Source organism: Scyliorhinus canicula, chromosome 29, assembly GCF_902713615.1.
Source record: "Scyliorhinus canicula chromosome 29, sScyCan1.1, whole genome shotgun sequence".
Lineage (NCBI taxonomy): Eukaryota > Metazoa > Chordata > Chondrichthyes > Carcharhiniformes > Scyliorhinidae > Scyliorhinus > Scyliorhinus canicula.
In genome coordinates this window covers 6,232,533-6,304,621 of record NC_052174.1, presented here as the reverse complement: position 1 = coordinate 6,304,621, position 72,089 = coordinate 6,232,533, and the positions used below count along the sequence as shown (strand labels likewise).

The window sequence follows — 72,089 nt, the reverse complement described above, 5'->3', positions numbered from 1 at the left end:
AAACAATGTTTATTCCATGAACTCAAGTTAACCTTTTTGATACATACAGTGAACATCTTCGCAACCATCAATTCAAATACAACCCTCAAAAAATGCAACACTAAGTAATCCTTAATAATTTCCCAAACAACATCCAGAAGATAAAAGAAACACCTTTCAGCAGAAGCACATTAGGTTTACATTCACCAATGAGAACATTTATAATTCTGAATCCACCAAATGATCAAGAGATCGTTTTTTGATGGCAGAGAGAACAGCAGTACACCTGCTTAGTCTGGTTTCAGTTCCAACTCTGAAAAAGAAATTAAAACACGCCCTGCAGCAATCAGCCTAAAACGAAAGTAGAAAGCTGACAGACAGACCAGCTCCACCCACTCTCTGACATCACAGCAATAATAAAACCCTTTTCTTAAAGGTAATCCCACTACAGATATTTATAAACACCCATTTCTTAAAGTTACTCTCACATGATACCATATATATCTGTAACTTGACATCTTCATTCATAGAACATAGAACAGTACAGCACAGAACAGGCCCTTCGGCCCTCACTGTTGTGCCGAGCCATGATCACCCTACTCAAACCCACGTATCCACCCTATACCCGTAACCCAACAACCCCCCCTTAACCTTACTTTTATTCGGACACTACGGGCAATTTAGCATGGCCAATCTACCTAACCCGCACATCTTTCGACTGTGGGAGGAAACCGGAGCACCCGGAGGAAACCCACGCACACAGGGGGAGGACGTGCAGACTCCACACAGACAGTGACCCAGCCGGGAATCGAACCTGGGACCCTGGAGCTGTGAAGCATTTATGCTAACCACCATGCTACCCTGCTGCCCCTAATTGCAGATCCAATTGGAGCAGAGAATAGAACAATTACATTCAAACTGCCTACAATATTCTGAAAACAGCGACTGGTCTAAAGCTATTGCCTTTATCTGGTTCCCATTGTGAAGTGCTGCAACAATTTGGGATTGGGAATGTCCACCCTCAATGACTTGCTTATTGGCAGCTCGATTATTTCGTACAGCACTACATATTGTGGCTTCCCTCACAGAGATAGCAGTGTGTGCTAACTCTTCCAAGGCCAGGTTTCATGGAAACTCAAGTTTATTAAGACAACTAGAACAGCCACAGATATGGTGCACACTGCCTGAGCCCTGGACGGGGGCCTTGCTCGAATGCCGCTCCAGGTCTGGGCTTCAGGATTGAAGTTCCTGAAGGATCGGTCCTATTGGGTCAGCATCCGTCCGCTCAATAAGGGAACTCGTATTCTCCAAATCCCACGGGGAGGTCTGACAATCATTCCTGTGGTCTTCGTGGTCACCATGACATCCTACCCCCACCCCCTCAAGTCCGTTCCATCGTCAATGCTTTCACAGCACGGAAGCCTCCTTCATCTCTTCAAACTGGCATCAAGTCGGTGGCAGATGGAGTCGGATCGGAAGGGGTGAAATGGATCGGCGATATTCACTTCCACAGGGAGCACCTCAGGGTTACCGATGTTGGAGTTGCTTCGGTATTGGCAGTCGAGGAAACCATAAGTCATTGGAGCATGATCAGGCCATTTGGCCCATTGAGTTTTCTCCGCCGTTCAATCATGGCTGATATGTTTCTCATGCCCATTCTCCTGCCTTCCCCATTAAGTCCTGATCCGATTATAAGTCCGGAACCAATCTATCTCTGTCCGAAAGACAGATAACGAATGAACGGGTATCGTGCGACAATCACCAGGCAGGAATGTTCCCTTCCAGTCGGGGAACATTCCAGCAGTCAAGGGCATTCAGCCTCTGATCTCCGGGTAAGCGTTCTCCAAGGCGGCCTTCAGGACACGCGACAACGCAGAATCGCCGAGCAAAAACTTATAGCCACGTTCCGCATGCATGAGTACGGCCTCAACCGGGATCTTGGATTCATGTCACATTACATTCACCCCCCACCATCTGGCCTGGACTTGCAAAATCCATCTAACTGTCCTGGCTTGAGACAATTCACACCTCTTTAACCTGGGGTTACCCCTATCTCTGGATCTGTAATGATTCGATTACCCGCAAATGCTCGCATTCCAAGCTTCGTCCGGCATCTCGGACTTTGTTTATATAAATGTTTCTGGAACATACGTCTCCATTCACCTGACGAAGGAGCAGTGCTCAGAAAGCTCGTGTTTGAAACAAACCTGTTGGACTTTAACCTGGTGTAAGATTTCTTACTGTGCTCACCCCAGTCCAACGCCGGCATCTCCACATCAGTCCTAAAGACACTCAGTGATTTGGCCTCCACAGCCTCTGTGGCAAAGAGTTCCACAGATTCACCAGTCTCTGGCTGAAGAAATTCCTCCTCATCTCTGTTTTAAAGGGTCATCCCTTCAGTCTGGGACTGTGCCCTCGGATTCAGACACCCAGCTGATCGGCCATGGGGAGAGGCACACAAACCTGCTGTTGGGGGGAGGCACATGCACCCAGCTAATCGGCCAGGAGGGAATCACTGAGCCGCAGCTGATCGTCCATTAGAGAATGTCAGAGACCCAGCTGATTGGCCATGGGGGAATCACAGAGACCCAGCTTATTGGCCATGGGGGAATCACAGAGACCCAGCTGATTCGCCGTGGGGGAATCAAGGACCAGCTGATTGGCCATTCAAATATGTCATGCTAGTTCACTTGCTGCGAAGCAGATCGACATGTTAAATCTCCAGAGTTTTGCCGCAAAGGCACGGACACGCGGCAGATGCCATTAGTGTGGGGTGACAGGGATAGGCTGGGCTGGACGGAGGAGTGGCTATGGGCAGACCGCTCATTGGAAAGGTTAGTGCGGCCTTTAAGATGGGGTGAATTTCCTCCTTCTGCACTGTTGGGTTTCTATGTTCTAAGAAGAAAGATTAGATCGGCTCAGGTTGTTTTCCTGAGGGTGGAGGAGGTTGAGGGCTGACCTAAGTGAGGTTTTCAAAATTCTGAGGGGGCCAAGATAGGATAGAGGGGAAAGACCTGTTTCCCCGAGCAGAGAGAGGTCAGTTACTGTGGGATGAACGAGGGGGTGAGGGGGGTAGGTAAGGCCATTGGTGGAAGGATTAGAGGGAACATTAGGTTTTTCACTCAGAGGGTGCGATCGGTGTCTGCAATTCGCTGCCTAAATTGGTGGGTGGGGAAGAAACCCCCTGGGCTCAGTCGATGGGACCCGGATCAGGAGCTGAAGTGCTGTTAACCTCCAGAGAGAGAGAGGTCTGCGGACCGGGGGTCTGGGAGGTGGCATGAGGATCGGGTGTGGAGGGCGCTGGTATTAATTTTCACAACTTAGTGCTGATGTGAGGGGCTGAATGGCCTCTTTCTGTACCCCGGTGTGACGTTTCTATATTTTCTGATGGGCTGGGGACGGGAGCATGGTGGTTCCGGTTTTCTTGAGAATTAAGAGGCGGGAATGTCAAGGTGAAGCTGAGTTATTCCAATCCCTCCCCACGAGGTCCCGGATATTCCTGCCAAAGAGCAGTGGCCAGAGCCGGGAGCGGGCAGGAGGTAACACTGGGAGAAGCAGCGGCCTCTGGCGGCCGGGAGGGAGGGGGAACAGCAGCTGGTGAGCAGTAAGTGTGGGATGTGGGGCTGAGTCTGTCTGTGTCTCTGTCTGTGGCACATTCTGCTGCACAGACTGTGTTTCAGTGTGAGGCACACACCCAGCTGATCGGCCTTGAGGAGAGGCACACACAACCCGCTGATCTGCCACGGGAGCAGGCACATGGCCAGCTGATCCGCCATGGAATGAACCACACAGCCAGCTGATCGGCGATGGGTGGATTCTCACACAGCCAGCTGATTGGCCACGGGGGAGGTACACACCCTGCTAATTGGCCATGTGGGAAGGCACACACACCCAGCTAAGTCATGAGAGGAGTCACAGAAACATAGCTGATCAATCATGAGGGGAGTCACACACACCCAGCTGGTCGGCCATAGGGAGAGTTGCACACACCCTGCTGATCGACCATGGCGGGAGGCACTTAAACCCAGCTGATGAGACTTGAGGGGAGATACACAGCTAGCTGATAGGCCATGGGGGGGAGGCACAAACACCTCGTTTATCAGCCATGGGAGGCGACACACACCCAGCTGATCGGCCATGGGAGGCGGCACACACCCAGCTGATCGGACATGGGAGGAGGCACACACCCAGCTGATCGGCCATGGGGGGAGGCACACAACCAGCAGAGGAGCGATGGGAGGAGGCACAAGCCCAGCTGTTTGGTCATGGGCGAGGCATACACCCAGCTGCCCAGCCATGGAAGGAGTTACTCACCCAGATGATCGGCCATGGGGGAGGCACACACACAGCTGATCGGCGAAGGGGGGAGGCACACACCCAAATGAGCAGCAATGGGTGGGGTTTTTTGAAGAATAAAGGGATTAAGGGTTATGGTGTTCGGGCCGGAAAGTGGAGCTGAGTCCACTAAAGATCAGCCATGATCTAATTGAATGGCGGAGCAGGCTCGAGGGGCCAGATGGCTTACTCCTGCTCCTAGTTCTTATGTTCTTATGTTCTTATGGGTCACGTATACGCAATTGATCAGCCATGAGGGGAGTCACACACACACAGTTGATCGGCCATGAGGGAGAGTCATAAGACCAACGTGGGGGGAGATACACAGCCAGCTGGTCGGCCATGGGGGGGGGGGGGATGTCAAACATAACCTGCTGACCTACCATGGGGGGGAGGCAGAAACTTCTAGCTGAGCAGCCTTGGGAGACCTACGCACCCAGCTGATCAGCAATGAGGGGAGGCACCCACCCAGGTGGTCGGCCATGGGTGGAGGCACACACCCAGGTGGTTGGCCAATGGGGGAGGCACACACCCAGCTGATCAGTCATGGAGACCTATAAACACAGCTGATCGGTTATGGGGGTGGCACATACCCAGCTGATCGGCTAAGGGGGGAGGTGCACAAACCCAGCTGTGTGCTCACAGCTGATCGGCGAAGGGGGGAGGCACACACCCAAATGAGCAGCAATGGGTGGGGTCACGTACACGCAATTAATCAGCCATGAGGGGAGTCACACACACCCAGTTGATCGGCCATGAGGGGGAGCCATAAGCCCAACGTGGGGGGAGATACACAGCCAGCTGGTCGGCCATGGGGGGAGTCAAGCATAACCTGCTGACCTACCATGGGGGGAGGCAGAAACTTCTAGCTGAGCAGCCGTGGGAGACCTACGCACCCAGCTGATCGGCAATGAGGGGAGGCACCCACCCAGGTGGTCGGCCATGGGTGGAGGCACACACCCAGGTGGTCGGACAATGGGGGAGGCACACACCCAGCTGATCAGTCATGGAGACCTATAAACAGGTCGGTTATGGGGGTGGAGATCGGTTATGGGGGTGGCACATACCCAGCTGATCGACTAAGGGGGGAGGCACACAAACCCAGCTGTGTTTTTGTGTGTTCATGGGCATATGTGTCTTTGTTCTTGTGTGATCATCGGTATCCATGTGTGTGTTCATGGATACATGTGTGTATTTATGGATACACGTGTGTGTTTTTGGGTATATGTCTTTTTTCATTGTTATGCATGTGTATATGTGTTCATGGGTATAGGTGTTTGTGTTCAATGGAATGCCGGTGTGCGTGTTCATCTATATGTGTGTGTATGTTCATGGGTATGAGTGCATGTGTGTGCGCTCATTGGTATATGTCTGTGTGTGTGAGAGAGAGAGGGTGTGTGTGTGTGTGTGCCTCTCTGTAAGAGAGCGTTTACCTGTGTTGTATGTGAGTGGTTCCATGAACACTGTGTGAGAGAATGCTTATATGCACGTGTACACATGTGAATATGTGAGAAAGAAATGTGTCTTGTGTGTACAAGTGTAAAAGAAAGTTGAGGGAGAAGAATTGTGTTCGAAGGAAAGTCTGAATTTACGTACCGGAAAATGATTGCATGTGTATGCGTGACCGTGTGTATCAGTGCGTGTTTATTATCTGAACAGTGTGAGTGTTTATGTCTAGAAACTGTGTGAGTACCTGTGTGCATGTGTGCAGTTGATTCGCAAATGATGCAACTTTAATCTCCACCACCGTGGGTATATGACTGTTTTCATTGGTATGTATGTGTGTGTGTGAGAGAGGGAATGTGCTGCAAAACCGGTTATTGACCAATAGTGATAGATTCAACACGGCCCTTCAACCTTTCCTCCTCCCCCTAGCTCCTCCACACCCCAGCAGCACTCCCGCCCCCATCTTTAAAAGTCCTTCAACTTCGACAGGGTCCTGGCCCTGACAGTCAGGAGGCCGGCCCAGGCATTTCAGAGACCAGCCTGTAATGTTCCTTGTATTGTTCCCCAAGGTAGCCAAAGTCGAGGTGTTTGCAAAGAACATTCAGTTACATTTTAAACCAAATCAAGTTTATTTTACACTACTTGAATGGTTCGCACACTCTACTGAGTAACAGCGAACACAATAATAGTATTGAATATGTGTTACAGTAATTAATTATCTCTCTCTAATACATCCAACGCTTAACTCAACCTCGCACGATCCTCCTCCATCAGTTTTTCCCAGAACGCTGAGAGACACAGCCTTTTGGAAGACTACTCAGAGATGCCATCTAGTGTTGAGATAAATGAACTTCATCTTGTTAACCCTCTGCTCTGCTTAGATTATACATATCATTATACAGCCCTCTGAAGTGCTGATGATCTATTGCTTTCCTTCGATTTGTCTTTGGTTTGAAATGTGGCGTTAAAGGTGGGCTTCTCCCCACAGCACAACCTTCTCCATTTGAAGGTGCCGCTGGAGAATGAATAGACGATGGGATCCAGACAGCTGTTGAGACTGGTCAGGGCCATGGTGACTCGCCTGGCCGAGTAGGTGAACTGGATGAGTCGGCAGCTGGAGAACCACTTCACTCGCCTGAGGGTGTGGATGAGTTGGATGAGGTGGTACGGGACGAAGCAAATGATGAAAACCAACAGGACCAGTAGCACCATGCGGAGGGCTTTCCTCTTGACCGCGTGCACCGTGTCTGCCCCGGCTTTGTGTTCCAGGAGCTTGCGGGCAATGAGGGGGTAACAGATAATGATAATCGCCAAGGGGATGAAGAAGCCGATGATGGCGGCCACGATGCTGATCCCAGAGATGCGTCGGTTCCACGACTTGGAGGAGAAATTCTCCAGGCAGGCCGTCTTGCCATTGGCGAACTTGCTGGTCAGGGGTCCTTTGATGGTCAAATAGAGAAGGCAAGAGGCCAGAAGCAGCCAGATGAGGCAGCAAGTGAGCACACGATAGCGGGGCCTGCGGAGCTGCAGTGACTTGATGGGGTGGACCACCGCCACGTAGCGATCCAGGCAGATGCAGGTGAGGAACAAAGTGCTGCCGTACATGTTGGCAAAGAAGAGGGAGCCGGTGATTTTACAGGCCAGCTCCCCGAAGATCCAGTCGTTCCCCAAAGCATGATAGACGACTTTGAATGGGAGCAGTGCGGCAAAGATGAGGTCTATCACGGCCAAGTTGGCCATGAACACATCCGTGGGAGAGAAAGCGCCCTTCTTCCTGAAGAGATACCAGAGGACGCAGCAATTGGATATGGTGCCAAAGGCGAACACTACACTGTATACCACAGGAAACATGATGTACTGGAAGTTGGCACTGACTTCGCAGTTACTCGTGTTGTTATTTGTGAGGTTGGCACTTGCTGCAGATTCAGGACTGGTTGCAATCGCTGTGTGTGGACTCCATCCATAGAACCAGTCTCTCTGTGAAAAGGTGAAGTCAGCTTCAGGTGTCAACGTTGTTGGGTGTGCCATGTTGGGCGATCTGAAATGGTAACAACATTATAACAGCTACAGTTAGAATGTTTGGACTTGATGCATCACTACCAACACGTGTTCCTAATGCCACGAGATTGCATTGGTTGCAATCTGCACACTGCATTATTGTTTACAATATTCACATCATTAGATCTCTCTGCCCTTTGGGGTTGAAAAGTTGCCTCTTTGAAAAAAATGTCCTTCACAACTCAGACCCGCAACTTCCACCACTGCCAGATTTACCTGCGCCAGGATTCCGAAGCCCCTTTCCCACCCAACCGGGTGGTGGAAAGGGACAATTTACAAGGAGCACATAAGTTAAAATGTTTAGCGAATGGGGAAAGGGGATGGAGCCGGGGAGGGGGGGGGGGCTTCTGAGTGGGTTGGAGAGGGGTCAGTCAGGATGGATGGTGGACGGGGGTGTCAGTTCTTGAAGGAGGGGAGTGAGTCTGGGATGTGGATTAGCCCGGGAGGTGTGGAGGCCGGGAGGGGAGGGGGGAAGGGTTCTGTGTGGGAGGGAAGGAGATCTATCTGAGAGGGAGGGGCAGAGTCTGGTGGAGAGAGAGAGAGAGAGACAGGTGGATCAGTCAGGAAAGGAGGGGAAGGGGGTCGATCTGCGAGGGAGGATGTGGGTCGGTCTGGAACAGGTTGAGTGGCGGGGTCAGTCTGGGATGGAAGGAGGGGTCTGTACAGATGGGAAGGGCAGTGGTCCAGTCCGTGATGGTTGTGTGGGGAGGATCTCTCCGGGAGGTAGATCAGTCTGGGAGGAGGGAAGACAGTGTGGATGGGAGATGGGGACAGTCTGGGAGGGGATCATTCTGGGAGAGGGGTCAGTCCAGGTAGGAGGTCAGTACGGGTGGGAGGGGAGAAGGGGTGGCAATCGAGAAGGGACCCGTTCCGAGAAGGACGTCAGTCCAATGGGGAGGTGAGCCCGGGAGGTCAGTCTGGGAGGATGGGAGGGAGGGATGTCTGAGAGGAGGGGGGGGGGGGGGGGGGTTAATACGGGAGGGAGATCTGTCCAAAGAACAAAGAAAAACCACAGCACAGGAACAGAACCTTCGGCCCTTCAAGCGTGTGCCGATTCAGATCCTCTATCTAAAACTGTTGCCTTTTTTCTAAGGATCTGTATCCCTCGAAGGAAATGTATCCCAGCAGAGAGTCTGTCCTGGAGTGGGGTCAGTCTGGGTGGATGGGAGGGGAGATACTGGGGGTTAGTCTGAGAAGGAGGGAGGGTCTTCGGGGTAGTAGTGAAAGGGGGTGTCAGTTCAGGAGGGAGGAAGGGGCATCAGGTTTGGGAGGGAGGCAGGAGGGTCCGTCTCGGAGGGGGTGGTCAGGCCGAGAGCGGCGTCAGTCCAGGGAAAAGAGCTGGCCAATCAAGAGAGAGTGAGGTATTGAGGGCCAATTTGGGATGGAGGAGGTGTGTTAATCTCAGAGGGAGTAAGGGGGTCTGTCCATGAAGAAGGGAGGTTCAGTCTAGGAGGGAGGAGGGGGCTCAGTCCTAGGGAGAGTGAAGGATGGAGGGTCTGTCTGTGATGGAAGGAGGGGGGTCCATCCACAAGGGCAGTTGGACCCTGAGGCGAGTGGTGGAATGTTAGTTAGTCCAACGGGGGGTGGGGTGGGGGGGTCAGTCAGGAGGGGTGAGGGGTGAAATTCAATCCAGGGAGGTGGGGGATCCAGGAGGGAGGGGATCCGATCCTCCAGGGAGACAGGAGCATCAATCCGGGACAGATGGAATCTGCTCAGTCCGGAGGCGGATCAATCTGGGCAGGAGCAGCAGGGGTTACTCCGTGGGTGGGTGGGGGGTGGGGTGTGATAGGGAGGGTGTGAGGGGATTCATCCAGAAGGCGGGTCAGGAAGGAAGGATAGGGGTGACCCCAGGAGGCAGGGCGGGAATCGGTCACGTTTTGCGTGGGGTTGATGTGATGGGTCACATCAGAGGGTTAATAATAATAATAATCTTTATTGTCACAAGTAGGCTTACATTAACACTTCAGTGAAGTTACTCTGAAAATCCCCTAGTCGCCACATATCGGCGCCTGTTCAGGTACACAGAGGTGATTTCAGAATGTCCAATTCACCTAACAAGCACGTTTTCTGGGACTTGTGGGAGGAAACCAGAGCACTCGGAGGCAACCCACGCTGATACGCTGAGAACGTGCAGACTCCGCACAGATAGCGACCCAAGCCGGGAATCGAACTTCGGACCCTGGAACTATGAAGCAACAGTGCTAACCACTGTGCTACCGTGCCGCCCAGATTTGACAGCAATCTCCAAAGTATACATAAACACCCGGTCAACCTGACTGTGTGTCCAATTCTGAGCACCGGGCTTTGGAAGGATAGAGAGGCATTACACAGTGATCAGAAAAGATTCCCGATGTCCGTTGCCGACATGCGGAACTTCAATTATGTGGAATCGGTTGGAAAAGCTAATTGAGTCATAGGATCTTACAGCCTAGAATGAGGCTCTTCGATCTCTTGAACCAAAGATGTGCAGGTCAGGTGAATCGGCCATGGGAAGTTTCCCCATTTTGTCCAAAAATTTGATTGCTTTCCGGGGAAGGGCGGGGGATTGGGCCTAGGTAGGGTGCTGTTTCAGATAGCCCGTGCAGGTTCCATAGGCCAAAGGGTGTAGGCCCTGCGGTGTAGGGATTCTATAGTTCCATGGCCCATCTTGTCTCCGTTTGCCATCGATCCCCTGTCTATTCTAATCCCATTGTCCACACATGGTCCGTAGCCTTGCATGCTGTGGTGTTTCTAGTGGTCATTGAAATGCTTCTTCAAGTTTGTGAGCGTTCCCGCATCCACCACCGGTCAAGACGGTGAGTTCCAGATTCCCAACACCCTCCGAGTGTAATATTTTCCCTCTAATCCCGTCTAAGCCTTGTGCACCTTACGTTAAATGTATGCCTCCTCGTTTTGACCCTGTTAAGAGGACACATTTCTTCCCAACTACCCTATCTACTTCCCTTACGAATCTCTAAAACTCAATCAGGTCCCACTCAGCCTTTTATGTTCCAAGGAATACAATCCCAGGCTAACCTTTACAGCTGAAACGCTCCAGCCCAGGCAGCATTCTGGTGCATCTCCTCTGCACCCTCTGTAGTGCAATCTCATCCTTCCGATAGGGTGGCGATCAGAACTGCACGCAGTACTCCAACTGTGGACTCACCAACATTTTATCCAGCTCCATCATAATGGCAAATGTAGCAAATATCCCATAAGCCTTCTTACCCACCTTCTCTACCTACACCTCTGGCTTCAGGGATCTTTGGACATGCACTCCAAGGTACCACTGGTCATCTGCGCTTCCTAGTTCATTGTCTATTCCATTGTCTTGTTAGACCTTCAAAAATGCACTTTCCCATAATTTGTCCAGGGTTAAATTGCATTTGCCACTGCTCTGCCCATCTGACACGCCCGTCAATATCACCCAGTAATCTAAGCCTTTCCGATTCGCTATTTACCACTCCTCGATGCGGGGGCGGTTGTCATTGCAAATTCGGAGCAGATTTGGTACAAGCCTTGAAAATGAAAATCGCTTATTGTCATAAGTAGGCTTCAAATGAAGTTACGGTGAAAATCCCCTAGTCGACACATTCCGGCGCCTGTTCGGAGAGGCTGATACGGCAGTCTTTAAAATCGGACTGGACAGAGTATATGGTGGGGTGGGGGTGGGGGGTTAATTTGCCGAAAAGACCTAGAACCAGGGGAGCACTTAATTAAAGCGATTTGCAAAAGGAGAATTAGTGACATGCACACAAGTAATTTTAGACGGCGAGTAATTGGGATCTGCAATGCAAGTGTGATCGTAAGGAGGTCTTCAATGAGGTAATCACCTTAAGAAAAATAAAAAAAAACTTTGCAGAGTTAAAAGGGAAGAGCGGAAATGGGACAAGGTAAATTATTCCTGCTCAGAGTCAACATGTGCACGATGGACCAGATAGCCTACTTCTGTGTTGTAATCATTCTATCCATCTATTTTTCTTGATAAATATTATGGTTAAGATATCATAGAATCATAGAATTAACAGTGCAGAAGGAGGCTATTCGGCCCATCCAGTCTGCACCGGCTCTTGGAAAGAGCACCTCACTTAAGCCCACAACACCACCCTTTCCCCATGAACCAGTTACCCCACCTAACCGAAGGGCAATTTAGCACGGCCAATCCACCTAACCTCACACATATTTGGACAGTGGGAGGAAACCGGAGCATCCGGTGGAAACACACGCAGACATGGGGAGAACGTGCAGACTCCGCACAGGTGGTGTCCCAAGGCGGTAATCGAACCTGGGACCCTGGAGCTGAGTAACGACTGTGCTAACCACTATGCGACCGTGCTGAGCTCTTTCCAAGGGCCGATGGCTGAATGGCCTCCTTCTGCACTGTAAATTCTATGATTCTCTGATTCTATGTTATGCGTTTTCTGGACAGCGATCGTGGACATTGTGAATGCAGATGATGTTTCCATCTTGAATACCTCTAGCTCAGATTCATTATGCTGCAATGTGCATTGGTGACACTGTGACACATAAGGAACAAAGAACAAAGAAAATTACAGCACAGGAACAGGCCCTTCGGCCCTCCCAGCCTGCGTCGATCCAGGTCCTTTATCTAAACCTGTCGCCTATTTTCCAAGGATCTACTTTCCTCTGTTCCGCGCCCGTTCCTATATCTGTCTAGATGCATCTTAAATGATGCTATCGTGCCCGCCTCTACCACCTCCGCTGGCAAAGCGTTCCAGGCACCCACCATCCTCTGCGTCAAAAACTTTCAATGCACATCTGCCTTAAACTTTCCCCTTCTCACCTTGAAGTGACCCCTTGTAACTGACACCCCCACTCTTGGGAAAAGCTTGCTGCTATCCACCTTGTCCATACCTCTCATAATTTTGCAGACCTCAGTCAGGTCCTCCCTCAACCTCCGCCTATCCAGCGAAAACAATCCTAATCTACTCAACCTTTCTTCATAGCTGGCACCCTCCATACCAGGCAACATCCTGGTGAACCACCTCTGCACCCTCCCGAATGCATCCACATCCTTCTGGTAATGTGGTGACCAGAACTTTACGCAGTATTCCAAATGTGGCCTAACCAAAGCCACGTGCAAATTGGCATAGGGAGGCAAGAATAAGGGAAGTTAACACCTGGCTGAAAGAGTGGTGTGGGAAAGAGGGGTTCCTTTTCATGGGACACTGGCATCAGTTTTGGGACAGGGGGGACCTATACCTTTGGGATGGTCTCCACCTGAACCGAGCTGGGACCAGTGTTCTGGCGAAAAGAGTTAAATAGGGTGGTCAATAGGACTTTAAACTAGAGATTGGGGGGAAGGGAAAGTCAGGGAACCAAGAGGTGAAGGAATCAGTGGGAAGCGTAGCTGCTTAGGATTACAAAAAATCACGAAAAGACAGAGCTCAGGAGAGGTTACGATAGTCCCCATCTCACAAAATATGACACAGTGTATGGAAAGGCTCAGTAAACCAAGGTCCACCACACTAAGAAAACAAAAAGGGACAATCAATAGGGAATTAAAGGTGCTATATTTAAATGCCCGCAGTGTACGGAACAAGGTAGATGAGCTTGTGGCCCAGATTGTGACTGGCAGGTATGATGTGGTAGGCATCACAGAGACGTGGTTGCAGGGGGTTCAGGACTGGCAGTTAAACATCCAGGGATTTACAACCTATCGAAAAGACAGAGAGGTGGGAAGAGGGGGCGGGGTTGCCTTGTTAATTAGAAATGAAATTAAATCAATAGCACTAAACGACATAGGGTCAGACGATGTGGAGTCTGTGTGGGTAGAGTTGAGGAACCACAAAGGCAAAAAAACCATAATGGGAGTTATGTACAGGCCTCCTGACAGTGGTCAGGACCAGGGGCACAAAATGCACCACGAAATAGAAAGGGCATGTCAGAAAGGCAAGGTCACAGTGATCATGGGGGACTTCAATATGCAGGTGGACTGGGTAAATAATGTTGCCAGTGGACCCAAAGAAAGGGAATTCATTGAATGTTTATAGGATGGCTTTTTGGAACAGCTTGTGATGGAGCCCACGAGGGAACAGGCTATTCTGGACTTAGTGTTATGTAATGAGCCAGAATTGATAAAAGACCTTAAAGTAAGGGAACACTTAGGAAGCAGTGATCATAATATGGTAGAATTCAGTCTGCAATTTGAAAGAAAGAAGGTAGAATCAGATGTAAAGGTTTTACAGTTAAATAAAGGTAATTACAGGCGCATGAGGGAGGAACTGACGAAAATCGACTGGAAGCAGAGCCTAGTGGGAAAGACAGTAGAACAGCAATGGCAGGGGTTTCTGGGAGTAATTGAGGACACAGTGCAGAGGTTCATCCCAAAGAAAAGAAAGGTTATCAGAGGGAGGATTAGGCAGCCATGGCTGACAAAGGAAGTCAGGGAATGCATCAAGGCAAAAGAGAGAGCCTATAATGTGGCAAAGAGTAGTGGGAAGTCAGAAGATTGGGAAGGCTACAAAAACAAACAGAGGATAACAAAGAGAGAAATAAGGAAGGAGCGGATCAAATATGAAGGTAGGCTAGCCAGTAACATTAGGAATGATAGTAAAAGTTTATTTAAATACATTAAAAACAAACGGGAGGCAAAAGTAGACATTGGGCCGCTCCAAAATGACGCTGGTAATCTAGTGATGGGAGACAAGGAAATAGCTGAGGAACTTAATAAGTACTTTGCGTCAGTCTTCACAGTAGAAGACATGAGTAATATCCCAACAATTCAGGAAAGTCAGGGGGCAGAGTTGAATATGGTTGCCATCACAAAGGAGAAGGTGCTAGAGAAACTAAAATGTCTGAAAATTGATAAATCTCCGGGCCCAGATGGGCTACATCCTAGAGTTCTAAAGGAGATAGCTGAAGAAATAGTGGAGGCGTTAGTTATGATCTTTCAAAAGTCACTAGAATCAGGGAAAGTCCCAGAGGATTGGAAAATCGCTGTTGTAACCCCCCTGTTCAAGAAGGGAACAAGAAAAAAGATGGAAAATTATAGGCCAATTAGCCTAACCTCGGTTGTTGGCAAAATTCTAGAATCCATCGTTAAGGATGAGATTTCTAAATTCTTGGAAGTGCAGGGTCGGATTAGGACAAGTCAGCATGGATTTAGTAAGGGGAGGTCGTGCCTGACAAACCTGTTATAGTTCTTTGAAGAGATAACAAATTGGTTAGACCAAGGAGAGCCAATGGATGTTATCTATCTTGACTTCCAAAAGGCCTTTGACAAGGTGCCTCACGGGAGACTGCTGAGTAAAATAATATTCGGGGCAAGGTACTAGCATGGATTGACGATTGGCTGTCAGACAGAAGGCAGAGAGTTGGGATAAAAGGTTCTTTTTCGGAATGGCAACCGGTGACAAGTTGTGTCCCGCAGGGTTCAGTGTTGGGGCCACAGCTGTTCTCTTTATATATTAACGATCTAGATGACGGGACTGGGGGCATTCTGGCCAAGTTTGCCGATGATACAAAGATAGGTGGAGGGGCAGGTAGTATTGAGGAGGTGGGGAGGCTGCAGAAAGATTTAGACAGTTTAGGAGAATGGTCCAAGAAGTGGCTGATGAAATGCAACGTGGGCAAGTGCGAGGTCTTGCACTTTGGAAAAAAGAATAGAGGCATGGACTATTTTCTAAACGGTGACAAAATTCATAATGCTAAAGTGCAAAGGGACTTGGGAGTCCTAGTCCAGGATTCTCTAAAGGTAAACTTGCAGGTCGAGTCCGTAATTAAGAAAGCAAATGTAATGTTGTCATTTATCTCAAGAGGCTTGCAATATAAAAGCAGGGATGTACTTCTGAGGCTTTATAAAGCACTAGTTAGGCCCCATTTAGAATACTGTGAGCAATTTTGGGCCCCACACCTCAGGAAGGACATACTGGCACTGGAGCGGGTCCAGCGGAGATTCACACGGATGATCCCAGGAATGGTAGGCCTAACATACGATGAACGTCTGAGGATCGTGGGATTATATTCATTGGAGTTTAGGAGGTTGAGGGGAGATCTAATAGAAACGTACAAGATAATGAATGGCTTGGATAGGATGGACGTAGGGAAGTTGTTTCCATTAGCAGGGGAGACTAGGACGCGGGGGCACAGCCTTAGAATAAAAGGGAGTCACTTTAGAACAGAGATGAGGAGAAATTTCTTCAGCCAGAGAGTGGTAGGTCTGTGGAATTCATTGCCACAGAGGGCGGTGGAGGCCGGGACATTGAGTGTCTTTAAGACAGAAATTGATAAATTCTTGATTTCTCGAGGAATTAAGGGCTATGGGGAGAGAGCGGGTAAATGGAGTTGAAATCAACCATGATTGAATGGTGGAGTGGACTCGATGGGCCGAATGGCCTTACTTCCATTCCTATGTCTTATGGTCTTATGGTCTTATATACAACTGTAACATGACCTGCCGAATCTTGTGCTCAATACCCCGTCCAAGAAGGCAAGGAGAGGGAGAGAAGTACCTGTAAAACTTTGTCAAAACCTCTGACAGGCCTGAGAGAGAGAGATAGGATCAGAATAATGCGGGCATCTTGAGTTGATAAGGTGTTGCGTAATTATCTTGCAATTACTGTCCGGCAAAGTTGCGTAAGTTTCATGTAAAATTATCTTGCAGTTACAATGCAGAATTGCCGAGCAGAAACTGACAGCCAAGTTCCGCATGCACCAATACAGCCTGCACCGGGATCTTAATAAAAATAATCTTTATTGTCACACGTAGGTTTACATTGACACTGCAATGAAGTTACTGTGAAACCCCCCCCCCCCCCCCCCCGTCGCCACACTGAGGGTACACTGAGGGAGAATTCAGAACGTCCAATTCACCTAACAAGCACGGGAGGAAACCGGAGCACCCGGAGGAAACCCACGCAGACACGGGGAGAACGCGCAGACTCCACACAGACAGTGACCGAAGCCGGGAATCGAACCCGGGACCCCAATGCTGTGAAGCCATAGTGCTAACGACTCTGCTACTTCATGTCTCAGTACATTTTACCCTTCCCCCCCCCCCATCATCTGGTCAGGGCTTGCGAAATTCTACCAACTGTCCTGGCTTGAGACAATTTACACCTCTTTTCCCTGTGATAGTCCTTCTATCCAGTCGTTCCGTCTGGACCTGTAAAGACTTGATTATCTGTAAAGACTCGCATTCAAAGTATCATCTTGCATCATTGACTTTGTCTGTATATGTGTTCGTGTAACCTACCTCTTCACTAACCTGATGAAGGAGCTGCGCTCCGAAAGCTCGTGATTCCAAATAAGCCTGTTGGAGTTTAACCTGGTGTTGTCGGACCTCTTACGGTTACTAGCTGACAATGCTGGGGGCTATTATAGTTGCAATAGGGAACTGGAATCTATTATTAACTATGAAATGGTCGCTCCAGATGTCCTGACGTAATTCGCGGCTGATTTCTAGTCACCACTTCCCATTTCCAAATGTTAGGTTTGACATTTTTTTGTACGCAGTGAAGTACGAGATGCCGTGTCAGCGGACAGGGTGAGCTTAAGGGAAATCAGATACAACAGTTTGCGGGGGGACATCGGATTGATCCACCCATGCAGAGCCCATTGGGGTGTTGTCATTAGTGGGGGAATCTTCTTGCAAAGATTCCTATTGGGTTTGAAATTTGCTCCGTGCAAGGTGATTGGACGGATGAGCTGCTCATGGTCAACCGAGGGCAAGAGGACAAAGGGCACCTTCCTGAAACAAGGGACAAAGCTCTCTCCAAACCAAATGGCCAATCATCCTGTCAAAAACATTCTTACCTCAGCCCAATTAAACACGTTTCAATTCCCTTTGAAATGTTGGGACCGAAGGAGCCAAATTGAAGACACCCAGCTCCTTAGATAGGCCATGCGACAATGAAGCGAGTAGTATGTTGTCCATACCTATTGGACCTCTGCCTAGGTAGAAAGAGATTTTACTCACCTGGACCTCTGGGCCTTCAATACCGCTTTTTGCCAAAACTCAGATAGTTTGATTGTGGAATCTCTGAAGTCTTCTTAACTCTTTAGTTTGTCCATCTGTCTGGCAGTCGTTCAATCTCTGTCTATTTCTCTCCCTCTCTCTCTTTATCTCCCCTCTACCCCACTCTTTCTCTCGGTCTTTCTCACCCCTTTTCCCTGTATTTATTTTGTGCTCTGTCTCTGTCTATTTCTCTCTCTCCTTTTATCTCCCCCTCTCTCTCCCCCCCCCCCCCCCTCTTTCTCTCTCAGTCTTTCTTATTATCTTTCTCAGTATTTATCTTGGTCTCTTTCTCTGCCTCTGTCTGTCTCACTCTCTCTCTCTCTTTATCTATCTCCCCCTCTCTCCTCACTCTATCTTGTTTTCTCTCTCTCTCTCTTTATCTATCTCTCCCTCTCCCCCCCCCCCCACTCTTTCTCTCTTTTTAATATCCTTTCCCTGTACTTATCTTGTTCTCTCTCTTGTCTAATTCTCTCTCTCTCTTTATCGCCCCCTTTCCCTCCCACTCTTTCTCACTGTCTCTCTTCCTCCTTTTCCCTGTATTTACCTTGTTTTCTGTCTCTGACGCCGTCTGCATCCACCCCTACCTGTCTCTCCTTCTCTTTGAGCTGCCATGTCTGCAATATGTCTCCCTGTGTTTGAACTTCCTGATGTGGAATTACCCCAGTTGACCATATTGCTGCCATCGCTTTGTGATGCTCTCCTTTGTATTTTGCTGGTAGCAGTATTTTCATTGAATGATGGACTTTGGATATTTAAAAAAACTAACGAATCCATTTAATCGTTGTTGACACAAACTGAATTGAGAGAACTGTGAATTGAGACAAAATTACCATTTTGTGGATAGCGCTAGCGGCAGCACAGATATCTAGTGATCCCATTAGTGCTGTTACATATTACGGAATTGAAACGGGCCAGGGTCCAGAAACAGATCCAACGCAGGGTCTTTGCAACAGTATTCACCAAAGAGAAGGAATTGGTGGATGTTGAGTCTGGAGAAGGGTGTGCAGATAGCCTGGGTCACATTGAGATCCAGAATGCCGAGGTGTTGGGCGTCTTGAAAAATATTAAGGTCGATAAGTCCCCTGGGCCTGATAGGATCTACCCCAGAATACTGAAGGAGGCAAGAGAGGAAATTTCTGAGGCCATGACAGAAATCTTTGGATCCTCACTGTCTTCAGGTGATGTCCCGGAGGACTGGAGAATAGCCAATGTTGTTCCTTTGTTTAAGGAGGGTAGCAAGGATAATCCAAGGAACTACAGGACGGTGAGCCTTACGTCAGTAGTAGGGAAATTACTGGAGAGAATTCTTCGAGACAGGATCTACTCCCATTTGGAAGCAAAATGACGGATTAGTGATTGGCAGTATGGTTTTCTGAAGGGGAGGTCGTGTCTCACTAACTTGATCGAGTTTTTCGAAGAGGAAATAAAGACGTTTGATGAAGGTAGGGCAGTGGATGTTGTCTATATGGACTTCAGTAAGGCCTTTGACAAGGTCCCTCATGGTAGACTGGAACAAAAGGTGAAGTCACACGGGATCAGGGGTGAGCTGGCAAAATGGATACAGAACTGGCTAGGTCATTGAAGGCAGAGAGCAGCAATGGAAGGGTGCTTTTCTGATTGGAGGGCTGTGGCTGGTGGTGTTCCGTAGGGATCAGTTCTGGGACCTTTGCAGTTTGTTGCATATAAAAATGATTTGGAGGAAAATGTAACTCGTCTGATTAGTAAGTTTGCGGACGACACAAACATAGAACATAGAACAGTACAGCACAGAACAGGCCCTTCGGCCCTCAATGTTGTGCCGAGCAATGATCACCCTACTCAAACCCACGTATCCACCCTATACCCGTAGTGTCCTTACTTTTAAGGACACTACGGGCAATTTAGCATGGCCAATCCACCTAACCCGCACATCTTTGGACTGTGGGAGGAAACCGGAGCACCCGGAGGAAACCCACACACACACGGGGAGGACGTGCAGCCTCCGCACAGACAGTGACCCAGCCGGGAATCGAACCTGGGACCCTGGAGCTGTGAAGCATTTATGCTAACCACCATGCTACCGTGATGCCCCTGCTACCGTGCTGCACCAAACAAAGGTTGGTGGAATTGTGGATAGCGATGAGGACTGTCAGAGGATACAGCAGGATTTAGATCGTTTGGGCGGAGAGATGGCAGATGGAGTTTAATCCGGACAAATGTGAGGTAATGCATTTTGGAAGGTCTAATGCAGGTAAGGAATATTCAGTGAATGGTAGAACCCTCAAGAGCATTGACAGTCAGAGGAATTTTGGTGTACAAGTCCACAGGTCACGGAAAGCGGTAACACAGTTCGAGAAGATAGTCAAGAACGCATACGGCATGCTTGCCTTCATTGGCCAGGGCATTGAGTATAAAAATTGTCATGTTGCAGCTGCATAGAACCTTAGTTAGGCTACACTTTGAGTATAGTGTTCAAATCTGGTCGCCACACTACCAGAAGGATATGGAGGCTTCAGAGACGGTGCAGAATAGATTTACCACGATGTTGCCTGGTATGGAGGGCATTAGCTCTGAGGAGAGGTTGAATAAACTTGGCATGTTCTCACTGGAATGAGGGAGGTTGAGGGGCGACCTGATAGAGGTCCACAAAATTATCAGGGGCGTACAGAGTGGTTAGTCAGAGGCTTTTCCCCAGGGTAGAGGGGTCAACTACTGGGGGCATAGGTTTGGGTGCGAGGGGCAAGGTTTAGAGGCGATGTATGAGGCAAGTTTTTTACACAGAGTGTAGTGGGTGCCTGGAACTCGCTGCTGGTGGAGGTGGTGGAAGCAGAGATGATAGTGACATTTAAGGGGCATCTTGACAATTACATGAATTGGATGGGAATAGAGAGATACGGACCCCGGAAGTGTAGAAGATTTTAGTTTAGACGGGCAGCATGGTCGGCGCAGGCTTGGAGGGCCTAGGGCCTGTTCCTCTGCTGTACTTTTCTTTGTTCTTTGTTCTAGGGTGCATAGGAGCCAAACGGCAGTCCGGGTCTTGCAGAAGCTCCTGAACTCGAACACCAAGCAAGGATCACAGAATCACAGAATAGTACAGTGCAGAAGAGGCAGTGCCCATTGGGTCTGTATCGACGCATGAAAAACACCTGCTCCCGTTTGCCAGCACTTGGCCCATAGTCCCGAATGTTGTGACGTGCCAAGTGCTCATCCAGATACTTTTTAAAGGATGTGTGGCAACCCGCCTCGATCTCCCTCTTAGGCAGCACGTTCCAGACCGTCACCACCCTCTGAGTAAAAAAGATTTTCGTCAAATCCCCCCAAACCTCCCGCCCCTCACCTTGAAGTTGGGACACCTTGTAACTGACCCTTCAACTAAGGGGAACAGCTACTCCATTTTCACCCTGTCCATGCCCCTCATAATCCTGTACACCTCGATCAGGTCGCCCCTCAGTCTTCTCTGCCCAGAGAAAACAACCCAAGCCCATCCAACCTCTCTTCATAACTTAAATGTTCCATCCCAGGCAACATCCTGGTGAATCTCCTCTGCACCCCCTGCACTGCAATCACATCCTTCCTATTATGTGGCGACCAGAACTGCACCCAGTACTCCAGCTGTGGCCTCACCAAAGTTCTGTACAACTCCCAACATGACCTCCCTGCTTTTGGAATCTCTGCCTCGATTGATAAAGGCGATTGTCCCAAATGCCTTTTTCACCCACCCCATTAACCTGCCCTTCTGCCTTCAGAGATCTATGGGCAAACACTCTAACGTCGCTTTGTTCGTCAGAACATCCCAGTGTCAGGCCAATCGTTCAATACTTCCTGGTCACATTACTCTTTCCAAAGTCTAAAATCACAGTTTTCAGGGTTAAATTCCACCTGCCAGTTTTGTGCCCATTTGACCATCCCTTCCATATCATCATGTAACCCAAGACAGTCAAACTCACTGTTAACCACCCGGCCAATCTTTGTGTCATCTGCAATGTTGCTAATCCTATCCCCTATAGTCAGCAATGTAATTTATATAAATGACAAACAATAGGGGTCCCCGCATAGATTCCTGTGATACATCTCTGGACACTGGCTTCTAGTCACTGAAGCAGCAGCGTCATCAGCCCCTGTCTCCTACAGCTTATCCAATTTTAAATCCACCTTAACAAGTTCTCCTGTATCCCAGGTGCATTTGCCTTCTTGAAAAGTCTCCTATATGGGACCATGGCAAATCTTTGCTGAAATCCATATAAACTACATCAACTGCTCTACCCTCAGCTACACACCTAGGCAAATGCTCAAAAACATCAATTACATTTCTTCGACGTGACCTCCCTCTGAAAAAGCCGTGCTGACTATTCCTGATCAAACTTTGCCTCTCCATGGATAGTCAGAGGCTTTTCCCCAGGGTAGAGGGGTCAATTGCTAGGGGGCATAGTTTTAAGGTGCGAGGGGCAAGGCTTAGAGGAGATGTACCAGGCAAGTGTTTTACACAGAGGGCAGTGGGTGCCTGGAACTCGCTGCCGGAGGAGGTGGTGGAAGCAGGGACGACAGTGACATGTAAGGGGCATCTTGACAAATACATGAATAGGATGGGAATAGAGGGATACGGACCCAGGAACTGTAGAATATTTTAGTTTAGTCGGGCAGCATGGTCGGCACGGGCTTGGAGGGCCGAAGGGCCTGTTCCTGTGCTGTGCTTTTCTTTGTTGCTTGTTCTTTGTTATTTGTCTCCAGATTTAGATAGATTCTCTCCTTATGAATGTTCTCCAATAGTTTCCCCAACATTAACATGAGACTCACTGGTCTGTCGCCCCCTGGCTTACCTCTACTGCCTTTCTTAAATACTGAGGCCACATTAGATGTTCCCCAGGTCTGTAGCCCGTCGACTGAGGTCAGAGGGGAATTAAAAATGTGGGTCGGAATTCCAGCAACCTCCTCCAACAATTCATCCTGACCTGGAGATTTGGCCACTTTTAAGCCTGCCTTCCATACCTCATCATTCCCTGTGACAATTTGCTCAAGAACCTCACAGTCACTCTCCCGAGTTTTATATCCATCTCTTCAATCTCTTGGGTGACGTCAGATATCAAGTATTTGTTCAACACCGTACATGTCCTCTAGATTTCCCTGCCGGTCCCTAATGGACCCTAATCTTTCCCTCCTTACCCACTTCCCATTGATATAATTGTAGAATATCTTGGGATTTCCTTACTTTTACCAGCCAGAGTTTTCTCATATCCACTCTTTTCCCTACTAATTGCTTTGTGGAACTCCATCCTCCAATTCATATACTCCTGTAATGCCTCCCTTGATTTTCACCCCTTGTACTTGCTGAAAGCCTCTCTTTTCCTTCTCATCGTATCCTGAATTTCTCTCGTCATCCATGGTTCTCTGGGTTTGTTACTCCCTCCCACCCTCGGGTGGGGGGGGGGGGGGACATGTTGGGCCTGTACCCTCCCAATTTCCTTTTTGCACGTCCCCCCACTCCTCTTCTAGAGGTTTACCACAGTTACACTTTCCAGTCTACCTTGGACAAATCCTGCCTTATTTTACTATAATACACTCTTCACCAATCCACAACCTTTATTTTGTAACTTGTCAATCTATTTGTCCATAAAAAACTTAATTTTTTCAAACTATTTCTTTATTCTCCTCTGTTTTCACATTTTCTCCCGAATTTACACTCACCAACAATAAACAATAATCAGTAACACATATGTCAAGCCCCATATCAACAACAACGATCCCATCCGCCCAATAGAACATAGAACAGTACAGAACAGGCCCTTCGGCCCTCAATGTTGTGCCGAGCCATGATCACCCTACTCAAACCTACGTATCCACCCTATACCCGTAACCCAACAACCCCCCCTTAACCTTACTTTTTTTTATTAGGACACTACGGGCAATTTAGCATGTCCAATCCACCAAACCCGCACATCTTTGGACTGTGGGAGGAAACCGGAGCACCCGGAGGAAACCCACGCACACAGGGGGAGGACGTGCAGACTCCACACAGACAGTGACCCAGCCGGGAATTGAACCTGGGACCCTGGAGCTGTGAACCATTTATGCTAACCACCATGCTACCCTGCTGCCCCTAAATCCTGCAAACCGACCCCTAAGAAACAGATCTTTCAGTGTCTTAATCCCCTTCTCCTCCCATTTCCGAAAATTTCCATCCCACCTCCCTGGCTCAACTCACAAAAAACTTAAATTGTGCCGTGTTGTGGTCGCCATCACCAAACTGCTCCCCCACCAACACATCAGCCACCTATCCGGCTTCCTTCCCCAGAATTAGAACCAGAACTGCACCATCCCATGTTGGGCCTATTACATATTGAGCTAAAAGGTTTTCCTGTATACGTTTTTAAAACTTCCCTCCATCTATATCCTTAACATTGTGACTATCCCAATTAATGTTTGGAAAGTTTAAATTGCCGAATATAAATATTATTATTTTTACACACCTCTGTGAGTTGTGCACATAGTTGCTCCTCATTTTCCTGCTGACTACTGAAGGTCTTTCATAAACACCTAGCAACATGACAGTCCCTTTTCTGTTCGTAAGCTCTGCACACAAAGCTTCATTGAATGTCGCCTCTAAGATCTCATCACCGCAAAACTGTCTCCTTACCTAGTAATGCCATGCTGCCTTGTACTTTAACCCCTCCTCTGCTCGCTTGAAGATTCTATATCCCTGGATGTTGAGCTGCCCATCCTGCCCTTCCCTCAATCACTTCTCCATGATGGCTACTATTTCACAATTTTACGTCAATTGTTGCCCTTAACTCATCCGTTTTACCTGCCATACTCCTGGCATTAAAGTAGAGGCCATCCAGCATTGTCTTACTCCCTTGAAACGTATTACTGCTGTATTATATCTGACTTGATTGTTTTCAGTGTTATGCTGTGCCCCTATTTTGCTAACCGTATCCCCTTCTCCTGCCAAATTAGTTTAACCGCCTCCCAACAGCACTAGCAAACCCATCAGCCAGGATGTTAGTCCCGCGAATGATTCAGATGTAGACCGCCCCGCTTGTACAGTTCCCACTTTCCCCAGACACGGTCCCAGTGGTCAGGAAATCTAAAATTCTCCCTCGGCATTAACTCTTAAGCCACTCATTCATCTGTGATGTTCTCCTATTTCTTTACTCGCTTGTCTATTGCACTGTGAATAATCCAGAGATTACAACCTGAGAGGTGCTACTTTTTAGTTTCCTGCCGAACTCCCAGAATTCTTGATGAAAGAGGTCAGCCCTCTTTCTACCTTTGTCATTGGTACCAACTTGCACCATGACTTCTGCATTATCACCCTTCCCCTTTCACAATGCCCGATGCCCATTCAGAAACATTCTTGACCCTGGCACCAGGGAGTTACCATATCGTACTGGACTTTTTCACATCCATAGAAGTGCCTACCTGAGCCCCTGACTATAGAGATCCCTATAAGTATTGCATTAATGCGCTTTGACCGTCCTTCTGAACAACTGAGCCAGTTGTGGTGCCACTGCTCTGGCTGCTGTTGTTGTCATGGGGCGAATGATCAAATGTCATTCTGTGTGAAGTCATGAAATCAATGAATCCGGTCATTGGTGGGACGGGAGAAGATGTCCGGGTGTCATGCGACATCAACTGGCTCACATTTTCATGAACATGAAGGAATCAGACACCCCAAATGCCCCCTAGGTATGGGTGGGATTGTCCGTTTACCCAGGCGACTATGTCTCAGCGGAGCGCCGCTCACTGGTGGCGTGATTCTGCCTTACCGCTGCTTGATAATGGGTGAATTCTCCACCGGTGGGATTGTCCATTCCACCAGAAACCCACCCCCTGCCCACGGATTTCCCGCCGGTGTGGGATGGCTTGAATGGGGAAATTCCATTGACAAGTTTGGGGCAGCAGGGTAGCATGGTTGTTAGCATAAATGCTTCACAGCTCCAGGGTCCCAGGTTTGATTCCCGGCTGGGTCACTGTCTGTGTGGAGTCTGCACGTCCTCCCCCTGTGTGCGTGGGTTTCCTCCGGGTGCTCCGGTTTCCTCCCACAGTCCAAAGATGTGCGGGTTAGGTGGATTGGCCATGCTAAATTGCCCGTAGTGTCCTAATAAAAGTAAGGTTAAGGAGGGGGGGGGTTGTTGGGTTACAGATATAGGGTGGATACGTGGGTTTGAGTAGGGTGATCATGGCTCGGCACAACATTGAGGGCCGAAGGGCCTGTTCTGCGCTGTACTGTTCTATGTTCTAAGTGGTGGGAATAGAGAATCACAACAGCGCACCACCCAGAAACATGCGGCTTGGGGAAATGTATTTTCCCCACTGCAATGAAGTGCTCACTGTTACATCATGGAACCGACAACTGGCAAGTGGAAGTCAGCAGGGTACCAGAGGCTGCTCTCCCCTTTTGAGAGAGAGCTGACTGGCGGGCGTTTAACCTGTGGGTCGCCACCCCTCAGGCGAGGAGGTCAGGTTGCGAAGGCGGTGATAATCGCAGTTGGTACTGGAATTGAACCCACGTTGGCTAACCTCACTTTGCATCATGAACCAGCTGCCCAACGAGTTGAGCAATATCTTGTGCAACATTACAGAGTTGCTTGTTGGAACCATTTCAAGAAGGCATTTCAAAAATTCCAATAGACATTGCCTTGGGGGAGGAGCCACACACAAGCCAGACTGTGTGAAGACTACATATTTAATTTTCAAAATAATATTACAGAAAAAGTATAGTTTTTAAACAACAGTCCACTGTCATTATAACCAGAGTTTTAGTCCAGCTTCATTGTTTCAACCGATGTAAATTTCCCAACTGCCAGCTACCATGAACATTTCCATCTCCAAATCCTCATTCCAACCTCATTGATTACGAATCCAGTAACATTTCCAATCCATTGCAATCCCATGGAAATTAGTTCAAGAGGCATTTCTAAGCAGTCAATTTGCAGACTTCGGAGTGGGCAGGCAATGGCCGAATCGTATTATCACTCGATTGATAATCTTAGGTTAATGGTCTGAGTGTCCTGTTCGAGTCCTACGTGTTGATGACATAATCTGAATTAGATTAAAAGAGTCCATTGTAGTATCGGTACATCCGCAGTTTTGTTAATGAGGGAATTTCAGGATTTTGAACCAGCGGCAGAGGGAACGGCTGATAAATGTCTAAGTCGGAGTGGTAAGTGGCTTGGAACGGAGGTTGCAGGTCGTGGTGTTCCCCATATACCTGCTGCCGTTGTCCTTCCAGTGGTAAAGGCCCGGTGTTTGGAAGGTGCACACAGATTCATGGCATTGGTGTTGAAGCAGATGAATGTACGCGATGCCAACCAAACGGGTTGCTTTGCCCTGGATGGTGTCGAACTTCCTGAGTGTGGAAGGAGCTGAACTCATCCAGGTAAGTGGTGAATATTCCATCAAATCCCTGGCACTCAAAAAATACAAGATACATGAGGTTCCAGGAGTGAATTGCAGAGTTTAGAGACGAGGTACGTGGGTTTGAGTAGGGTGATCATGGCTCGGCACAACATTGAGGGCCGAAGGGCCTGTTCTGTGCTGTACTGTTCTATGTTCTATGTTCTATGTTCTAGGTAATTGAAGGGCCCACTCACGAATTGAGGAGAATGGAAATTCGGGGACATTTGTGAACCTTATAGATGATTTGAATGACATGATGGTTGCACAGTCGATTTAAGGTGCTGGATTCGTATTCCTGATGTGTTTAATTAACTGAATTTCAATTCAAAGCTAACATGCTGTGTATTTGAACTGATAACTCCAGGTCGTTTAGCTAGTGTCCCAGACTACTAACCTACTGATACAAATAGTACGGTGCCATACTCTGAAACTTGTGCATGAGATGTTTTCAAGGAAAAATCGAGTAGCAATTGGAGCAACTGAAGACAGCAGGAATGGTAGATAAGGTGGTTAAGAAGGTATCAAGAAACGCCTTAATTAGCCAATGCACAGAATAGAATGGCAGGGCAGTTATGCTGGAGCTGTATAAAATGTTCCATTGGCAATAACTAGAGCAATATTGCAGTTCTGGTCACCACACTATAGGAAGGATGGGATTGGATTTGAGAGGGTACAAGAGAGATACACCAGGATGCTGCCTAGACTGGAGCGTTTCAGCTATGAAGAGAAGCTGCTTAAACTGGGGTTGTTTTCCTTGGGAGCAGAGAAGGATGAGGAGGGACCTTATTGAGCTGTACAAAATTATGAGGATCCTAGAGAGAGTAGATAGAAAGGATTTCTCCTTAGCGGAGGGATCGATAACCTACGGGCACAGATTTAAGTTGAGGGGCAGCAGGTTTCGAGGGATGGGAGGAAACATTTGTTCAACCTGGGAAGGGTGGGAATCTGGAACGAACTACCCAAAAGGATGGTTGAGGCGCAAACCCTCACAACATTTAAGAAGTACTCAGACGAGCACTTGAAATGTCACTGCAAACAAGGCTGCTCACCAATTGATGGACAATGGGATTGGAATAGATAGGTGCCTGCTGGCGGGCGCAGAAACGGTGGGCCGAAAGGTTTCTTTCTGTGCTGTAAAACTCTATGAGTCACAAGCAAGATGTAGACATACAACGGCTTAGCGAGCGGATTATTTGAGAGCGCGGCCGCCAATGATGGAACCAAGAAAATCCGGGATGCATAAGATGCCTCGCAATGCAGGAGATGAGAGATGTCGGGAGAAGAGTGGCCGGGGAGATTGAAAAGCTAGGATGGCAACTTCAAAATCGAGACGTTGTTAGCCAAGGCAATATTATGGGCTGATATTTGAACGGCCCTTGTTGCATCCATGTAGGGTTTTGAAAGGGCATTACAGGAATTGGTGATGAAAGAATGAAGTTGCCTTCATTTGGAACTGTTTAAAATATCACAACGTGCATTAATGCCAAGGAAACATCACTAAATGTGTTTAATGTTGCAATGTAGAAAACCACAGCAGTATACATGCATCCGATGACATTTCATGAACTCAAATGAGATAAACTGATTTAGAAGAAGAAAAGAATGTGTCAGTCACGACACCAGGCGTGGGCCAGATCAGTGATGATGCAATGGAAATCTGGTACATTATGGACACATAGTGGAATGTGGCCTTGGGTTGACTATGATTCATACCCGGGCTCTATCTGAATCATTACTTCCTGGGTGGAATTGTGAAACTTTGGGTTCTTTCCTGCTATCTGCATCGGCCATTTCAAAACCCACTTGCTGAGGTTTGCAGTTGGCAGTTGCACTGGCTCACACTGGCAAAAGTTAAAAGTGCTGTTGGGGCTCTATCCAAAGTTTGACCCGCGTCTATGGGTCACGGCGGCTGGAGTGGCAATGTATTGAAGCAGCGGTATTCTCAGAGGATATTATTTAAGTGTCTGAGGATTTGCCAACGTATCTGACCACTGCCATCGCCAGCGGTAATTCCAACTCCTTATCATAGAATTAAATAAAACTCATTGATCAAAATATCAAGGATGGTTGGCCATAGGGTAGCAACATTAAAACAATCTTGGAGCTATGTTCTGGGACTGAGATGATTGGCTTCCAATAAATATAACTATCACTCCCTTTGTTTGCTGCGATAGTGGGCAATTTCAATTACTCCCATACTTCACTTCAGGAAGCAAAGTACGGTACATACCCCTGTCAGCATCAAGGGGCTGAGGTGGAGATGGTTAGCAGTTTCAAATTCCTGGGGGCGCACATCTCCAAAAATCTGTCCTGGTCCACCCACGTCATCGCTACCACCAAGAAAGCACAACAGCGTCTAAACTTCCTCAGGAAACTAAGGAGATTTGGCATGTCCACATTAACCCTTACCAACTTTTACAGATGCATCATGGAAAGCATACTATCGGGCTGCATCACAGCCTGGTATGGCAACTGCTCGGCCCAGGACCGCTAGAAACTTCGGAGAGTGAACACCCCCCAGTCCATCACAGGAGCCTGCCTCCCATCCATTGACTCCATCTACACCTCCCGCTGCCTGGGGAAATCGGGCAGCATAATCAAAGACCCCTCCCACCCGGCTTACTCACTCTTCCAACTTCTTCCATCGGGCAGGAGATACAGAATTTTTTTTTTACATAGAATTTACAGTGCAGAAGGAGGCCATTCAGCCCATCGAGTCTGCACCGGCTCTTGGAAAGAGCACCCAACCCAAGCCCATACCTCCACCCTCTCCCCATAACCCAGTAACCCCACCTAACACTAAGGGCAATTTGGACCCTGAGGGAAATTTAGCCTGGCCAATCCACCTAACCTGCACATCTTTGGACTGTGGGAGGAAACCGGAGCACCCGGAGGAAACCCACGCACACACGGGGAGAACATGCAGACTCCACACAGACAGTGACCCAAGCCAGTATTCGAACCTGGGACCCTGGAGCTGAGAAGCATTTGTGCTAACCACTATGCTACTGTGTTACCCACTAATCTGAGAACACGCAGGAACAGACTCAAAAACAGCTTCTTCCCCACTGTTACCCGGCTTCAAAATGACCCTCTTATGGACTGATCTGATTAACACGACACTCCTGTATGCATCCGATGCCAGTGTTTATGTATTTACATTGTACACCCTAATTGCTGAGAGGCAGTTATCTGGCAATCAACTGAGGCCTGTTGAGGCCTGTTTAGGGGCACATTGTATTCTTCTCTTTGAAGTTAAGGTATTTTTTGAGTCATCGGTTAGCTGAGGTCTGTATAAAAGACAGAGAGACTGCGCACAAAGTAAGCGAGCACTTTCCAGGAGACTCATCCGGAGTGAGACTCATACAGAGTGGAGGATTGAAACTTGGTAATTTGGTGCAGTGAGGTAATTCGGTGCAGAGTGTGAGGAGGTGCTCTTTAACCCTGGTAAGTGACTGGTAAGTAGTCTCTCTTTTTCTTTTCATTGTCTAATTTATTTATTTTATTTTGAAATTGTAGTTGTTTAAGTTTACCAAGGGTTTAAGACATGGCAGGAGATCCCAGACCCGTGTCATGCTCCTCGTGTGCGATGTGGGAGCTCAGGGACACGTCCACTGTCCCTGGCTCCTTCACGTGCAAGAAGTGTGTTCAGTTGCAGCTCTTGTTAGACCGCTTGACGGCTCTGGAGCTGCGGATGGACTCACTTTGGAGCATCCGCGATGCTGAGGAGGTCGTGGATAGCACGTTTAGCGAGTTGGTCACACCGCAGGTGAAGGTTACTGAGGGAGATATAAAATGGGTGACCAAAAGAAAGAGCAAGAGTAGGAAGGCAGTGCAGGAGTCCCCTGCGGTCATCTCCCTGCAAAACAGATATACCGCTTTGGATACTGTTGAGGAAGATGGCTCACCAGGGGAAGGCAGCAGCAGCCAGGTTCATGGCACCGTGGCTGGCTCTGCTGCACAGCAGGGCAGGAAGAAAAATGGCAGGGCTATAGTGATAGGGGACTCGATCGTAAGGGGAATAGACAGGCGGTTCTGTGGACGCAATCGAGACTCCAGGATGGTATGTTGCCTCCCTGGTGCAAGGGTCAAGGATGTCTCGGAGCGGCTGCAGGACATTCTGGGGGGGGGGGGGGAGGGTGAACAGCCAGCTGTCGTGGTGCACATAGGCACCAATGATATAGGTAAAAAACGGGATGAGGTCCTACAAGCGGAATTCAGGGAGTTAGGAGTTAAACTAAAAAGTAGGACCTCAAAGGTAGCAAACTCAGGATTGCTACCAGTGCCACGAGCTAGTCAGAGTAGGAATGTCAGGATAGATAGGATGAATGCGTGGCTCGAGAGATGGTGCAAGAGGGAGGGATTCAAATTCCTGGGTTCTGGGGGAGGTGGGACCAGTACAAACCGGACGGTCTGCACTTGGGCAGGACTGGAACCGATGTCCTAGAGTTTTCTAGAGCTGTTGGGGAGGGTTTAAACTAAGTGGCAGGGGGATGGGAACCAATGCTGGAAGTTGGAAGGTAGTAAAACAGGTACAGAAACAAAAGGAAGTAAGGGGAAAAGTGCAAGGCAGAGAAGACATAGTCAGAAATCCATAAGGGCGACAGTACAAGGTACAGTTACTGAGGGGAGCGCTGTGAATAGGCCCAGTAATAACAAAAGGAATAAAACTGGAGATGTTAAGATTCAAAACAGAGGTAAAAAAAACAACATAAGTGTACTTTACCTGAATGCTCGTAGTATTCGGAATAAAGTAAATGAGTTGGTGGCACAAATCATCGCAAATGACTATGATTTAGTGGCCATTACTGAAACATGGTTAAAGGATGGTCACGACTGGGAGTTAAATATCCGAGGGTATCAAACTATTCGGAAGGACAGAGTGGATGGTAAGGGAGGTGGTGTTGCTCTGTTATTTAAGGATGACATCCGGGCAATAGTAAGGGATGACATCGGTGCTATGGAGGATAAGGTTGAATCCATTTGGGTGGAAATCAGGAATAGTAAGGCGAAAAAGTCACTGATAGGAGTAGTCTATCGGCCACCAAATAGTAACGAGATGGTGGGGCAGGCAATAAACAAAGAAATAACTGATGCATGTAGAAATGGTACAGCAGTTATCATGGGGGATTTTAATCTACATGTCGATTGGCTTAACCAGGTCGGTCAAGGCAACCGTGAGGAGGAGTTTATAGAATGTATCCGCGATAGTTTCCTAGAACAGTATATAATGGAACCTACGAGGGAACAAGCGGTCCTAGATCTTGTCCTGTGTAATGAGACAGGATTGATTCATGATCTCATAGTTAGGGATCCTCTCGGAAGGAGCGATCACAATATGGTGGAAATTAAAATACAGATGGAGGGTGAGAAAGTAAAATCAAATACTAGTGTTTTGTGTTTAAACAAAGGAGATTACAAGGGGATGAGAGAAGAACTAGCTAAGGTAGACTGGGAGCTAAGACTTTATGGTGGAACAGTTGAGGAACAGTGGAGAACCTTCCAAGCGATTTTTCACAGTGCTCAGCAAAGGTTTATACCAACAAAAAGGAAGGACGGAAGAAAGAGGGAAAATCGACCGTGGATATCTAAGGAAATAAGGGAGAGTATCAAATTGAAGGAAAAAGCATATAAAGTGGCAAAGATTGCTGGGAGATTAGAGGACTGGGAAATCTTTAGGGGGCAACAGAAAGCTACTAAAAAAGCTATAAAGAAGAGTAAGATAGAGTATGAGAGTAAACTTGCTCAGAATATAAAAACAGACAGTAAAAGTTTTTACAAATATATAAGACAAAAAAGAGTGGCTAAGGTAAATATTGGTTCTTTCGAGGATGAGAAGGGAGTTTTAATGATGGGAAATGAGGAAATGGCTGAGGAACTGAACAGGTTTTTTGGGTCGGTCTTCACAGTGGAAGACACAAATAACATGCCAGCGACTGATAGAAATGAGGCTATGACAGGTGAGGACCTTGAGAGGATTGTTAGCGCTAAGGAGGGAGTGATGGGCAAGCTAATGGGGCTAAAGGTAGACAAGTCTCCTGGCCCTGATGGAATGCATCCCAGAGTGCTAAAAGAGATGGCTAGGGAAATTGCAGATGCACTAGTGATAATTTACCGAAATTCACTAGACTCTGGGGTGGTCCCGGTGGATTGGAAATTAGCAAACGTGACGCCACTGTTTAAAAAAGGAGGTAGGCAGATAGCAGGAAATTATAGGCCAGTGAGTTTAACTTCGGTAATAGGGAAGATGCTGGAATCTATCATCAAGGAAGAAATTGCGAGGCATCTGGATAGAAATTGTCCCATTGGGCAGACGCAGCATGGGTTCGTAAAAGGCAGGTCGTGCCTAACTAATTTAGTGGAATTTTTTGAGAACATTACCAGTGCAGTAGATAACGGGGAGCCGATGGATGTGGTATATCTGGATTTCCAGAAAGCCTTTGACAAGGTGCCACACAAAAGGTTGCTGCATAAGATAAAGATGCATGGCATTAAGGGTAAAGTAGTAGCATGGATAGAGGATTGGCTAATTAATAGAAAGCAAAGAGTTGGGATAAATGGGTGTTTCTCTGGTTGGCAATCAGTAGCTAGTGGTGTCCCTCAGGGATCCGTGTTGGGCCCACAATTGTTCACAATTTACATTGATGATTTGGAGTTGGGGACCAAGGGCAATGTGTCCAAGTTTGCAGATGACACTAAGATGAGTGGTAAAGCGAAAAGTGCAGAGGATACTGGAAGTCTGCAGAGGGATTTGGATAGGTTAAGTGAATGGGCTCGGGTCTGGCAGATGGAATACAATGTTGACAAATGTGAGGTTATCCATTTTGGTAGGAATAACAGCAAACGGGATTATTATTTAAACGATAAAATATTAAAGCATGCCGCTGTTCAGAGAGACTTGGGTGTGCTAGTGCATGAGTCACAGAAGGTTGGTTTACAAGTGCAACAGGTGATTAAGAAGGCAAATGGAATTTTGTCCTTCATTGCTAGAGGGATGGAGTTTAAGACTAGGGAGGTTATGTTGCAATTGTATAAGGTGTTAGTGCGGCCACACCTGGAGTATTGTGTTCAGTTTTGGTCTCCTTACTTGAGAAAGGACGTACTGGCACTGGAGGGTGTGCAGAGGAGATTCACTAGGTTAATCCCAGAGCTGAAGGGGTTGGATTATGAGGAGAGGTTGAGTAGACTGGGACTGTACTCGTTGGAATTTAGAAGGATGAGGGGGGATCTTATAGAAACATTTAAAATTATGAAGGGAATAGATAGGATAGATGCGGGCAGGTTGTTTCCACTGGCGGGTGACAGCAGAACTAGGGGGCATAGCCTCAAAATAAGGGGAAGTAGATTTAGGACTGAGTTTAGGAGGAACTTCTTCACCCAAAGGGTTGTGAATCTATGGAATTCCTTGCCCAGTGAAGCAGTTGACGCTCCTTCATTACATGTTTTTAAGGTAAAGATAGATAGTTTTTTGAAGAATAAAGGGATTAAAGGTTATGGTGTTCGGGCCGGAAAGTGGAGCTGAGTCCACAAAAGATCAGCCATGATTTAATTGAATGGCGGAGCAGGCTCGAGGGGCCAGATGGCCTACTCCTGCTCCTAATTCTTATGTTCTTATGTTCTTATGTTCTTGTATTGCCCTATTATGTATTTTCTTTTCTTTTCATATACTTAATGATCTGTTGAGCAGCTCGCAGAAAAATACTTTTCACTGTACCTCGGTGCACGTGACAATAAACAAATCCAATCCAATCCAATTAACTGGGATATATTCGTGTTTGAGGCAGAGAGGGGTGAGACTTATTCATCCAGGATAATTTTTCCAGCCAGTTCCTTGCACGCCCAAGAGAGATTTCTTGATTTTGGGGTAACGGAGATGAGCGGGTGGAAGGTTGATCACTTGTGGAACTTAATGGAGGTCACAATACGGTCAGATTTAGGGTAGTTATGGAAATAGGTAAAGATAGATGAGGGGTAAAACATCTGAATTGGATAAAACTATTTTTAAAAGAATCAACTAAGTTATTTAGCTAAAATTGACTGGAAATAGCTGCTTTATGGTAAATTACTGCCAAAGTTGCAGAGGGTGATAGTGTAGCTCTGTGGCTGACATGCTGACCTCCAACAAGCATAACAACAGTTCAGAACAATTAAATTGCCTTAAACAGAGGAGGTTGGAGTTAACAAATCCAAAGTTTCACGAGTGCCAGGAAATTCAAAAGTATGGTTAAAGAAAAGGCAGGAAGCTATGATCGAATGGGGCGGAAAAGTGGCCCAGTTGTTAGCACTGCTGCCTCACAGAGCCAGGGACATGAGTTCAATTCCGGCCTTGGGTGACTGTCTGTGGAGTTTGCACATTCTTTTCGTGTCTGCGTGGGTTTCCTCCGGGTGTTCCGGTTTCCTCCCACAGTCCAAAGACGTGCACATTTGGTGGATCGGCCATGCAACCCCCCCCCCCCCCACCCCGTATTGTTCAAAGATGTGCAGGTTAGGGGCTAAATTGCCCCTGGGTGGGGTTGCGGGGATAGGGTGGGGGATTGGACCTGGGTGGGGTGCTCTTTCAGGGGGCACACCCGATGGCCTGGGTGGCTTCCTCTTGCACTCGAGGGATTCTATATGAGATAGGGAGGACTCAATGCTTCAGAAAAGCTAGAGGGGTAGAGCAAGCGTTGCGGGTGAAATTATGAGAAAAAATATTAGGAAAATAAAGTGAACATATTATTGTGTAGTCAAGCAAAACACAATGTTTATTTTTTTAAATATAAATACATAAAGTGAAAAAGCATAGGGTGAAGCAAGAATAAGACATGCAAAGGACCGTAAAGGTAATCTGGGAAGAGGTGGATCCTATATTTGCCAGGTGCTCAATGGATAGTTTCCCCCATTTGCAAAAAGGAGTGAAGACATACAGATATTGCAATCACAGGGCAGTATTGTGTAATAGGTAATGGCATCACCATTTTACTACAGGAAGAATTAAATGGCGTAGCACCTGGACGCAATGTATTTTGGGTTGTATAAGGGGAGCAAAATAAGAAATAGAAAACGATCTGATTATCAGTTTTCCAATGCTGTCTGGTTTCTTGTGCAGTGCCAGACGTTTGGATGCCACCTATCCTTGTCCCATTGTCCACAAATAGAGGAAAGGATAGATCCAGCGAGTATTTTACAGTCAGTTTAATTTCAATGAGGCAAACTATTGGGCAAATGACAGGATAAAGCTTGATTTCCAAAATGTGGAGATGCCGGCGTTGGACTGGGGTGAGCACAGTAAGAAGTCTTTCAACGCCAGGTTAAAGTACAACAGGTTTGTTACAAACACTAGCTTTCGGGGTACTGCTCCTTCCTCAGGTGAATGTCTGCTTTCTTGCATCTTTGTAGAAACTTAATGTCAGTGTCTATATGCGCGATCTTCCTGGAGATCCTCTCCAATTTGAGCCAGCAGTTTGCGGTGTCGATGGTAGCCATGATGTGGAGATGCCACCGTTGCACTGGGGTGAGCACAGTAAGAATTCTTACAACACCAGGTTAAAGTCCAACAGGTTTGCTTCAAACACTACCTTTCGGAGCACTGCTCCTTCCTCACCTGTGCTCACCCCAGTTCAACGCCGGCATCTCCACATCTTGATTAATAAAAACAGTCATCATTAGTTAAGGGAAGGACCTGCGTGACTAATATGATTGAAGGAGGTGACAAGGGGAGTCGGCGAGGATTGTGCATTTGATGCAGTCTAGGTGGATTTTGGCAATTCTTTTGACCAACATCCAGTTGGGAGATTGATCAAGAAAGCAAAAGGCCAGGGAATCCATGGCGAAGAGGTGAATTGGATCCAAAATTGGAGCAGAGGGAGGACACAGAGGGCAAAGCAAGTTTTCGTAACCGGAAGGCCGTTTCCAATTTTATTCTGCTGTGATCAGTGCATTTGTCCCTTGCTTTTTTTTGGTACATGTCAATGACTTGGTCTTGAATGAATTAATAGGACTGAAACAACACACTGCAAAAATGTAGTTCCTGCTTGATAATGATGAAAAGAGCTGAAAACTCAGAACAGAATTCAGAGAAATGTGAGATAATGCACGACAAGATGTATAACAGGACCAGGGAATGAGCAAGAAAGGTAGGGTAACAGGACATGGAGAGGAACAGAGGAATTGATTGCCACGGATTCCTGACGATGGCAAAACAAGATAGACAATGTGGCCAAAAAGGTATTCAGGATGCCTGCCATTTCCATAGGAGGCATAGAGCATAAAACAAAGAACAAAAGAACAAAGAAATGTACAGTACGGGAACAGGCCTTTCGGCCCTCCAAGCCCGCGCCGACCATGCTGCCTGTCTAACCTAAAGCCTGCTACACTTCCGGGGTCCATAATCCCTCTATTCAAATCCTATTCATGTATTTATCAAGACGCCCCTTAAACGATACTGTCGTACCTGCTTCTTTCACCTCCATTGAGCAGTGTTTCAGACATCTTCTACCCTCTGTGTAAAAAACGTCCCTCGTACATCTCCTCTAAACTTTGCCCCTCGCACATGAAACCTATGTCTCCTAGTAATTGAATCTTACACTCTGGGAAAAAGCTTCTGACTATCCACTCTGTCCATGCCCCTCATCATTTTGAAGACTTTTATCGGGTCGCCACTCAACCTCCATCATTCCAGTGAGAACAAACCGAGTTTATCCAACCTCTCCTCATAGCTCATGCCCTCCATACTAGTCACAGCCCTCCATTCAGAAACGCATCCTCTTTTACCCTCTGTCTTCTATGACTGCGTATCTGTATCCATCCTGCCACCTCTCATAGAATTTACAGTGCAGAAGGAGGCCATTCGGCCCATCGAGTCTGCACCAGCTCTTGGAAAGAGCACCCCACCCAAACCCACACCTCCACCCTACCCCCATAACCCAGTCAACCCACCCAACACTAAGGGAAATTTTGGACACTAAGGGCAATTTAGCATGGCCAATCCACCTAACCTGCACATCTTTGGACTGTGGGAGCACCTGGAGGAAACCCACGCAAACACAGGGAGAACGTGCAGACTCCGCACAGACAGTGACCGAAGCCGGGAATCGAACCTGGGACCCTGGAGCTGTGAAGCAATTGTGCTAACCACTATGCTACCACGCTGTGCTCAGACATGACCTCTGACACCGTGCAACTTCACCTTTTGCACAAGTCTGCCATGAGGGACTTTGTCAAAGGCCTCACTGAAGTCATGTAGACAACATCCACTGCCATACCTTCATCAATCATCTTTGTCATTTCCTCAAAAATTCGATCAAGGTGATTAGACACGACCTCTCCTTCACAAAACCATGCTGCCTCTCGTTAATACGTTCGCTTATTTCCAAATGGGAGTAAATCCTGTCTCCAAGAATCTTCTCCAATAACTTCCCAACCATTGATGTAAGGCTCACCGACCTGTAATTTCCTGGATTATCCTAGCTACCCTTCTTAAAGAAAGGAATAATAGTAGCTATTCTCCACTCTTCTAGGACCTCACCTGTCGCCAATGAGGATACAAAGATTTGTTAATCATATAATTTACAGAGCAGACGAAGGCCATTCGGCCCATCGTGTCTGCGCCGGCCCTTGGAAAGAGAACCCTACGTAAGCCCACACGTCCACCCTATCCCCACACCTCTACCCTATCCCCGTAACCCCACCAAACATTCTTTGGACACTTCAGGGCAATTTAGCAGAGCCAATCCATCTGACCCTGCACATCTTTGCATGTGGGAGGAAACCGAACACCCAAGGAAACACACGCAGGCACGTGGAGAACGTGCAGACCCACACAGACAGTGACCTAAGCCGGGAATCGAATATGGGACCCTGGCGCAGTGAAGCCATAGTGCTAACCACTATGCTACCGTGCTGCCCATTTCTGTCAAGGCCCCGGCAAGTTCTCCCTTTGCCTCCATCAGTATTCTGGGCTAGATTCCATCTGGCCCTGGTGACTTATCTACCTTAATGTTTTTCAAGATGCCCACACCTCCTCCGTTTTGATCTCAATGTGACCCAGACTTTCCACACACCCTTCCCCAGACTCATCCTCCAACAAGTCCTTCTCTTATTGATTAGGGTTGGCGCAATTATTTAAAGCAAAGCCAAACCTAGATTTGAATGTACACAATTACCAGAAGTCCAGATAGAGTGGATAGGAATGCCCTATAGCCCATAGTTGAGGGCCCATAAACTGGCAATACAATGTAGACTCAGAGGTAGAGGGTTTTGAGATGATTGGAAGGGCAATTCTTGAACCAAGAGGGTAGTCTCGATCCGGAATGTATTACCGCAAAGTGGAGTAAGGCAAGGAACCTCAATCCATTTCAACAGTACTTCGATCTGAACTTCAGATGGAGAAACCTACAAGGCTATGGACAAGTGCTGGACGGTAGGAGGAGACAGGGTGACTGCTCCTTGACTTCCAAAAGCTCGATGAATTGAATGACCTCCAAGCAGGATGATTCCACCATTCTGCATTCCTGCAATCGGAGAGTTTCTCAACGGCTCCGAGTTAATTCAGCTTTTCTCAGCTTTGTTGATGGAACAGCTGCTGGCTTATGGCTGTTTACAGTGCTTCTGCCGTTGACACAGAAGGACTCATAGTTTGCAGTTTGCAGCCGCCATACATGTTATAACTGTATATTATATTTCACCATGATATTAACAGACATGATGAAGCACGTTCTCAACGTGAAGATGGGACTTGATCGGCACAAAGGTGGCCTCCTACCAATAATATCACGGTAAGAATTATATTTTGCTCTGTTTAATAGTATATATAAATGTAGATGGGCTTTAGAGTGGTTTCATAGGTCGTAGCAACAGCGAGGGCCGAAGGGCCTTCACTGCGCTTAATGTTCGATGTTCTATGTATTGGTTACTAGGTTTGATATAAAACTGACCTCCCCAGTTTCCTGCCCACATGAACTCTCTCTTCAAAGGTCTTTTCATCTTCCCCTTACAAAACCTGTTGACTGTAAGTCTGGTGCCAATATCTAGCCTTGGGTGGAATGCTTTGGGCTGCATTCACAAGTAACCAGACTCTGAGCCAACTCCATTCCGATGAGCCAGTGAATACAACCATCCTCACACTGTCCACAGGCTTGATCGGAAAGAACATGTGAACAAAATTATCTATGGCATATTAACTGCACTGGCTTGTAGAGGGAAATTTCGGACTGTTCTCTTCCCTCTACACTTATTATGACTCGGGAAATACTTGCTAGCTTCAAATGGGGCAGCACGGTAGCAAGGGGCAGCAGGGTAGCATGGTGGTTAGCAGAAATGCTTCACAGCTTCAGGGTCCCAGGTTCGATTCTCGGCTGGGTCACTGTCTGTGTGGAGTCTGCACGTCCTCCCCCTGTGTGCGTGGGTTTCCTCCGGGTGATCCGGTTTCCTCCCACAGTCCAAAGATGTGTGGGTTAGGTGGATTGGCTATGCTAAATTGCCTGTAGTGTACTAAAAAGTAAGGTTAAGGGGGGTGTTGTTGGGTTACGGGTATAGGGTGGATACGTGGGTTTGAGTAGGGTGATCATTGCTCGGCAAAACATCGAGGGCCGAAGGGCCTGTTCTGTTCTGTACTGTTCTATGTTCTATGTTCTAAGTATGCTGTACCAGAATCCAGGAAGTGTGCTTTAACCTGATCCCGGAAGTGTGCTGTACGAGAATCCAGGAAGTGTGGTTTAACTTGATCCCGGAAGTGTCTTGTCCCAGAATCCAGGCAGTGTGGTGAAATCTGATCCCGGAAGTGAGTTGTACCAGAATCCAGGAAGTGTGGTTTAACCTGATCCCGGAAGTGTGTTGTACCAGAATCTAGGAAGTGTGGTGTAACCTGATCCCGGAAGTGTGTTGTACCAGAATCCAGGAAGTGTGCTTCAACCTGATCCCGGAAGTGTGTTGTACCAGAATCCAGGAAGTGTGCTAAAATCTGAGTCACCGAAGTGTGCTGTGCCAGATTCCAGGAAGTGTGCTTTATCCTCATCCAGGAAGTGTACTGTCATGGGTCGCAAGTATTGTGCTACAGCAGGTTCCAAGTGCTTCCTGGACTGTAAAATTTCACTTCAGCAGTAGGATGCTGTGTTGGAACCTGGGAGCTTCCAAGAGGAATGTCAATTAGATTTTATACAGGAACACTGAATTATTCTCACAATTCGTCCCAGTGATGTTACAGACACAAATATGTTTTGCACTTTTCCTTCCGCATTAGCTTTTTGTTTAATTCACAAAATTATTTCTTTCAATAAGAGTAGAAGTCAGGGAAATCTGTCAAAATCGAATACATGACAGGACATTGCGAATAAATAGTGATATGTCAGGAGGTAGCTGCAACAATTCATCATTCCCCCTCAACCTAATCTGGTGGAGGAGGCCAGTACTGGGTCATAGGTTGAGGATAGGCGGTAAACCTTTTATGACTGAGGTGAGGAGACATTTCTTCACCCAGAGACTGGTGAAGCTGAGGAATTCAGGACCACAGAAAGTAATAGCGGACAAAATGTGTGATTTCAAGAAAGAATTAGATATATTTCTTGGGACTGAAGGGATCAAGGGATATGGGGGGAAGGCGGGTGCAGAACATTGAATTTGTCAATCAGCCATGATTATAATGAAAGGCGGAGCAGGCTTGAAGGACTAAATGACCTTCTCCTGCCTATATTTTCTATGCAGGTTTCTGAGCATTAGGTTGTGCATGTAGATACTTTGATCAATGGTAACGCCCAGGATATTGATAGTGGGACTAATGCAGCAATTGAATGTCAAGGGGAGGACTTTAGATTTTCTCTTCTTGCAGATGGACATTGCCTGTCACTTCGGTGGAGCGAATGCAGCATACCACTTATCAGCCTAAACCTGAATATTGCCTCGTTCCTGCTGCATGAGGGACAGCTGTTTCAATATCTGCAGACCTGTGAATGGTGCTGAACATTGGGAACTGACCAGTGAACATTCCCACTTCTGACCTAATGATGGAAGTGAGGTAATTGATGAATCAGGTAAAGGTGGTTGGGCATCGGACACTACCTTGAGGGACTCATGCAGCAAAGTCTCAGTACTGGGGCAGCACAGTGGTTATCACAGCTCCAGGTCCCAGGATCAATTCCCTGCTTGGGTCATTGTCTGTGCGGAGTCTGCATGTTCTCCTTGTGTCTGCATGAGTTTCCTCCGGATGCTCTGGTTTCCTACCACAGTCCAAAGATGTGCAGGCTAGGTGGACTGGCCGTACTAAATTGCCCCTTCGTGCCCAAAAATGGTTAGGTGGGGTTGCGCGTTAGAATGGAGATGTAGGGATAGGGTGGAGGTGTGGGCTCATGTCGGGTGCTCTTTCCAAGAGCTGGTGCAGACTCGATGAGCCGAATGGCCTCCTTCTGCACTGTGAATGCCATGATTCACCTCTAACAATCGCAACCACATAGTTTTATGCCAATCATGACATTCAGCAGTGGAGATTTCCCCTCATGGTTCCGACTGACCTCCATTTTAGACCATAGAACAGTACAGCACAGTACAGGCCCTTGAGTCCACGATGTTGTACCGACCATTTATCCAAATCTAAGATCAACCTAACCTACACCCCTTCAATAGGGGTAGGTATAGCACAGTGGGCTAAGCAACTGGCTTGCAATGATAAACAAGACCAGCAACGCTGGTTCACATTCACATACCAGCCTCCCCCAACAGGCGCAGGAATATCACTTTTAACAGTAACTTCATTGAAGCGTAATTGTGACAATAAGCTTTTATTATTTACTGCTGTACATGTGCCTGTCCAAGAGTCGCTTAAATGTCCCCAATGACCCCCTCCACCACATCTGCTGGAAGTGCATTCCACCCACTCTCTGTGTAAAGAACCTACCACTGACATCTCCCCTGCACCTTCATCCAATCACCTTAAAATTAGATTATTTTTCTCAGTTGTGGTGCGGAATTTCCACTGCTGTTCAATTACGTGCTAAAATCAACAATGTAGAGAATGCGTGTAGCAGTTCAGTTGTTGCCAGTACATGGCCAGAAGGTTCAGAAATACGGCATTAAAAAATTCCGAGCAAACTAGATTGAAAGAAAAGATTAAGAAATAAAACAGCAAGACACAGAAGCACCGAATAATGTTAGAAAGCGTGATTTCTTATCATCTAACTAATTTGACCATCATGGAAAGGGGATACTTCACTCCATTCGCCAACTCTTCTCTGAATTTCCTCTGCGTCACTGCATAGACAAAAGTGTTTGTGCAGCAGCTGAGAAGCTGCAGCATTGAGCCTATTTCCCGAACAAATGCGGGCACTGAAACGGAATATTCCAAGTAATCTAATCGTTTCAATATCGAACAAACTGTAAACACCACCCACAGCACTATGAAATTTCCCGATATGAGAAACAACAAAATCATGGATTTCCTTCGGTTGCCCATCTCTGGGTCACTGGGAGTTTCCCCGTTGCTTCGGCGCTGGAGTCGCCTGCGGGCTCTGCTGCTCACCAGTACGTGCCTGACCGTCAATGCATTGAGCAGTAGAATCAAAAGAAATGGAATCAAAGGCGTTACAATGTAATGAATTAATTCAACTATGGCCCAGATCAGTGAAAGGGATACACTGAGGCCCACGCGACAGAACCAGGAACTGTTCGAGAGCCAATATTTACGTGCAAACATAAAATACCAGGAAATATTCTTCAAAAGGCTCAACACTGTCACAATTCCGAGGACCATTGCGGCAATTCTTTCAGTGCAATGTTTAGATTTTAGCTTCTGGCAAGAAATGGCTACAAATCGATCAAAGGTGAAAGTGACCGTGAACCATACGGAACAGTCAGTGACAGCATAAAGCAGTACTGCATGGATATTGCACAAAGGGATTACGCGCACAAAGTTAAATTGTTCCCAATGAACAATAGGAATTTGCCTCAATATCAGATCGATGATGACAACGAACAAATCCGCTGCTGCCATGGCCACCAGGTAGTAAGTAACACATTTAGAGAGACCACACTTTCCCCGGCATAGAATGGCAATCGTTACCACGTTAACTGTAAATAAGAACAAAATGTGAAAATTATTTAGCTGACACGCAACAGAAGTTAAAAGATCTGTCTGTGCAAAGGAATAGGCTGCATAACAGGGATATATATAAATATTACGATGTTGATGCATATCAATGCACTGATGCTATTGTTCTTCGAGCTAGGGGCGGTCATGGGTTGCACGGTATTGTCGGAGGAGCCTTGGTGATTTGTTTGACTGAGCATTTGTAGATGTTACATATTTCTGCTCCTGTGAATCAGATATGGAGGAGGGATAGTATGTTTATGGAAATGGATTTGGAGCTGCTGAAGTAGGCTAGGTTCTCCTTGGTATTGTTGTGCTTCTTAGTACAGCTGGAGTCTCACGCATTTAATAAATGAAGAGTATTCCAAAGGGCATCTATCATGACTTTGGATGATAGAAAGTATTTAGAAAGTCAGGAGGTGAAGTTTTGTCTACTGTGTACGTACTTTGTATGTTTTCTTGGCCACAGAAAAACACTTTTCACTGTGCTTCGGCACATAGAACGTAGAAGAATAAAACACAGAACAGGCCCTTCGGCCCACGATGTTGTGCAAAACCTTTGTCCTAGATTTAGAACAAATTTATCTAAAGCCCATCATTCTACCGTAATCCATGTACCTATCTAATAGCCGCTTGATGGTCCCTAATGTTTCCGACTCAACTACTTCCACGGGTAGTGCATTCCATGCCCCCACTACTCTCTGGCTGAAGAACCTACCTCTGACATATGTTTCACCATTCACCTTAAATTTATGGCTGCTTGTAATGGTTTGTTCCACCCGGGGAAAAAGTCTCTGACTGTCTACTCTATCTGTTCCCCTGATCATCTTATAAACCTCTGTCAAGTCGCCCCTCATTCTTCTCCATTCTAATGAGAAAATACCTAGTACACTCAACCTTTCATCATAAGACCTGCTCTCCATTCCAGGGAACATTCTGGTAAATCCACTTTGCACCTTTTACAAAGCTTCCACATCCTTCCTAAAATGAGGCGACCAGAATTGCACACAGTACTCCAAATGTGGCATTACCAAGGTTTTGCACAGCTGCATAATCACCTCATGGCTCTTAAATTCAACCCATCAGGTAATGAACGCTAGCTCACCATAGGCCTTCTTCACAGCTCTATCCACTTGACTGACAACTTTCAAAGATCTATTAACATAGACCCCAAGTTCTCTCTGCTCCTCCACATTGCCAATAACCCTACTGTTAACCCTGTATTCCACATTCATATTTGTCCTTCCAAAATGGACAACCTCACACCTGTCAGGGTTAAACGCCATCTGCCACTTCTGAGCCCTGCTCTGCATCCTATCTATGTCTCTTTGCAGTGAAGAACAGCCCTCCTCACTATCCACAACTCCACCAATCTTCGTATCGTGTGCAAGTTTTCTGACCCACCCTTCAGGTGCCTCATCCAAGTCATTAATGAAAATCACAAACAGCAGAGGACCCAGAACTGATCCCTGCGGTACGCCATTGGTAACTGGGCTCCAGGCTGAATATTTGCCATCCACCACCACTCTCTGACTTCTATCAATTAGCCAGTTCGTTCTCCAACTGGCCAAATTTCCCACTATGCCATGCCTCCCTACTTTCTGCATAAACTTACCATGGGGAACCTTATTAAATGCCTTACTAAAATCCATGTACACTACATGCACTGCTTTACCTTCATCCACGTGCTGGTCACCTCCTCAAAGAATTCAATAATACTTGTGAGGCAAGACCTACCCCTAACAAATCCGTGCTGACTATCCCTAATCAAGCAGTGTCTTTCCAGATGCTCAGAAATCCTATCCCTCAGTATCCTTTCCATTACTTTGCCTACCGCCGAAGTAAGACTAACTGGCCTGTAATTCCCAGGGTTATCCCTATTCCCTTTTTTGAACAGGGGCACGACATTCGCCATTCTCCAATCCTCTGGTACCACTCCTGTTGACAGCGAGGACGAAAAGATCATTGCCAACGGCTCTGCAATTTCATTTATTGCTTCCCTTAGAATCCTTGGATAAATCCCGTCAGGCCCGGGGGACTTGTCTATCGTCAAGTTTTTCAAAATGCCCAACACATCTTCCTTTCTAACAAGTATCTCCTCGATCTTACCAGTTAGTGACAATAAATCAAATCAAATCAAAATCCAATCAAATCAACTAATCGTAAAGCTTCCACTGAATTATTGTTTAAACAGATTGTCAATTAACATATTGTTTCTGGATATTTTTTTATGTTGGCCTTCAAAGAATATGTCATGTCTCTTTGTCCTCTTCCTCTGCTTAACATGCAATAGTTTATCATGTCCGTGGTTATTGAATAGGTATTTCCTGCTCCTATGTTCTAACCCTGTTTCGAACAGAATGTACATAAAGCCGCTTTAAGTCTCCTGTGCGCAGGCAGCATGGTGGCGCAGTGGGTTAGCACTGCAGCCTCACGGCGCCGCGGTCCCAGGTTCGATCCCAGCTTTGGGTCACTGTCTATGTGGAGTTTGCATATTCTCCCCATGTTTGCGTGGGTTTCGACTCCACAGCCCAAAAATGTACAAGCGAGGAAGATTGGGCACGCTAGATTGACAGTTAACTGGGGAAGATTAATTGGGTGTTCTCAATTTATTTTTAAAAAGTCTTCTGTGAACAGATGTGTCCAGCGGCCAATGAACAGAGGAGCATATGTTGATTTGATAAACCAAAATAGGACATATATATTATCCTATATATCATATACCTATCCACCCATCCGAATTGTCTATCTCCATAGAACTGACCGTCCGTCGCTCCATTCATTCATCTGTCCATCCATTCATCCATCTGTCTGTCCATCTGTATCGATCTATGTCACTATCTATCAATTCAGCTCTCATTCTGCTCTGCCAGAAAGAGAAGAAGAAAGAGAGACTGAAAATGAAATAAAGGATGGAAGGAAAGAGCGAGGGAGCAGTAAATAAATAAAGAGAGAAATAAGTTTTTGTCTCGAACTGTGCTGACTGTTGTGATATGAGAAACATAATTAAAGAAAGAACGACACACGCAACCTAAAATAAGACGTATTGTTAATTTGAGATTATTGATCCAATTGCTGTAGGTCATTACATACCCGGAACACCAACTGCAGCTAAGACGGGATAGTAAATCCTCTGAATATCGGCAATTGCCCAGAGAATCTTGAGCTTGGTCAAAAAGTTGAGCGACATTATCCTCACTTCCCTGAGAGCAAATGGTTCAAAATGTCTCCACGACGTTGCGAACGATTCTCACTGATACATTTACAAGATTCGTCCCATTTATAGGAGAGCGGATTCAACCAGCTGCAAAATCATATCCCAAGCTGCCTCGGCTTAATTGCAATCAAAAACCAAACAGAGAGAGAGAGAGAGAAAGAAAGACAGAAATAAAGAGAGAATGAAGAAAGAATGAAAGAAAGAGAAAGAAGGAAGAAAGAGAGAAAGAGAGAGAGAAAGAGACCGAGAGAGAAAGAGAGCGAGAGAGATAGAAAGAGAGAACGAGAGAGAGAAAAGAGAGAAAGAAAGAAAGAGTGAATGAAGAAAGAAAGAAAGAGAAAGAGAGAAAGAAAGAGAGAAAGAGAGAGAGAGCGAGAGAGAGTGAAAGAGAGAAAGAGAGAGAGAAAGAAAGAAATCAGTCGCTTCTTGAATTTGTACTGTATATATTAAAATTCTATCGTTCGTTGAGAACTGCTCTGTATTTTCTCTTGTTTTGAATCGCTGTTAATAACTTTCATACGAGTCATATCAAAAACTGAACATCGCCCAAAACTGAAGGTTGTTCAACACGCCATGCTTGATGTTCAGGGATGATGAATAAATCGAGTCGACACTGTAATTTTCCAATTTCAGTTTCAACAATATTAAGACTGTGGACGTTGATTAAGCACAATTTGTCCACGAGTACTCGAATCCATTTGTGGAAGCATTCTGAAATCTCGCATGCAATTTTAACATAACCTGGTCAGCAAATTTGGAGTGGGGACGTGAGCGTTTTCTTGCCTAACTACTCGATTGTTCCCACAAGTGAACGACAGACATTGATCGTTCCTCGACGAGAAAAGAACGTTGTGTGTGTGGGGTTATGGGATGAAGAATGAGGAGTGGCACCACGTGAATTGCTGATTTGGGGGCCGATGCAGAGAAGGTGAATCAACTGGCATCCTTCTGCCCTTTAAAATTCAGTCAAATCCCTTATATATTATTCTCTGTCGCATTGCACCAAGCACGATCTAAGATCCAGTGTAAACCGATATTTAAATGACCATCATGAATTTCAAACTTAGAAAGCACTTTCTTTGTATGATCTTCACAGTGATGGGAGACACTTCATAGCTATATAGCAATCTAAAATTAATCAAGGCGAGGAACTGACAAGATTTGATAGAAATAAATTGATGATTTTGGAGGAAATGATGATACTGTGGACGCATGAAGCGCCACAAAAGTTGGCTAACACACCTCAAGATATTAAAAGAACAAAGAAGAGAACAAAGAAAATTTACAGCACAGGAAGAGGTCCTTGGGCCCTCCAAGCCTGCGCCGATCCAGATTCTTGATCTAAAACTGTTGCCTATTTTCTAAGGATCTGTATCCCTCTGCTCCCTGCACCTTCATGTATCTGTCTAGAATCTAGTAATAATCTTGTAATAATACATCTCGATTTGGAAACTGCAGATTGTACAGGATCATTGTTAAAGCCATTTTATAATTTAGGAAACATAGAAGTCATAATTGGTAAGTTATAGGCTCAACAGTCGATTATATGTCGTGGAGAAGTTAATGTAGTTTAGTAGAGTAACTGAGATATTGGGTAATCAATAGAGCCACTTGGAGAGCGTTGGAGGCGAGGTATATTTTCCTCCCTGTTTCACACCTCTTTCTGGTACCTGCTGACGGTCTATCCTTGGCCCCTTACAAATCCTCGCTCAAGAATAGGCACCCTGGCAACTCTCGGCCACAACACATTGCGACGTGTCTCATCTCCTCCACTGTTCATGATTATCAGGTGAAGTGTCTGATATGCAACTTTGTCTGAGCATAAATGACCTTCTATTGCATTTTCTGATGATTGAGTCAATTGTCTTCATTCCCCATTCTGAACTTCATTCCATAGAACCCAAAGAAGTCCTCCAGTGCATAAAGAGGCCAATCGGCCCATCGAGTCCCCGCCTACCCCCTCAAAGAGCACCCTACCTGGGCCCAATACTCCACCAGAAACCCTGCCCAATCTCTGGACATATAAGGGCAATTTAGAATGGCCAATCCACCGATCTGACGATATTTCTTTTCCACGTAATGACCCAGCACTGACATTCATAACCTTGGAATCATATGTTATCCCAAACTCAGTTTTAATCATGAATAGGTACATTGGAATACAGAAGCAGAAGTAGGCCATTCGCGCCCTCGAGATTGCACCGCTATTTGAATACATTATGGTTGGCCTTCTGTTCCAATGCCGTATACCCACACAGGGCTAAATCGCTGGCTTTGAAAGCAGGCCAAGGCAGGCCAGCAGCACGGTTCAATTCCCGTAACAGCCTCCCCGGACAGGCGCCGGAATGTGGCGACTAGGGGCTTTTCACAGTAACTTCATTGATGCCTACTAGTGACAATAAGCGATTTTCATTTCATTTTCATTTCATTTCATCCTGTTAATTTCATTGGTCTGTAAAAGTCTATTGCCCTCTCCTTTGACATGCTCAGTGACTGACCTTCTGCAGCTTTCAGGGGTAGAGCATTCCAAAGATTCAACAGCATCTGACGGAAGAAATTCCTCCTCATCTCGGTGGTAAATGGCCTGCCCCTTATTCTGCAACGGTGTCCCCAGGTTTTGGCGTTTTATGCATTTGGGCACTTCAATAAGATCTCCTCTCATTCTTCAAAACGTTGAGGATTACAGGTGCAATCTGTCATGTCACATTACCTTTAAGAAATGGGTGTTAAGAAATGTACCTTTAAGAAATGGTCGTTTATCAGCGATGTCAGAGTGTCGGTAGAGCTGGGCTGTCTGTCAGCTTTTTACTTCCGCTTTAGGCTGTTTGCTGCAGGGTGTGTTTCAGTTTCATTTTCAGTGTTGGAGCTGAAGCCAGACAGAGCAGGTGTACTGTTGATCTCTCTGCCATGAAAAGACTATCTCTTGATCATTTGGTGAATTCAGAATTATAAATGTTGTCAGTAGTGAATGTAAACCTAATGTGCTTCTGTTAAAAGGTGTTCCTTTTGTCTTCTGGTAGTTGTTTGGGAAGTTATTAAGGATTACTTAGTGTTGTATTCTTTGGGGGTTGTATTTGAATTGATGGTTGCTAAGATGTTCACTGTATGTTTTAAAAAGGTTAACCTGAATTCATATAATAAACATTGTTTTGCATTAAAAAATACTTTTTCATCTCTGCTGTGCCACACCTGTAGAGTGTGCCGTGGGCTTCCCCTACCACAATCTATTCAAAGTTGTGGGTCAGGTGAACTCCATGATACACTCTGGTGGTCTCTAAACCCTGGCCCATAACAAATCTGAGATAGCTTTGCTCTATAAAAGGGGTAAATGCGAATGTAACTCACCATAGTCTGAGATGGCAATAGGCTGCTTTCCCCTTTGAGGGGGAGAAGTAACTTGTGGTGATTTAACCTGATGATCACCATACCTTCGATTAGGGACAAGGTTGAGAAGGCCTTCATGATACTATTTTTAATAATATCAAACCTCCTTATTCAGCTCACCTGTTGGTGAATCAGTCATCCACTTTATTATCCCCAGCCTGGGTTGTTTCAGTGCACGTCCAGATTATGGCCTCACACTCTACCTTTTATGACCCTGAGGTTATAAAGAATTGTGCAGTCCATTCCATTACAAGCAGCCAGCTTTGTACATTCTTTGTCCCCGTGCTCCCTGACCCAGATGGGCTCCTTGTCAAGAAATTATTTTCGTCGCTCTTAATTTCCAATCTCTCCATTGTTCATCCTCTCTCTCTTCGATAATCACAAGAGTTGAATAGAATATGGCGGAAATCTGGTTTAGACAACTCCCGCCTGATCTTGTTGAAACACTTGACACATACGAGATTCTGCTGTCGTGTGACCAACGTCTTCATATTCTAGGACCACCTTGGAATGTAAAATCACCTCAGCTTCTGTTTTCCAAAGCTAATCTTTCCGTTTTCTTTTACTCCACCATCAATCGCGAGTGTAAAGAACTCATAGATTTCTTTGTCATTAAGATTACCCTTCCCTTAGGTTTTATTCTGTTTTCATTCAAATCTGCCATATCATACGTCTTCAAAAATTAAGCAACATTTAATCCCTGTCCTTGTAAATTCTCACAGCAACTGTAACCCCGCCACCCACCAATTTCCTCTCCGCCGCCAATAGACCTTTTTGTACCTCTGAAGTTTATGCCAATTTTCCTGGAGTTGCGTGTTTGAATATCTTCAAACTGGGATCCATTTGACACGGTAACACAATAGCTCTCCTTTTTATCAAAGTCACAAATGTCACCATTTCTGATTGTGACAGCAGTAAACTACCTAATCCCTCCATTCTAGGCCTATCCACAGCCTTTGATTCAAAGGGTGACCCCTTGTTTTTAAGTAACCCCTAGTTCTATATTCTCCCACAAGTGGAAACATCCTCTCCCGGTCCACCCTATCATTACCCAGCGGGGTCTTAGAAGTTTCAATCAAGTCCTTTAACATCCAAAAGATACAAGCCTGGTCTGTCCAACCTTTTCTCATTAGACATCCCAGCCCTGATCACCGTTTAATCTTTCCAATCTAAAAATGACCCATTAAGTCAACACTGTGTTTCCGGTTAGGCATCTAATCTTCTATCAATCTGATCTGTTACCCACTCTGTCAAGAGCTTTAATTTTCCACAATAATCTTTGATGTGGCATTTTCTGGAAATCTAAGGCCAGAGCGTCCACCTTTTATGCAGTTGGTTCCTCAAGTAACTGAAAGAAAGTGCAGCATGGTGGCGCATTGCTGCCTCACGGCACCGAGGTCCCAGGTTCGATCCCGGCTCTGGGTCACTCTCCGTGTGGAATTTGCACATTCTCCCCGTGTTCGCCTGGGTTTTGCCCCCTCGATGATGTGGCGATTTCGGAGACATGGGTAGAGCAGGGACAGGAATGGTTTTTGAAGGTTCCAGGATTTAGATGTTTCTGTAAGAACAGAGAAGATGGTAAAAGAGGAGGCGGGGGGGGGGGGGGTGTGTGGCATTGTTAATCAAGGAAAGGATACGGCGGCAGAAAGGACTTTTGAGGACTCGTCTACTGAGGTAGTATGAACCGAGGTTAGGAACAGGAGAGGAGAGGTCACCCTGTTGGGAGTTGTCTACAGACCTCCGAATAGTTCCAGAGATGTAGAGGATGGGATAGCAAAGATGATTCTCGACAGGAGCGAGAGTAACAGGGTAGTTGTTATGGGGGACTTTAACTTTCCAAATATTGACTGTAAATACTATAGTTCGAGTACTATAGATGGGTCAGTTTTTGTGTAGTGTGTGCAGGAGGGTTTTCTGACACAGTATGTAGACAGGCCAACAAGGGGCGATGCCACATTGGATTTGGTACTGGGTAATGAACCCGGCCAGGTGTTAGATTTAGATGTAGGTGAGCACTTTGGTGATAGTGGCACAATTCGGTTATGTTTACTTTAGCGATCGGCAGGGATAGGTATATACCGCAAGGCAAGAATTATAGCTGGGGGAAAGGCAATTATGATGCTATTCGGCAAGATTTAGGATGTATAGGATGGGGAAGGAAACTGCAGGGGATGGGTACAATCGAAATGTGGAGCTTTTTCAAGGAAGAGCTACTGCGTGTCCTTGATAAGTATGTACCTGTCAGGCAGGGAGGAAGTTGTCGAGCAAGGGAACCGTGGTTTGCTAAGGAAGTTGAAGCACTTGTCAAGAGGAAAAAGAAGGCTTATGTTAGGATGAGACATGAAGGCTCAGTTCGGGCACTTGAGAGTTACAAGTTAGCCAGGAAGGACCGAATAGGAGAGTTAAGAAGAGCGAGGAGAGGACAGGACAAGTCATTGGCGGATAGGATCAAGGAAAACCCTAAGGCTTTCTATAGGTATATCAGGAACAAAGGAATGACTAGAGTAAAATTAGGGCCAATCAAGGATAGTAGTGGAAAGTTGTGTGTGGAATCAGAGGAGATAGGGGAAGCGTTAAATGGATATTTTTCGTCAGTGTTTACACTGGAGTAAGACAATGTTGTGAGGAGAATACTCCGGTACAGTCGACCAGGCTAGATGGGATTGAGGTTCACAAGGAGGAGGTGTTAGCAATTTGGAAAGTGTAAAAATAGATTAGTCCTCTGGGCCAGGTGGGATTTATCCTAGGATTATCTGGGAAGCCAGGGAGGAGATTGCAGAGCCTTTGTCCTTGATCTTCATGTCGTCTTTGTCGACAGGAATAGTGCTGGAAGACTGGAGGATAGCAAATGTTGTCCCCTTGTTCAAGAAGGGGAGTAGAGACAACCCTGGTAATTATAGACATGTGAGCCTTACTTCGGTTGTGGGTAAAATGTTGGAAAATGTTATAAGAGATAGGGTGTATAAGCATCTTGAAAAGAACAAGTTGATTAGCGATAGTCAACGGTTTTGTGAAGGGTAGGTCATGCCTCACAAACCTTATTGAGTTTTTTCAGAAGGTGACCAAACAGGTGGATGAGTGTAAAGCGGTTGATGTGGTGTATATAGATTTCAGTTAGGCGTTTGGTCAGGTTCCCCACGGTAGGCTATTGCAGAAAATACGGAAGTATGGGATTGAAGGTGAGTTAGCGGTTTGGATCAGTAATTGGCTAGCTGATAGAAAACAAAGGGTGGTGGTTGATGGCAAATGTTCATCCTGGAGTCCAGTTACTAGTGGTGTACCGCATGAATCTGTTTTGGGGCCACTGCTGTTTGTCATTTTTATAAATGACCTGGAAGAGGGTGTAGAAGGATGGGTTAGTAAATTTGCAGATGACACGGTGGAGTTGTGGATAGTGCTGAAGGATGTTATAGGTTACAGAGGGACATAGATAAGCTGCAGAACTGGGCTGAGAGGTGGCAGATGGAGTTTAATGCGGAAAAGTGTGAGGTGGTTCACCTTGGAAGGAGTTACAGGAATGCAGAGTACTGGGTTACTGGCAAGATTCTTGGTAGTGTAGATGAACAGAGAGATCTCGGCATCCAGGTACATAAATCCCTGAAAGTTGCCACACAAGTTAATAGGGCTGTTAAGAAGGCATATGGTGTGCTAGCCTTTATCAGTAGGGGGATTGAGTTTCGGAGCCACGAGGTCATGCTGCAACTGTACAAAACTCTGGTGCGGCCGCACCTGGAGTACTGCGTGCAGTTCTGGTCACCACATTACAGGAAGGATGTGGAAACTTTGGAAAGGGTTCAGAGGAGATTTACTAGGATGTTGCCTGGTATGGAGGGAAGGTCTTACGAGGAAAGGCTCAGGGACGTGAGGTTGTTTTCGTTAGAGAGGAGAAGGCTGAGAGGTGACTTACTAGAGACATATAAGATAGTCAAAGGGTTAGATAGGGTGGACAGTGAGAGTCTTTTTCCTAGGATGGTGATGACCAACACGAGGGGACATAGCTTTAAATTGAGGGGTGGTAGATATAGGACAGATGTCAGAGGCAGTTTCTTTACTCAGAGAGTAGTAGGGGTGTGGAACGCCCTGCCTGCAACAGTAGTATACTCGCCACGTTTAAGGGCATTTAAGTGGTCACTGGATAAACATATGGATGAAAATGGAATAGTGAAGGTCAGGTAGGATTCAGATGGTTTCACGGGTCGGCGCAACATCGAGGGCCAAAGGGCTCGTACTGCGCTGTAATTTTCTATGTTCTATGTTCAACCCAAAGGTGTGCAGGGTAGGTGGATTGGCCACGCTATATTGCCCCTTAATTGAAAAAAAAAATGAATTGGGTACTCTAAATTTATTTTTAAAATGTAACTAAAATAAGTTGGTTATGCACGATTTCACCAAACCATGTTGAATTTGCCTGAATACCCTGGACGTCTAGTATATCTCCTTTAATAATACCTCCTAACATTTTCCCTGTGACAGATGTTAAGCTAACTGGATGGTAATTTTCCACTTTGTCTTCCCTCCTTTTTCAATACTGGCGCTCCATTTTCAATCTTCCAAGCTGATGGGACATGTCCAGAAAATAGATAGATTTGGGAAATTAAAACCAATGCACCACTTAAATCATCAGCCATTTGTTTCAACACCCGAGGATGAATTCCATCGGGACCCGATCATTTGACAATCTGCAGTTCCAGAAATGTCACCCCATCAGTCTCACTTGCCTGGTGATTGTACTTTTCCTGCGTTCCTCCATTGCTTCCATTTGCTGATTTGTAACTGCTTCTGCTGTGCTGCTTGTATCCTCTACAGCAGTGGTTCTCAACCTTTTTTAACCCATGGACCGCTTTTCCTCTTAATTTGTTTTTGTGGACCCCCATAGCCATTCCACACAGAAAAAAAAGCTTCTTATATTTTTCACTAACAAAAAAGTAAAGAAATTGTATCAAATATTAAAGAAATAGTAAATGATTATGCTTTATTTTGAAGGAAAACTAATTTATTGCAAATAAACATATTTAACAATTAAATTCTATAGAGCATTATGTACACTAGTAAATAATTCATAATAAACCATTTTAAGATAGGCCTAAGTGAGTAATTAAGAAAAAAATGCAGGTTTATTCAATGAGATCCCTGTGGTTGATGCTGCTCAGCGAGTTTTTTTATATTCGGCTCCATCGCGGTCAATGATAGTCGAAGATCACCCTTTTTCACAATGTCGAGTCTATTACGAGCTTTTGGTAATAAGTGAAGAACACGACTTAATCCTGATTCAACAAGGTAAGATGATGGAAAAGCTATAACCTAGAGCTGTGCTTTATCCCAGAGTAGTGGGTACTTTTTAGCAGTGTCATTTGTTTTCCATATATTATGCTTCCCATCTTTGAATTTTGCGTGCAATATTTCATCACTTTATAATTCAATGAGGGTCTCCTGTAAAGAAATGTCTACATCGGCAGCATTAACTTCAAAAGGAATTGCCACCCAAGTTGCTATATCCATCATGAGTAGGTCACTAAATCGAGCTTGCATATTTTCATGCAAATTTTCCAAATATTCAGCATACAATGCAAGGTCATCATCGTGCAAATCGCAGCTAATCTAGGTCAAACAAGGAAACTGTTCAAATGCACGACGTCTGATATTAATTTTGTACAGCGGCAGTTTTATCAGAAAAGCAGTAATAGCACCTTCACTGAATATGAGATCAGAATGTTTTCCTTGGAGCTGTTTATTAAGTAAATTGATTTTTTCAAATATATCAGATAAGTAAAATACATTACATTTAGCTGCAAGCAGTTGTTCTCCAAGCTGGGTGTTAGCCAGAAATAAGACAATAGAGTCCCAAAGTTCAGTAAAACGATGAAGGCAATTCCCCTTTGATAACCACCTCACCTCAGTATGCATTACAAGGCGTTCAAACTCTTCCCCATTTTCTCTGCAGAATTCACGAAAGAAGCGATCTCGAAGAGAATTTGACTTAATATGGTTAACCACTTTTATCACAACACTAAGGGCATCATGCAGACGTCCGCCCAATTGCTTTGCAACTAAGTGTTGACGGTGTATCATACAGAGTATGCAAAATACTTCGGGGACAGCCTTTTTCAAGAATGTAATAAAACCTTTGTATTTGCCAGTCATTTATAGCCCCTGAGAGTTGATAGTTTCAACCGAAATCGTTTCTGTTACTAAAGAAGTTAATGCCGTTAATTCTTCCTTCATTAGCGTGGTAAACTAATCCAAGGGAGATTAGTGGGACAATTAGGGCCACAGCAAATGCACCTTTTTGGTTCTGAGCTCCTTCAGCCCTCAAGGTAAATTAGATAGATTATAATCTCTCTTTGACCTTTGTCAGTGCGAGAGAGAGAGTCTAATTTGTTCTGAAGTAGAATTGCTCCATGGACCACTAAAATATCACCGTGGACCCCCAATTCGGTATTTTATTTGTGTGGACCCCCAGTAATGTTTCATGGACCCCCAGGGTCCATGTGGACCCTGGTTGAGAACCTTTGCTCTACAGTGAAGATTGATGCAAGGTACCTGTTCAATTCACCTGCGATCTTCTTGTTCCCATTATCAATTCTCCAGATTCACTTTTTATTGGAGCAACGCTCACTTTCTATTTTCAAAAATATTTATGGAAACTCCTAGTATGGTTATGTACTTATGGCTAGCTTTTGCTCGCACACTAATTATCCTCCCTGTGTTAATCTTAATTCACCATTTGTTCTTCCTTATATTCTGTCCAATCGTTTGACATTCCACCTGTCTTTGCTGGGTTATATATCTTTGCTTTAGGTTTGACACTATCTTTAACATTTATAGTTGATCACGGATTGTGTGTCCATCTCCTGGACTTTTTCTTACTCATTAAAATGTATCTGGTCTGTGCCTCCTGACATATCCCCTTAAATATCTGCCGCTACATCTCTTTGACCTATCACTGAATATAATTTGCGAATTCACTTTCGCAAATTCTGCTTTCATAGGGCAGCACGATAGCACAAGTGGCTAGCACTGTGGCTTCACAGTACCAGGGTTCCCAGGTTCAATTCCCCGCTGGATCACTGTCTGTGTGGAGTCTGGACGTTCTGCCCGTGTCTGTGTGAGTTTCCTCCGGGTGCTCCGGTACACTCCCACAGTCGAAAAACGTGCAGGTTATGTGGATTGGCAATGCTAAATTGCCCTTAGAGTCAATAAAAAGGTTAGATGGCGTTATTGGGTTACGGGGAGAGGGTGGAAGTGAGAGCTTAAATGGGTCGGTGCAGACTCGATGGGCCGAATGGCCTCCTTCTGCACTGTATGTTCTGTGTGCTGCCTCACGGCACCAAGGTCCCAGGTTCGATCCCAGCTCTGGGTCACTGTTCGTGTGGAGTTTGCACATTTTCTCCGTGTTTGCGTGGGTCTCGCCCCCACAGCCCAAAGATGGTGGATTGGCCACGCTAAATTGCCCCTTAGTTGGAAAATATTCTAAATTTATTTTTAAGAAACACAAAATACTCTGCTTTCCTTTCCCTCACAAATGTCCTTATTTAAATTGAAAAAATAATAGCCTTGGACCCACTTCTCCCTCCCTCAAAGCGAATGCAGATTTCAATCTTATAATGTTCACTGGTGCGGAGTGGTGCCCCTGCCATGAGATCATCAATTGACCCTAATTTGTTGCACAATGCCAGGCCTGGTATAGACTGCTCTTGGACTTTTTTCCCAGGACATTCTGTTCTTCGAAATTGTCGAGAAAACATAATATGAGCTCTTCATCCAGACCATCTTTCCCAATTTGACTTTTTCAGTCAATATGTAGATCGGGATCGCCCATGAGTATAATTGTGCATTGTCACGTTTCAGCATGGCATGTTTGATCTCGTGCACAATGCAGCCATGTTGCATCGCTCATTGAGTGAGTGATCGTTTCAGGGAGGGTGTCAGTCATAAGGTCTGCCTTTTCCAGGACGGTGCCAATGTCATTGAAACTGTTCAGGTTTATGCAGGCAAGTAAATGGTGGAAAGGCTTTGGGACATCAGGGGCTGGATTCTCCAAAAATGGACCTAAGTTCCCATACCGGAGTAAAAACGCTGACGTTTCACTCTTGGCTTTCCTCAACAAAGTCAAGAGCGGTTCTCCTACCTGCAGGGGGCGAGAAGGCCCCCCGGGCAGCTGCTCATAGATCTGGCTGAGTAAATGGTTCCCGCACGGGTGGTGGGGAGTCGGCGCCTGTGCACGGCGGTGGGCTGCAGCGGCCCTGCTGTGCGCCATTGCGGACTCAGACAGCGAGCCAACATCGACAATGTAGCCCCCCCTCCCCCCAGATGCCTGTGGGTCCCCCCCCCCCCCACCCCTCCCTCCGGCTTGATCCCCCTTCCAGTGCAGCTGCGGACTGAGTCTGCCGCTGCGACCCGAGGTTCTCGACCAGCGATACATGGTTAGAACCACGCCGTCGGGAACTTGGCCAGTTTTGCCCAGATAAGTAATGGGGGGGGGGGGGGGGGTGGGTTGCTCTGTTATTGGCCCCCAAGCCCTGCTACGTAATCCGCTTGCGGGTGATCTCCGGCCCCCACGCCAAACGCAATTTTGGGTCTGAGCTGCGGGGAATCCAGCCCCAGGTATAGAGGTTAGTGGATTGGCTATATCTCAGAACACAGTAGGAATGGTCGTGGTGATAGGAAGAACCAATAATCCGAACCAGGGGCTGTTTAGCACAGGGCTAATTCGCTGGCTTTGAAAGCAAACGAAAGCAGGCCAGCCTTCCTGAACAGGAGCCGGAATGTGGCGACTAGGGGATTTTCACAGTAACTTCATTTGAAGCCTACTTGTGACAATAAGTAATTTTTAATTTTTTAATTTAATTTTATTGGGGAAATCAAAATGGCATCAAGCACATTAGGAAAACGCCATATCATCCGCCGTCCAATGCTTTGGGCGCTAGTGAGAAAGGCAGACCTTCAAACCTTGTATCTGGTTGCATCGTGAGAAACAAGTTTGGCACTGTTCCTATTTGATTCCAGAACCACTCCCCACAACATGACAGGAGTCACCCTGGCAGTTCTTTGCTGGGACCATGTCTATGCACTCGGCTGTGATTGTTGTTTCCAGTTTAGGCAGGGACGGTGGAGTCGCAACAGGAAAATCAAATTAGAAATCACAAAGCCGTAAGATCTGAGAGGGTGTTTAGGGGTGGTGACACAATCTGTCTCCGGAATTTCAGAGATGGCGCCAGCTGGGTCCTCGGAATGACATCAGAAAACAAACGTGGCCTGTAATCTACACAGTGAAATCCCAAGACAAAGTTCTAAAAAGGCACCTGGATCACCTCAGAGGTAGAGAGCCTGCCCCATTGAGAGTCCATCTGAGACCCCAAAGGAGTCCCTGGCACAGGGCTACCAGCAGTAGAGGATCCTATGCCCATCTCCGCCAATTGTTAGGGCTTGGTTCAAAATGGAGGCCAAGTAATTGGAGGTTCCAGTTAGGGAGCTAGGTGGTAGTTAGGAATAAAATGCAATGAATGCAATATGTCTAGAGGGTTGGAAAACAAAAGCAGGGATGTACTTCTGATGCTATTTATGGCTCTGCTCAGGCCTCCTTTGGAGTATTGTGAGCAGTTTTGGGTAGCATATATAAGGACGAATGCGCTGGCCTTGGAAAGGGTTCAGAGGAGGTTCACAAGAATGATCCCTGGAATGAAGAACTTGTCGTATGAGGAACGGATGAGGACTCTGGTGCTGTACTCGTTGGAGTTTAGAGGGGTGAGAGGGAATCGTATTCAAACTTCCAGGATACTGCGCGGCCTGGATAGAGTGGACACGGAGAGAATGTTTCCACTGGTAGGAAAAAGTAAAATCTGAGGGCACAGCCCCAGCCCTATGATCCTTTTAAAATTGAGATGAGGAGGAATTTCTTCAGCCAGAGGGCGATGAATCTGTGGAACTCTTTGCCGCAAAAGGCTGTGGAGGCCAAGTCACTGAGCGTCTTTAAGACAGAGATAGATAGGTTTTTGATTAATTAGGGGATCAGAGGTTATGGGGAGAAGGCAGGAGAATGGGGATGAGAAACATATCAGCCATGATTGAACGGCGAGAAAGCTCGATGGTCCAAATGGCCTGATCATGCTCCAATGACTTATGGTTTCCTCAACTGCCAATACCGAAGCAACTCCAACATCGGTAACCCTGAGGTGCTCCCAATGGAAGTGAAGATCGCTGATCCACTTCACCCCTTCCGATCCGACTCCATCTGCCACAGACTTGATGCCCAGTTTGAAGACATGAAGGAGGCAACCATGACGTGAAAGCATTGATGATGGAATGGACTTGAGGAGGTGGGGGGTGGATGCGAAGAAGATGTTGTAGTTTCCCCGCTCCAGGAAAGTACTGGACGACGAACTGAACTGAAGAATGGGATTAGGAGAGCTAAGAGAGGGCATGAAAAATCTTTGGCGGGTAGGATCAAGGAAAACCCCAAGGCCTTTTACACATATGTGAGAAATATGAGAATGACTAGAGCGAGGGTAGGTCCGATCAAGGACAGTAGCGGGAGATTGTGCATTGAGTCTGAAGAGATAGGAGAGGTCTTGAACAAGTATTTTTCTTCAGTATTTACAAACGAGAGGGGCCATATTGTTGGAGAGGACAGTGTTAAACAGACTGCTAAGTTCGAGGAGATACTTGTTAGGAAGGAAGATGTTTTGAGCGTTTTGAAAAACTTGAGGATAGACAAGTCCCCCGGGCCTGACGGGATATATCCAAGGATTCTATGGGAGGCAAGAAATGAAATTGCAGAGCAGTTGGCAATGATCTTTTCGTCCTCGCTGTCAACAGGGGTGGTACCAGAGGATTGGAGAGTGGTGAATGTCGTGCCCCTGTTCAAAAAAGGGAATCGGGATAACCCTGGGAATTACAGGCCAGTTAGTCTTACTTCGGTGGTAGGCAAAGTAATGGAAAGGGTACTGAGGGATAGGATTTCGGAGCATCTGGAAAGTCACTGCATGATTTGGGATAGTCAGCACGGATTTGTGAGGGGTAGGTCTTGCCTCACAAGCCTTTTAGTCTCCTTTGAGGAGGTGACCAAGCATGTGGATGAAAGTAAAGCAGCGGATGTGGTGTACATGGATTTTAGTAAGGCATTTGATAAGGTTCCCCATGGTAGGCTTATGCAGAAAGTAAGGAGGCATGGGATAGTGGGAAATTTGGCCAGTTAGATAACAAACTGGCTAACCGATAGAAGACAGAGAGTGGTGGATGGCAAATATTCAGCCTGGAGCCCAGTTACCAGTGGCGTACCGCAGGGATTAGTTCTGGGTCCTCTGCAGTTTGTGATTTTCATTAATGACTTGGATGAGTGAGTTGAAGGGCGGGTCAGTAAATTTGCAGATGATACCAAGATTGGTGGAGTTGTGGATAGTGAGGAGGGCTGTTGTCGGCTTCAAGGAGTCATAGATAGGATGCAGAGCTGGGCTACGAAGTGGCAGATGGAGTTTAACCCTGACAAGTGTGAGGTTGTCCATTTTGGAAGGACAAATATGAATGCGGAGTACAGGGTTAACGGTAGTGTTCTTGGCAATATAGAGGAGCAGAGAAATCTTGGGGTCTATGTTCATAGATCTTTGAAAGTTGCCACTCAAGTGGATAGAGCTGCGAAGAAGGCCTATGGTGTGCTACCGTTCTTTGCAAAGGGATTGAATTTATGAGTCGTGAGGTGATGATGCAGCTGTACAAAACCTTGGTCAGGCCACATTGGAGTACTGTGTGCAATTCTGGTCACCTCATTTTAGGAAGCATGTGGAAGATTTGGAAAAGGTGCAAAGGAGATTTACCAGGATGTTGCCTGGTCTTTCGAGGAAAGGTTGAGGGTGCTAGGCCTTTTCTCATTAGAACGGAGAAGGATGAGGGGCGACTTGATCGAGGTTTATAAGATGATCAGGGGAATAGATAGAGTAGACAGTCAGAGACTTTTTCCCAGGGTGGAACACAACATTTCAGGGGGACATAAATTTAAGGTAAACGGTGGAAGATATAGGGGGGATGTCAGAGGTAGATTCTTTACCCAGAGGGTAGTGGGGGCATGGAATGCACTGCCTGTGGAAGTAGTTGAGTCGGAAACGTTAGGGACCTTCAAGCGGCTATTGGATAGGTACATGGATTAGGGTAGAATAATGGATTGTTGATTAATTTCTTCTTAAGGGCAGCACGGTAGCATTGCGGATAGCACAATTGCTTCACAGCTCCAGGGTCCCAAGTTCGATTTCGACTTGGGTCACTGTCTGTGTGGAGTCTGCACATCCTCCCCGTGTTTCCTCCCACAGTCCAAAGATGTGCAGGTTAGGTGGATTGGCCATGATATATTGCCCTTATTGTCCAAAATTCTATGATTAACCAAGGACAAAAGTTCGGCACAACATCGTGGGCCGAAGGGCCTGTTCTGTGCTGTATTTCCCTTATGCACTAAGATACCCACTGTATCTCAGAGCTCTGGAATCTTTCACCGTTTAGATAATATGCTTCATCATACAAATATGATATACCATTTTCACATTTTCATTGAACTGCATTTGCCAAATGTTTGCCCACTGACTTAATCTATCGATAACTATTTGGAGCCTTCTTATGTCTTCTTCACAAATCATGTACCTAGCTATCTTTGTGTCATCAACAAATTTGGTAACCATCCCATCCATCCCTTCATCGAATTCTTTTATATACATTGTACAAAGTGGAGGTCCCGCCCTGATCAATGTGGCAGACCACCCGTTTGATCTTTCCAATTTAAAAAATACCCATTAAGTCTACTAGAACATAGAACATAGAACAGGACAGGCCCTTCGGCCCTCAATGTTGTGCCGAGCCATGATCACCCTACACAAACCCACGTATGCACCCGACACCTGTAACCCAACAACCCCCCCTTAACCTTATTTTTATTAGGACACTACGGGCAATTTAGCATGGCCAATCCACCTAACCCGCACATCTTTGGACTGTGGGAGGAAACCGGAGCACCCGGAGGAAACCCACGCACACAGGGGGAGGATGTGCAGACAGTGACCCAGCTGGGAATCGAACCTGGGACCCTGGAGCTGTGAAGCATTTATGCTAACCACCATGCTACCCTGCTGCTACTCTGTGCTTCCGGTTAGGAATCTAATCTTTTATCAATCTGATCTGTTACCCCCTCAATCAAGAGCTTTAATTTTCCACAATAATCTTTGATATGGCATTTTATCAAAGTACTTCTGGAAACATAAGTCCAGAGCGTCCACCCTTTATGCCGTTGCTTCCTCAAGTAACTAAAATAAAGGGCAGCACGGTGACGCAGTGGTTAGCATTGCTGCATCACGGCACCGAGGTCCCAGGTTCGATCCCGCCTCTGGGTCACTGTCCGTGTGGAGTTTGCACATTCTCCCCGTTTTTGCGTGGGTTTTGCCCCCACAACCCAAAGATGTGCAGGGTGGGTGGATTGGCCAGGCTAATTTGCCCCTTAATTGAAAAAAAAAATGAATTGGGTACTCTAAAAAAAAATTTTTTTGAAGTAGCTAAATAAGTTGGTTATGCACGATTTCACCAAACCATGTTGAATTTGCTTGATTACCCTGAACGTCTGGTATATCTCCTTTAATAATACCTCCTAACATTTTCCCTGTGACAGATGTTAAGCTAACTGGATGGTAATTTTCCACTTTGTCTTCCCCCCTTTTTCAATATTGGAGCTCAATTTGCAATCATCCAAGCTGATGGGACATGTCCAGAAAATAGATAGATTTGGGAAATTAAAACCAATGCACCACTTACATCATCAGCCATTTGTTTCAACACCCGAGGATGAATTCCATCAGGACCCGATCATTTGACAATCTGCAGTTCCAGAAATGTCACCCCATCAGCCATAGTGCTAACCACTATGCTACCCTGCTGCCCATTTCTGTCAAGGCCCCGGCAAGTTCTCCCTTTGCCTCCATCAGTATTCTGGGATAGATTCCATCTGGCCCTGGTGACTTATCTACCTTAATGTTTTTCAAAATGCCCACACCTCCTCCGTTTTGATCTCATTGTGACCCAGAGTTTCTACACACCCTTCCCCAGACTCATCCTCCAACAAGTCCTTCTCTTATTGATTAGGGTTGGCGCATTTATTTAAAGCAAAGCCAAACCTAGATTTGAATGTACACAATTACCAGAAGTCCAGATAGAGTGGATAGGAATGCCCTATAGCCCCTAGTTGAGGGGCCCATAAACTGGCAATACAATGTAGACTCAGATAGAGGGTTTTGAGATGATTGGAAGGACAATTCTTGAACCAAGAGGGTAGTGTCGATCCGGAATGTATTACCGCAAAGTGGAGTAAGGCAAGGAACCTCAATCCATTTCAACAGTACTTCGATCTGAACTTGAGATGGAGAAACCTACAAGGCTATGGACAAGTGCTGGGCGGTAGGAGGAGTCAGGGTGACTGCTCCTTGACTTGCAAAAGCTCGATGAATTGAATGACCTCCAAGCAGGATGATTCCACCATTCTGAATTCCTGCAATCGGAGAGTTTCTCAACGGCTCCGAGTTAATTCAGCTTTTCTCAGCTTTGTTGATGGAACAGCTTCTGGCTTATGGCTGTTTACAGTGCTTCTGCCGTTGACACAGAAGGACTCATAGTTTGCAGTTTGCAGCCGCCATACCTGTTATAGCTGTATATTATATTTCACCATGATATTAACAGACATGATGAAGCACGTTTTCAATGTGAAGATGGGACGTGATCGCCACAAAGGTAGCCTCCTACCAATAATATCATGGTAAGAATAATATTTTGCTCTGTTTAATAGTATATATAAATGTCGATGGGCTTCAGAGTGGTTTCACAGGTTGTAGCACCAGCGAGGGCCGAAGGGCCTTCACTGCGCTTAATGTTCGATGTTCTATGTATTGGTTACTAGGTTTGATATAAAACTGACCTCCCCAGTTTCCTGCCCACATGAACTCTCTCTTCAAAGGTCTTTTCATCTTCCCCTTACAAAACCTGTTGACTGTAAGTCTGGTGCCAATATCTAGCCTTGGGTGGAATGCTTTGGGCTGCATTCACAAGTAACCAGACTCTGAGCCAACTCCATTCCGATGAGCCAGTGAATACAACCATCCTCACACTGTCCACAGGCTTGATCGGAAAGAACATGTGAACAAAATTATCTATGGCATATTAACTGCACTGGCTAGTAGAGGGAAATTTCGGACTGATCTCTTCCCTCTACACTTATTATGACTCGGGCAATACTTGCTAGCTTCAAGTGGGGCAGCATGGTAGCAAGGGGCAGCACGGTAGCATGGTGGTTAGCATAAATGCTTCACAGCTCCAGGGTCCCAGGTTCGATTCCCGGCTGGGTCACTGTCTGTGCGGAGTCTGCACGTCCTCCCCGTGTGTGCGTGGGTTTCCTCCGGGTGCTCCGGTTTCCTCCCACAGTCCAAAGATGTGCGGGTTAGGTGGATTGGCTATGCTAAATTGCCCGTAGTGTACTAAAAAGTAAGGTTAAGGGGGGTGTTGTTGGGTTACGGGTATAGGGTGGATACGTGGGTTTGAGTAGGGTGATCATTGCTCGGCACAACATCGAGGGCCGAAGGGCCTGTTCTGTGCTGTACTGTTCTATGTTCTATGTTCTAAGTATGCTGTACCAGAATCCAGGAAGTGTGCTTTAACCTGATCCCGGAAGTGTGCTGGACCAGAATCCAGGAAGTGTGGTTTAACTTGATCCCGGAAGTGTCTTGTCCCAGAATCCAGGAAGTGTGGTGAAATCTGATCCCGGAAGTGTGTTGTACCAGAATCCAGGAAGTGTGGTTTAACTTGTTCCCGGAAGTGTGTTGTACCAGAATCCAGGAAGTGTGGTGTAACCTGATCCCGGAAGTGTGTTGTACCAGAATCCAGGAAGTGTGCTTCAACCTGATCCCGGAAGTGTGTTGTACCAGAATCCAGGAAGTGTGCTAAAATCTGAGTCACCGAAGTGTGCTGTGCCAGATTCCAGGAAGTGTGCTTTATCCTCATCCAGGAAGTGTACTGTAATGGGTCGCAAGTATTGTGCTACAGCAGGTTCCAAGTGCTTCCTGGACTGTAAAATTTCACTTCAGCAGTAGGATGCTGTGTTGGAACCTGGGAGCTTCCAAGAGGAATGTCAATTAGATTTTATACAGGAACACTGAATTATTCTCACAATTCGTCCCAGTGATGTTACAGACACAAATATGTTTTGCACTTTTCCTTCCGCATTAGCTTTTTGTTTAATTCACAAAATTATTTCTTTAAATAAGAGTAGAAGTCAGGGAAATCTGTCAAAATCGAATACATGACAGGACATTGCGAATAAATAGTGATATGTCAGGAGGTGGCTGCAACAATTCATCATTCCCCCTCAAACTAATCTGGTGGAGGAGCCCAGTACTGGGTCATGGGTTGAGGATAGGTGGTGAACCTTTTATAACTGTGGTGAGGAGACATTTCCTCTCCCAGAGACTGGTGAAGCTGAGGAATTCACTACCACAGAAAGTAGTTGCGGACAAAATGTGTGATTTCAAGACAGAATTAGATATATTTCTTGGGACTGAAGGGAGCAAGGGATATGGGGGAAGGCGGGTGCAGAACATTGAATTTGTCAATCAGCCATGATTATAATGAATGGCGGAGCAGGCTTGAAGGACTAAATGACCTTCTCCTGCCGATATTTTCTATGCAGGTTTCTGAGCATTAGGTTGTGCATGTAGATACTTTGATCAATGGTAACGCCCAGCATATTGATAGTGGGACTATTGCAGCAATTGAATGTCAAGGGGAGGACTTTAGATTTTCTCTTCTTGCAGATGGACATTGCCTGTCACTTCCGTGGAGCGAATGCAGCATACCACTTATCAGCCTAAACCTGAATATTGCCTCGTTCCTGCTGCATGAGGGACAGCTGTTTCAATATCTGCAGACCTGTGAATGGTGCTGAACATTGGGAACTGACCAGTGAACATTCCCACTTCTGACCTAATGATGGAAGTGAGGTAATTGATGAATCAGGTAAAGGTGGTTGGGCATCGGACACTACCTTGAGGGACTCATGCAGCAAAGTCTCAGTACTGGGGCAGCACAGTGGTTATCACAGCTCCAGGTCCCAGGATCAATTCCCTGCTTGGGTCACTGTCTGTGCGGAGTCTGCATGTTCTCCTTGTGTCTGCATGAGTTTCCTCCGGATGCTCTGGTTTCCTACCACAGTCCAAAGATGTGCAGGCTAGGTGGGCTTGCCGTACTAAATTGCCCCTTAGTGCCCAAAAATGGTTAGGTGGGGTTGCGCGTTAGAATGGAGATGTAGGGATAGGGTGGAGGTGTGGGCTCATGTCGGGTGCTCTTTCCAAGAGCCGGTGCAGACTCGATGAGCCGAATGGCCTCCTTCTGCACTGTGAATGCCATGATTCACCTCTAACAATCGCAACCACATAGTTTTATGCCAATCATGACTTTCAGCAGTGGAGAGTTCCCCTCATGGTTCCGACTGACCTCCATTTTAGACCATAGAACAGTACAGCACAGTACAGGCCCTTGAGTCCACGATGTTGTGCCGACCATTTATCCAAATCTAAGATCAACCTAACCTACACCCCTTCAATAGGGGTAGGTATAGCACAGTGGGCTAAGCAACTGGCTTGCAATGATAAACAAGACCAGCAACGCTGGTTCACATTCACATACCAGCCTCCCCCAACAGGCGCTGGAATGTCACTTTTAACAGTAACTTCATTGAAGCGTACTTGTGACAATAAGCTTTTATTATTTACTGCTGTACATGTGCCTGTCCAAGAGTCGCTTAAATGTCCCCAATGATCCTGACTCCACCACCTCTGCTGGAAGTGCATTCCATCCACTCTCTGTGTAAAGAACCTACCACTGACATCTCCCCCGTACCTTCATCCAATCACCTTAAAATTAGATTATTTTTCTCAGTTGTGGAGCGGAATTTCCACTGCTGTTCAATTACGTGCTAAAATCAACAATGTAGAGAATGCGTGTAGCAGTTCAGTTGTTGCCAGTACATGGCCAGAAGGTTCAGAAATACGGCATTAAAAAATTCCGAGCAAACTAGATTGAAAGAAAAGATTAAGAAATAAAACAGCAAGACACAGAAGCACCGAATAATGTTAGAAAGCGTGATTTCTTATCATCTAACTAATTTGACCATCATGGAAAGGGGATACTTCACTCCATTCGCCAACTCTTCTCTGAATTTCCTCTGCGTCACTGTATAGACAAAAGTGTTTGTGCAGCAGCTGAGAAGCTGCAGCATTGAGCCTATTTCCCGAACAAATGTGGGCACTGAAACGGAATATTCCAAGTAATCTAATCGTCTCAATATCGAACAAACTGTAAACACCACCCACAGCACTATGAAATTTCCCGATATGAGAAACAACAAAATCATGGATTTCCTTCGGTTGCCCATCTCTGGGTCACTGGGAGTTTCCCCGTTGCTTCGGCGCTGGAGTCGCCTGCGAGCTCTGCTGCTCACCAGTACGTGCCTGACCGTCAATGCATTGAGCAGTAGAATCAAAATAAATGGAATCAAAGGCGTTACAATGTAATGAATTAATTCAACTATGGCCCAGATCAGTGAACGTGATACGCTGGTGCCCACGCGACAGAACCAGGAACTGTTCGAGACCAATATTTACGTGTAAACATAAAATACCAGGAAATATTCTTCAAAAGGCTCAACACTGTCACAATTCCGAGGACCATTGCGGCAATTCTTTCAGTGCAATGTTTAGATTTTAGCTTCTGGCAAGAAATGGCTACAAATCGATCAAAGGTGAAAGTGACCGTGAACCATACGGAACAGTCAGTGACAGCATAAAGCAGTACTGCATGGATATTGCACAAAGGGATTACGCGCACAAAGTTAAATTGTTCCCAATAAACAATAGGAATTTGCCTCAATATCAGATCGATGATGACAACGAACAAATCCGCTGCTGCCATGGCCACCAGGTAGTAAGTAACGCATTTAGAGAGACCACACTTTCCCCGGCATAGAATGGCAATCGTTACCACGTTAACTGTAAATAAGAGCAAAATGTGAAAATTATTCAGCTGACACGCAACAGAAGTTTAAAGATCTGTCTGTGCAAAGGAATAGGCTGCATAACAGGGATATATATAAATATTACGATGTTGATGCATATCAATGCACTGATGCTATTGTCCTTCGAGCTAGGGGAGGTCATGGGTTGCACGGTATTGTCGGAGGAGCCTTGGTGATTTGTTTGACTGAGCATTTGTAGATGGTACATATTTCTGCTCCTGTGAATCAGATATGGAGGAGGGATAGTATGTTTATGGAAATGGATTTGGAGCTGCTGAAGTAGGCTAGGTTCTCCTTGGTATTGTTGTGCTTCTTAGTACAGCTGGAGTCTCACGCATTTAATAAATGAAGAGTATTCCAAAGGGCATCTATCATGACTTTGGATGATAGAAAGTATTTAGAAAGTCAGGAGGTGAAGTTTTGTCTACTGTGTACGTACTTTGTATGTTTTCTTGGCCACAGAAAAACACTTTTCACTGTGCTTCGGCACATAGAACGTAGAAGAATACAACACAGAACAGGCCCTTCGGCCCACGATGTTGTGCAAAACCTTTGTCCTAGATTAAGAACAAATTTAACTAAAGCCCATCATTCTACCGTAATCCATGTACCTATCTAATAGCCGCTTGAAGGTCCCTAATGTTTCCGACTCAACTACTTCCACGGGTAGTGCATTCCATGCCCCTACTACTCTCTGGCTGAAGAACCTACCTCTGACATATGTTTCACCATTCACCTTAAATTTATGGCTGCTTGTAATGGTTTGTTCCACCCGGGGAAAAAGTCTCTGACTGTCTACTCTATCTGTTCCCCTGATCATCTTATAAACCTCTCTCAAGTCGCCCCTCATTCTTCTCCATTCTAATGAGAAAATACCTAGTACACTCAACCTTTCATCATAAGACCTGCTCTCCATTCCAGGGAACATTCTATTGAATCCACTTTGCACCTTTTACAAAGCTTCCACATCCTTCCTAAAATGAGGCGACCAGAATTGCACACAGTACTCCAAATGTGGCCTGACCAAGGTTTTGCACAGCTGCATAATCACCTCATGGCTCTTTAATTCAACCCATCTGGTAATGAACGCTAGCACACCATAGGCCTTCTTCACAGCTCTATCCACTTGACTGACAACTTTCAAAGATCTATTAACATAGACCCCAAGTTCTCTCTGCTCCTCCACATTGCCAATAACCCTACTGTTAACCCTGTATTCCACATTCATATTTGTCCTTCCAAAATGGACAACCTCACACTTGTCAGGGTTAAACGCCATCTGCCACTTCTGAGCCCAGCTCTGCGTCCTATCTATGTCTCTTTGCAGTGAAGAACAGCCCTCCTCACTATCCACAACTCCACCAATCTTCGTATCGTCTGCAAGTTTTCTGACCCACCCTTCAGCTGCCTCATCCAAGTCATTAATGAAAATCACAAACAGCAGAGGACCCAGAACTGATTCCTGCGGTACGCCATTGGTAACTGGGCTCCAGGCTGAATATTTGCCATCCACCACCACTCTCTGACTTCTATCAATTAGCCAGTTCGTTCTCCAACTGGCCAAATTTCCCACTATGCCATGCCTCCCTACTTTCTGCATAAACTTACCATGGGGAACCTTCTTAAATGCCTTACTAAAATCCATGTACACTACATGCACTGCTTTACCTTCATCCACGTGCTGGTCACCTCAAAGAATTCAATAATACTTGTGAGGCAAGACCTACCCCTAACAAATCCGTGCTGACTATCCCTAATCAAGCAGTGTCTTTCCAGATGCTCAGAAATCCTATCCCTCAGTATCCTTTCCATTACTTTGCCTACCGCCGAAGTAAGACTAACTGGCCTGTAATTCCCAGGGTTATCCCTATTCCCTTTTTTGAACAGGGGCACGACATTCGCCACTCTCCAATCCTCTGGTACCACTCCTGTTGACAGCGAGGACGAAAAGATCATTGCCAACGGCTCTGCAATTTCATTTCTTGCTTCCCTTAGAATCCTTGGATATATCCCGTCAGGCCCGGGGGACTTGTCTATCGTCAAGTTTTTCAAAATGCCCAACACATCTTCCTTTCTAACAAGTATCTCCTCGAGCTTACCAGTCAGTGACAATAAATCAAATCAAATCAAAATCCAATCAAATCAACTAATCGTAAAGCTTCCACTGAATTATTGTTTAAACAGATTGTCAATTAACATATTG

At 46.2% G+C, this 72,089-nt stretch overlaps 2 protein-coding genes across 4 annotated transcripts; both read right to left on the bottom strand.

The window, feature by feature from the left end:
- Positions 1-6,365: 6,365 nt before the first annotated feature.
- Positions 6,366-17,754, bottom strand: LOC119958479 (lysophosphatidic acid receptor 6-like). 3 transcript variants are annotated; one of them, XM_038787033.1, is made up of 2 exons: positions 17,738-17,754; positions 6,366-7,798 (listed from the first exon to the last, which is right to left on the bottom strand). In XM_038787033.1, the coding sequence occupies exon 2, from the start codon at positions 7,786-7,788 to the stop codon at positions 6,655-6,657; it is 1,134 nt and encodes a 377-aa protein (XP_038642961.1). In that variant the 5' UTR covers positions 7,789-7,798; positions 17,738-17,754; the 3' UTR covers positions 6,366-6,654. The 3 variants fall into 3 exon arrangements, with proteins under 3 accessions (XP_038642961.1, XP_038642960.1, XP_038642959.1); XM_038787032.1 differs by lacking the exon at positions 17,738-17,754 and adding an exon at positions 17,027-17,103; XM_038787031.1 differs by lacking the exon at positions 17,738-17,754 and adding an exon at positions 17,015-17,092.
- A 25,535-nt stretch (positions 17,755-43,289) lies between these two features.
- On the bottom strand, positions 43,290-47,394 carry LOC119958285 (probable G-protein coupled receptor 139). Its single transcript, XM_038786717.1, has 2 exons — positions 47,298-47,394; positions 43,290-44,185 (listed from the first exon to the last, which is right to left on the bottom strand). Exons 1-2 carry the CDS (start codon positions 47,392-47,394, stop codon positions 43,290-43,292), a joined length of 993 nt encoding a protein of 330 aa, XP_038642645.1.
- Between the last annotated feature and the right edge of the window lie 24,695 nt (positions 47,395-72,089).

Coding starts and splice junctions, on each gene's coding strand:
- LOC119958479 (XM_038787033.1), bottom strand. CDS start 7,788: ATGGCACACCCAACAACGTTGACACCTGAAGCTGACTTCACCTTTTCA.
- LOC119958285 (XM_038786717.1), bottom strand. CDS start 47,394: ATGTCGCTCAACTTTTTGACCAAGCTCAAGATTCTCTGGGCAATTGCC. Junction 44,186..47,297: donor AGCTGCAGTTGGTGTTCCGG/GTATGTAATGAC, acceptor TCTTATTTACAG/TTAACGTGGTAACGATTGCC.